We start from the raw sequence: 72,089 nt of genomic DNA, 5'->3' as shown, positions 1-72,089 counted from the left end.
CAATTTGTTCTTCACAGAGTTCTTAATTTGATATATATATATATATGGTGGATACTTTCAAATCCACCAGAAAGTTTTAAAGACTTGTGTTTTTATTACTTTATGTTTTTGATTTATTTAATTTGTGATTCCGTACCTTGCAAATCAAAATACTTTTATATATAGTTTGAGTTAGAATATTTTATAATTTCAGAAAAAGTTTACTAGAATTACATTCAACCCCCTTCTGTAATTCTTGTTGTATTGTTAGGGACTAACAGTCCTTGCAATTTATAAAGTAGCCAGAAATACGTTTGACTTGATTAAAGATACAAATCGGGATTTGTAAGTTATCAGATCCAGACACTAGAATTAGGATTTGCAAGTTGTCGAATCCTGACACTATAATCAAGATTTGCTAAAGGTAAATACTGATGGAATTCAACGGATAAGAATTATCCACTGTAAGTCAAAATATTTTTGGGTGCTTTATCCCTCGACGGATTGAGGCACATCATGTATCCGTTGAGTTGATTCAATCATAGCCGTTAATTCTAAACCCTAACCGTTGACTTTACTTACAGTGTGTATGTATATGTTGATGGATAAGTTTTGGAATTTCTATAGTGTACTTTATTTTTAAACGGCTATTTTTGGCAAATATAATTGGATACTTTATTTTATTTTTACTTATTTTTTTATCTTTTCAGAGATAGTATAAAAGCTCAATTCATTTCTATACTTCACTTTTATCTCTTTCTGAATTACTTAGCAACTTTTAATCTCTTCATCTTTAAAACCCATTTCTCTCTCTATAATTGCATACTTAGCAACAATGGCACCTGTAGTCAAAATTATTTCTCAGTCTGGGTTCATCTATGAGAAAACTAACTTCGTCGCACTTGTGGACAAGAGTGTTGTTAACTCTAAAGACTTTCACAAGATGATGGACTTCATTAGCAACTGTAAATTGAAATATTCTATGAGTCTCCGGTGATCTTTTGCGAAGTTGTGGAGGAAGTGTGGTCATCTGCTATTTTTAATTTCTCAGATATGACAATTACCTTTACTCTCGAAGGTACCAACTATAGTGTTAACAAAGATATTATTCAATTTTGCTTCAAAATACCTAAAAATAATACCATTGTTGCACACAATGACACCGATATGGTCAACTTGCTCAATTCTTTGGGCTATTCTCTTGAAATAACTAGTTTAGGTTATATCAGGAGAAAGGGTCTTAAGAAAGAGTGGAGTTTTATGTGTAATGCTTTTATCAAAGTGTTTTCAGGAAAAATTATTAATTTTGATGCTATCACTTCTTCTATGCTTAACATGCTTTACATGCTCCTGACCGATAAGTACTTTAACTTAGTAAATTATGTCATGATAGAGTTAGGGTATAAATCAGAGGATATTAAGAAAAGGCCCAGAAATATATATTATGCTAGATTCTTGATGATGCTAGCTAACTTTATTTCTAAGGACCTTGTAATTGAGAACCCAAACAAAAAGCTTGCTTATTTGCTTCAAGAAAAGAGAGTTCTTGCAGATTTGATGAGGAACAACCTCAACAATGAAGTGTCTCTCAACTATCTTCTAATCTTTGAGGCACAACAGGTAACTGAGGTAACTATTTCTTCTCAAATCTCTTCTCCACTCATTACTTCTTCAACTTCAAATGTGGTAATGGCATATGTGACAGTGACCAAACAGATGCCTACCCAAGACACAAAGCTTAAATTAAAATCCAATCTAAGAAGCCAGCCTTTATTGTCTCTCAAGAGACATCAGTTGTAACAACTACCACTTCACTTGAGGGTAGTGCTCAGGGAAATAAGGTGGGTGAGGGAAGGGGTGAACATCAATGATAACCCAAGGATAAGAAGGGTGAGGTATGTGTAACCCGAATCAGCTACACCATAGTCTCCCAACAGATTGTAGTGCTTAATAAGGAAATTAACTCACTACTGGTTACATCCTCCAAAAAGGGTGTAACTATTAAAACAAGATCTCAACCAAGAGCACGGGCCAAAAGGGGAAGGGACACAGACCAGACTCAAATTATATCAGAAAGAAGAAATCAAAACCAATGGGAAGGTAACAGGGTGCACACACAATGCCAATTGAAGTCAAAGACTCAGTTAGTGCACCATCTCAAAGTCCTGTTGATGTGGCTCCAATAAATGTGGAGTCACGACCAAAATCTCTCATTATCAATACACCACACACACACAATTCTCCCACAAACTAACTGGATGTGGATATGATAAACACATCAATTCTCGATTCTCCATCTTTAAAATTCTTGGAGGAGCCAAAATCTAAAGCAAGTGAGCATCATCTTATTGATGATTTGTTGGCTCACTTTGCCCGTTCTTTCGGAAACCAATGATGAGTTTGTGCACAAAAATCTAAAATCAATCTCCCCAGACTCAACCATAGTTTCAACTCCTAAACCTTTTATTTCTACCTCTTTGACGAATATTCCTCATCCGTTGATAAGTGATTATCCCTCGACGGATAAGCTTAACAACATTCATCCGTTGATACTCACGACTGCTACCTCGATGGATATCACTTATCCGTTGACAGTCACTGCACCACCTGAAATATCTAAAATTGTTATAAGTGCAGATGACTTAGTAGTTGTACAATCACTCCTAGGGATGAGGGAAGGGAGTGACTTGAATGAGAGGTTGAGTTGCTCTTAGGAAAAAGGAAAGGAAATGAGTGAACCTCCACATGTTATTTCTTCCAGCATGGTAAAAGTGAGTGAGAGGAATCCCACCTTAGATGGTGAAGGTGAAGGTGTGAGGGTGGGGATCCAAGGGGAGCCCTTGATGCAAAAAGAGAGAGAGAGAAAATGAGAGAAAAGCGGGTACAGGAGAAATAAGATTAGAAACTATTGCAAGTGAGTCAATGAATGTCAATGAGGCAGGAAGGAACAAACGATATCAGCAAGATTATAGGGCTGTTATAGATTCTATTTCCCTAGATGCTGAGATATTTGTTCATATTGTTACATCCTACCAAACATTGGTTGTTCAGGGCAATGAGGAAGCAGAGAGGATTCTCAATCTGGTACCTACTACAGCTTCAATGCTAAGAGAAAAATGATGCAATCAAATCTCTTCCACCTACAACTGGTGATGATTTTAATTATGATTCTGGTGACTCTTTTGGTGATGAGTCAAATGGGTAAGATATTAATAAAGCTGGCATGAACTTAGGGGGAGCTGCAGGCCCTATTTCCTCTACGAGTACTCCATCCTAGATGTTAACCAAGGATTGCAGTTATCACCATTTCAACTCCATAATGTTCAAGCTCATTTCTCAGACTTAATCAGCCATTCAAGCCATCACTAATGCTAATACCAGATGTCTTTTAGAAGCCCATCTATCTCTACAGCTACACAGAATTCAGACTCTTAAACAGAATCAAGATGTGGATGAGCTCAAATAAGCCATTGATATAGTCAAGAAAGATATCAATGACAAAATAGAGGTCAAGCTTTCAAGATGCTTTCAAACCAAGAAGCTCAAACTCAATTACTTCAACAGTTGGTGGTTGCTCAAACTTCTAATCATGTTTCACTTGATGATAACAAAAAAGGGGAGAAGGATGTGAATATTCAATTCAGCAAGGTGATAGTACCAACTATTACTATCTCTAAGCCACCAGCTTTGGACAACATTGATCTGATCAATTTCGCGGCAGCTGAGCTCAAGTTAATAGAGCAAATGAAGAAAATTCATGACATAATTGAGAAGGTTTTTTGTTCAACTGCTACTCATGATCAATCAGTGAAGCATTTTACACAGTTGAAACCAATCACCATGGATGATATGCAACTAGGAAAAGGAGATAAGGGTGAACCCTCAATAAAGAATGAGTTCAACAACTTTGCAGTGTTAAATCCTAAACAAGCAAGTGTCACAATATCAACAAAGCACCCAATGTTGGTTGACTATTCTCCTCCTAAACTAGATGAAGACTGTAATAACCCCAATTTTTGGAATTTTTTAAACACTAATGAATAGTAACTTTTGCTGATGATGTTGATTAAGGAAAATTATCAGACCACGCTATATAGGAGTACTGTTATGGAAATTCTAAGATCATATTAGTATTTCATAAAGTACATGAGTGTATGTAAAGGTCGTCAAAATTCGGATTCGAAAACTTTGATTTTTCCCGAAAATCCACCAGATACCGAAAGAATTGAGTATAATGTAACATGATTAAAATATTTAGATTCAAGGATTATAATAGAGGATCATAAAAGGAATATAAAAAATTGATAAAGGTTAGGGGAACCCAAGTAATAAAATCACTGATACATTTCCTCGAACGACCAACGAGAATGAACGATAAGCGAATCGTATAACCATTAAGAGATTAAGAAATGCAAGAGAAATTAGTGGAAAGATCAAGGCTATAAATCAAACACATAGGCAAGGAGTAAGCCAAGGATGCTTCCACCACCAAACATGGACCAGTGGCAAAGAAATGAGGCCATCATTATGACACAAGCTTAATTATCATCCACTCACTTAATCAAGCCATTAACCATACAAATATCAACCACACTTTATTTCTCACCACACAATCAACCAAGATAAGTCAAAATACTCTCTTCACCCTTTTTAGCAAGCTCTCCCCCATCTTTTTTCAAGAAACCTGAGAAGAGAAAGAAATGAAAATGGAGGAAGATAAAATGCTTGTATCTTGAGTTTCCCTTGGCCATTTTGCAAGTTCTACCTATCAAATTAAAGCCCTCGAGAAGCTCTACACAATTAGGGTAACCAGTTTCCTCACCTTCTTGAATTCCATACCCGTTTTTAACGTTTACAGTTCAGGGGAATAGTGTTTCAAGAATTAACTTTGTGTTCTTGATTTTGTTTTGAGGTTTTAATCATTATAAGGCTAGTTAAGGATCATCTACGGTTTGTTAAGCATTACCCACTCTCCAAGGAAGGTATAACCTCTTCATCTCTTTGTGTTTAAGCCATACCATGAGTTTTAAATTTGTTCTTTAAGAGTTCTTGGATGTTTGTATGATTTTAGAGTACTTATGAACTTTAAATGGAAGTTATGAGTTATTATGTAAATGGATGATTGTGAGGAACTTGTTTTGGTGTATGATGAAGTTGAGGGGCTGTTTGGAATGTTATAATGTAGTATGTTGATTGTTGGGTTGGTTTGGTATGGTTGTGGTCTTGTAAAGAAATTTGGTAATCGTGTAAACATAGCCGTCGTAATGCCCGTTTTCATTCAACTGCTTATTTTAGTGTTCGGGACAGAACGATAACTGACGAATCTGTAACCTTGCCATTTTTAGCTATATCGTGTCGTAAGCTTCATTTTGGTATGTGGTTCGCTTGAATCTGATGTACGGTTTAGGAGAAATGACCGTTTTAAGTAACGGCGTTTTACGAACAAACCATTACCCCTCGCCTTACTTTGAAACCTTGGTTAAGGTCCTTAAATGACTAATTGGAGTATGAAACAATTATATAAGGTTAATGGGTTAGTTGGTACAGTATTCGCGAAAGCGTCGCCTTAAAATTCGTAACGGTTAATTTATTAAAAATGGTGGCGCCGAGAGTACTTCAACAACTTATGTGAATCGTTAAGCGCAAAAGCGAACGTTAGGGTCCAATTGGTTAAAGTCTAGTTTCTTAAGCGACCGTGTATTAATTCCGGCTTATGTTGTTGTTCATAGGTTACCAGACCTAATCTAAGCTTAAGTCTACCCCGGAACGCTCAAACAAGTTTTCTACCCGTTATACTGTTGTTGTGATGTAATATATTGATGCATTATCTTGAGATAAGTGCATGGTTATTATTAGCAAAGTCTTGCGATATATTGGAGTATGTTGATATGATATTTATATGCATGCCTATTTTGTAATCTTGATATTCTATTATCAATTCAAATGCTTATAAACTGCATAATACCTATGCTAGAGATAAATAGTTGTTGCGTATACCCTTAGTATAGGGGACCCGAAGTTGAATATTTTTCTAAACCGGGAGTCGATGTTTCTGAGTATAATATATATATATATATATAGTTTTCTATAACTATTAAACGGATAAGGTATATTCGATAGTTTTGAATAATAATCGAACTTATTTTCGATTATTCAAATAAAGATCGTACTTTCTTATAAGTTTCACTACACCATATCTGGCCTGTAGCAACATTTTGTTTGGTGTTACAAGCAAAAGTGTTACCTAAGCTCACAAAAATTCGATCTGAGGTAATATTTTTGTATATGTTACAGTAGGGAATACTAGATGTTACCATAAACATTATATAATTGCTTTTGTAACATAAAAAAAATGTTAGCATTGATACTATAATTAGTGTTCCATATAACTAAATATTTTGGCGGAATTTTAGTCATTGGCCAAATTTTAACCAAAATTTGGGCGGCCCAGAAGATAAAATTTGACCCGCTTTTTTTTTCCAAAGTAAAATAAAATACACTCACTTAAAATTACTAAACATCACCCAAACACTAACCAACACTTATCTTCAACGTCTCAACACTCCGCCAGCAATTAGGGTTCAAAATTAGGGTTCTCAGATGGTCAAAGCTTGGAGGTTGGAGATTAGGGTTTATTAATTAGGATCTTTAGTCAGGTCAGAACCTGGAGCTTAGATCTTAGAGATTAGGGTTTATGTTTATAGAGATTGGGTCTAAACCCTGAATCTTCAACCATGTCAATCACATCGGAAAATCTCAACACTCCGCCGGCAATTCGCCTCCGTCAAATTCTAGCTTCCTTCTCTTCTTCAGCCACAGTAAGTCTCTTCTTCACCTTCAATCAAACATACACAAACACTCCAACTCATAACTCTGTATAATTTATTTTCAATTCAAGGAGTCAATCGAACCTCGAAACTCGAGCCAGTCGATAATCTCCACATCCGAATTAGTCGAATTTCTCAACAATTTATCTGATTTAGTTGAGGAAGATCCTGAAAAGTCACAAATTGAGAACACTGCTTTCCAAGAACTTTTTGAAATATATACATACATCTCGTCTACTTCAATCGATCAGGTTTTACTCAATTCACTGGAGTCTATATATTGCGATTTTGATTTTCAATAATAAGTGATTATTTAGGCGCGGATTAGTTTGCTGGACTTGAATCTACTGCGATATTCACAAATTTATGATTGAGTTCTGTATTAGATTATTGAACTGTTTGCTATTATGTAGGATGTTATGGATGCACTTTCGTTTGAGTTGCCGAAAGCTGTTGCTAGGTTTTCGAGTGGCTCAAAGAGGTGTCTAGATGTTTGTGAGAGTATTATTGATAGGTTTAAATCACTGTGTTGATATAAACCACTGTGAAACTAATGAGAATGCGAATGTCAAATCTTAAGTTTATTTACAGACTGTCACTACTTTATTGATCTAAATAAATATTGTTATCTTATCTGTGTAATGAAGCAATATTTATAACTATGTGTATGTGTTCTCATTGTCCTTGGTCTTTTTTTCCGCATGTTAAATATCTACACTGATAATAAACAAAGTTGCTTATGCGTAGCTGCTATTGAGTAAATATGAATATGACAAGCTTTTGATTGGTTTAAGTGTTGAATTCACAGAATCAGTTATGTGAGAGCTTCTATTGAGTAAATGAGCTTAATTTTATGGAATATGAATTCTAGAGGAGTGAATGTGTTTCTTGGTTTCAGTTTTTACAACCATTGAGAGAAGACACTTTGAGCAAGTAAAAGTTGTGGTTCCGGGAGTACTCAAAATATTGAAATCCATATCTACAGAAACAGATTATGAGGATGCGGATGTCAAGTACTTGTTCTGTAAAATGATTGGAACAGCTAGTTCCATATACATTATTAGTGTAAAGTTGGTTGGTGACTATTGTACAATCTTGTTCAGTAAGGCTGTTCTAGTGTCTATTCAAATCCCTATGCTGATCTTTTAATTTCTGGAACTGGAACAGGAGGGGAAAGACAACGAAAAGATCCGTGCTCTATTTGGCCTAACCATTTTGCAAATCATGGTTAATACTCATGAATATTAAAATAATTTTTTTGCCCCAATCAAATCACCTCTGTTTGGTTGCTGTTTTTTTATGTTGTGATTAATGATTTATTTTTGGTTTAACTTCTTTCTTTGTTCACAGGCTTCTACTTCTGTTTGCTTGGGGCATGCGATTTCAAGAAGTTTTTCATTGGTGTTACAGTTGTTTCAGTATCTTCAGTACAGTCAATTACCATACCTTAATTTGATAGCAGGTGCTGGTGTTGACAAGCTAACCAGCATTGTCCTTCAAGGTAGTTACCTCTTTGCCCTACATTTTTACTGAGTTTTACACTTTTATTTTGTATTGTGATTTTTTAGATTAACTGTTATATTTGCTCTACTAAGGTATTGATGATGAAGAGGATTTTATGATCATCTTTTCTAATGTCAACCTTGGAGCAGCACTTGTAGGTATATCATTATTCAATCTAGTGTCCAAGTTCCTTGCAGGTCATATGATTCTGTAAATGCGAGATAAATAAGTTTCGATGGTATGAAGCCAACAATATTTCATTTCAGCAGACTATAGTACAAGAAGTTTAGGTTGAATTTTAAAGGCAAATCAAAAGGCGGAAAAAAAAATAGAGATAAAGGCTTAAATGTTAACTAGTGCAATTGTGTTTCCCTAGATAAGGACGATACATCACATGTTCTACCCATGACATTCTACAGTCAATATAATGATATGATAAAACTGATAAATAGATGAAAAAACTCAAAAAACCCATTAACAGTTGTGACCTTGGAGCCAGCTTAGATTAGGAAGCCACCAAGGTGATTGATATTAGCAGAAAAGTAAAGCTTTTACATAGATCTCATCTATTTATGGTATCATAAAGTTCGATCAATGGTAAACTACAGTTTAGGTATTAGGTAGATGTACTAGCAGTTTGCCAGTAAATTGAATCAATATTAATCCTTGATTTGCCTAGATTGTGGGTAAAACCAAAGAACTGTCTGGTTTTGTTTATGAGTGTTATTGAAATGACTAGTAGCATATCACTATACTCACATACAGGAAGCAAGAATCAACGATTCAACAGGAAGTAGAAAAGAAGGGCAACCACAGGGCAAGGGCCATACAGTGTAAAAAAGGCATATTTTTATGCTTCCTCTCCTTCTCAGGTTCATATATTATTTTCTGATGATGGTCAATTACAGAACACACACACACAGACACACACTTACACATATAAGCCTATACTGATGCTCAAACCCTCAACCACTATACTAAACTTATGAAATAGTAATGTTAAGAAGTAAGGGTTCTGCAATGAGATTAATAACATAAAATTGTGCCAATATTCATGTACAAATATTTTCCCACAGATATCGTATACATATCATTTTTTTGAAGCACATTCTTTAAACTATAATAAACTTTTCAGGCTGTTCAAATGGTCATTATGTAAGAAAAAATATTTTTCAAAAACTTGTTTAAAAATTTTGAAAATCACACATCTGGTTGTCCTTACTATATGAGTTGGTTGTTGTCCTTCCTATAACAAGATACCAAGTTAAAGAAACGATCACAAAAAGGTCCATTCACTTCCATTTATCTTCTCTCCTTCATTGGGTCTATTACCTTCCTTAATAGACGAAAACTTCAGCTATCGTTGCATATTATCTTATTCGTAGCTTCATTTCAAAACTTCCATACTGATAGTACTCCCATCATCATCTTTACAGTCATTAAGTGGAAAAAGTCTATCCAACAACCAACAAGTCTATTTCATAGAAAAAAGTTTGCTTATATCACGTCACATCACTGCTTTATATATAACATTTATCATAGCACCATCATCTAATTTTACGAAAATTCCAGATCGATACTTTTCTCTCTAACTCTTTCAGAACTCCTCTAGTCCATCCCACAAGCTAATCACGGGTGGTCTATTCACTAGTGGCCTCATTTAATCTGGTAGCAGCTATCCTTCGAAACAAGTGAATCTTCTTTCTAAACTCCTTCTCACCTTTATAAATATCTCATGTACTTACCATTTACTGTAGCAATCGAATCCATCCTCGTAAATATTGTTGTTCCATAAGACAGGTTTTAAACTGAGGGTATAGAACATGGTGTAGGGTAGACTAAAGAGATACACTCATGACCGAATGTCCAGTAAACAAGAATAAACATATGGAGGTTCTTAAATAGGTAGTCACATATCAATAAGTGGTAAAATAACATAGAATAGCTAAAAGAGGTGAAACTGTTATAACAAAAGGTAATACCATTAATATTGATGGAAGAACAAGGGGAAAATCAAATATGAGAAAAGTTGACGATCCTCAAAGGGAAGGCTCCAAACGATCAGATGATACAGGGAAATCAGAATCTGCCATTGTCGTTGTCTGGAAATCACGTCGCAAGCTAAGAATCCCGAATCGCAACACGAACCGTGTCGGAGACCTACTATACAGTCGCACTCATCCTCACGACATCTTATCTTTCAATTTCCTATTCCTAATCCTAACCCTCTACCCAATCCCGACAAACTAGGCTTGTTTCAGTGACTTATAGGAAAGTAGCTCTGATACCAAACATGTGGCGCCCTCCAAACCTGGGTCAGAAGTTTGGGGTCCATAACACATACACAATATATAAACCTGTATATGAAATATTATTGGCAATGACCCTGCTTTACATAATCACGGATCGCAACAGGTTAAAGTATGAAAATAAGCCACAACCTTAACTTATATTACAACGTACCAAATCCTAACCAATGTAACTTACAACTAACAAGGAAATTAGTCTTACAATCTTACTATTTCACTACCATATGAAGCTCCTGCTAGCTCGATCCAACTCAAACTGGAACCCTAGCTCGCACTTTGGACTGAGGAACCTCACTATCAACCATATCCTTTTTAACTGTAAAATACATAAAAAGATTTGCAAGAGTGAGCTAACTAGCTCAGCAAGTCATAATAACAATAACTGAGGTTAAACAATGATCAAGCGAGATGATTCAGAGGAATCAAGTTTCTTGTTAAACAATCATTAGAATTGGATATTCATTTTAAATTTTAAAACCAAGGTTAGGTTGTTGATCAGTCACGCACTAACCCCGAGCAAGGCACACAGCTTTGCTCTACGGACTGGATCCAAGGCACACATTGGCCTAATTCGACCACGAGTCTGGTCTGACCACGAATCTGGTCCACATAAAGAAAACTATCCAATCCTAAAGCAGTTCAATATAATAAACAATATAATTCAATAAAACAGGATCATAATCAACAGTAATAAAACATTTGCGTAAGAGCTTGGTGAAAATTCATGGGTACCATGAGGGTATATTAAAGTATATAAAAGAAACGGCCTTCAGCCTGGAAGAGAATCAGGTATTAGATGAACAAGGATTTTTCAAGGTTTAGTTCTTTGATGTTATACAAAATGGTTGGGGTATAAAAGTTTCTCTATGTTCAAACAATTTGTTTCCAGTGTTTGGGGTTTGGTAGTTATATACTTGGAGAGTAGTATCATATTTGTGTGGTTTAGTATCTGGAAATCAACAAGGGATGGTTTACACAGAATAAGGCTTACGGCTCCAAGATCAAATGATGTGGCTCAGGTTCAAGGCTGAATGATTCAAAGTACTTACAATATAAAACAGAGCTATTTTGAATACTTAACAATATATCCTGAGAGAATTTAGAAACATTTGCATTGTATCTCGAAGAAGGTTTAGAAGTACTTGCCTTACAGGGCTTTACAACTATTACTGATCAACTCTGAGCCGACTCTACCGCTCAGGCTTTAACGTCCAACCACTAGATCACATTGGATTCGACTTCGACACTTAGGTTTTTTGTTGAAACTCTACTGAGCTCGTCGACTGACCACTAGGTTATCTTTAGTCCAACGTCCACTTTCAGTTTCCCGACTAGAACCTACAGGGTTGAAATACTATATGTTAGGCACCCAGTTATGCTTGACATATCCTCAATACCAATCCTACCCAACCGATAACAATCCCGAATCATACTTATACATATTACTATTGTACACGCAACATACAGGATTCATATACTCAAATCTCGATTCAATATTCATTTTCGGAGAACACATATACTTATCATTTTAGGAAACAAATTGTCCGTTATATTTTACAGAATATTTACTTATAACTATATAACTATTTACATTCGACTGGTAGTTCTGATATGTTATAGGGTACGTTCCCAAAAATCGGGCAGCGCTTCCTTTGCTTATCGAACTACCCATTGAATACAATCGACGTCAAACCAACCACAATCAAATTCACAACAACCACAATCAAAAAATCCAACCACGAATCCCAACCACCAGTTCAACCCAACAATCAATCAACCATTACAATCACAATTCCAATCTCGAATAATAATATATAACTACTATTTCACTTCGAACTCATAAATAAAATTTGTATATTTTAATTATATTAGGACTCAGAATTAATTCATCATCGTCCACCGTCCGCTCGTCGAAATTCATCGCGGACGGCGGTAAAATTCGTCGGTGCCCGAATAATTCCGGGTTTCCGCACGAAATTTCACCGATAAAATAATTAAATAATTCTTTCCGCGTAAAGATTACATCACGAATACTAATCAAATTTATTCCTGCAGAAAGTAATTAAACCCGAATTAAATTAACAAAAGCCACAGCACAGACACAACAACAATATGTGCACACGCCGGCAAACACACGGCGGCGGCCGGAGATAAAAGAAACAAGGGCATGAAGCATAACAACACACACTCCTGCTACACACACCAAACATAAATATATATATGCATGTATATATACATATCGAAGGGCAAGAACAAAAAGGAATCCGGAAATTAACTGGTAAACAAAACAGATACACAGCATCGTCCAAGCCACCCGGCCGGAAAAGAGGTCGGCGGCGGCTGGCAACAGAGGGGAAAAAAACAGGTGGCACCAAAACTTACCCAAAGCGGAAGAAGAAGGAAATCGAAGGGAGCAATCAAAAAGAAATGAAGATGAGAGGAGATGATCGAGAGAGACAGAGTACGAGAGAGATTGATAAGAGAGAAGAAGAGAGACTGAAAAAAAAGAAAATGGAATAAAAATATATCACCTATCAGATCACTACAAGCGCACAGGAATGCTGCCACGCAGCTTGATTTCTAGGCCACGCGTCCTTTACCCCGACTGGAAGCCCGATTTTATATCGTTTTTAATATTTTAACGGTACAACTTACGGATACATGTTAATCGGAATAATCCCAAAATAGTCTTAAAATATCACAAATATCCTGAAGTTTATAAAAACATAAATTTCTTAATTTTAAATTAATTTCTTGAAACACAATTTATACCCACTTTTTATCAATTAAACAAATCGACGCGCGGGTGAAATTAATCCCAAAAATTCCCAAAATAGTTTTAAAATTCTCGGAATATTCCAAACTTTAATAAATATGAGTTTCATAATTTTTGAAGAATTCTAGAATTAAATAGAGATTTTACAAATAAATGAAACCAGAAAATCATACAGGGCTAAATAATTAATAAAATATTGATTTCTAAATTTTATAAAATCCCAAAAATAATTATTATAATCATAAAACCATAAAAATGATTTCAGAGCCATTCCAAATATTTATGCAAATAAATTTGCATTAAATCCACTTTTCAAAGTGGAAACAATTCAATACAATTCCATAATTAATTATGCGAACAAATTGGTACACCATAAATCACACATAGATAATAATAAAACAACATCGAGCTGACAAAAACTATACACATACTTTATTTATTTAACACTTCCACAATTACATATTTAAATAATTCAAAAATATACGAGTCGTAATATAAATACATAATTGTCAGCATACCTTCTTGGTTCTGCGGTATTTTTCTTTTTGTTATGATTATGCTGACTACCGATGAATGTTCTTTTCACAACAGATTCAGGCGGTGTTGCACACTATGTTGTCCAGCTAGCAAAGTTAGGAAACACCCATGTCACAACAATTTATGGTGCTCGCAATGCTGCTTTCGTAAGGAATCTATGGGCTGATAAAATTCTTGACTACAAAACTCTAAAAGGAAAAGCTTTGATCAGTCCATCAGGGAGAAAGTACGATGATGTGGTCCAAGTGTATGTTATTGAGTTTGTATTGGATACTATGTTGTCCAGCTAGCAAAGTTAGGAAACACCCATGTCACAGCCACGTGAAGGAACTTTGTATTGCGTTGAATTTAAACGTTATTTGAGTTTTTAATTAAATGTATTTAAGTTTTTAGTGTTCTAAGTGTGATCGATCGATTGATATATTTATGTTATTAAAAATTGGAAAAAGTGTTACAATAAATACCAGTGTTTTAAAAAAGAATGTTACAATAAAATATAAAAATGTTACCAAAAGATTAAATTGAGTGTTACAATAGTAAATATTGTGTTACAAAAGAGTCTATTCTAACATATTTTTGGTGTTACTAAAGGATAAGGAGTGTTGTAACAGAACTGTGGTTACACCTTCAACTTGTTACCATAGAAATAGAAAATGTAACTATAGGTACTCTATTGTAACACATTGAGAGGTGATACCAAAATTTCAAAAAATATAACCATAGACCCCTATTGTAGCAGGCTCAAATCCAACACCCCCTTTTTTCAAAAAGTGTAACCATAGCCAATAATTTGGCTTTAGGTAACATTTTTTGGTCATTTTAACATTTTTTAGCCAATAATTTGGCTTTAGGTAATATTTTTTGGTCATTTTAACATTTTTTTGGTGTTGCTACACGTCAAAAATGGTGTAGTGTATATCTTTTGTTATTTATTATTCATTTCAAGTATGTGTTTTAAAACTTCTACTTCAATTATTTTTATAAAGATTGTCCTTATGGGAATATTATTTAAATAATAATATTCAGATATTTTTTAACATATCGGGAATGATTTATTTTATTAAATCATCATTACTCTAAACATTCTTTAAAAAAAATTCGAGTCTTCAAAATGATTTTAAAAGCTAGAGCGGATCCCAAAACTCATTTTTAAATTGAAGATCTCCTTTCGAAGGGGATCTAAAAACTCGCTCAAAACCTAAGGGATCCGGCTTCGTGGTGTATTTTTGGCGCAACAAAGTTGCTAATTTGATAAAATAATTTGATTACTTGCCCAATGTTCGGGAAGTAAGCCCAATCAAAATGTATCGGCATAGGACATGGGCTCAGTGGGAGTCCATAAAAGTGTAAGTGGCTCAGTGGGAGTTCATCAATTCGTAAGTGGCTGGGTGGCAGTCCAGCATAAGGTCCTAATGCAGCCAGGGTGATGACCAGTGGGTGATTCATCCATCTACTAGTAGAAAAGGTGACTTAATTGGTATCTTTGCCTGATCGGCAAGATATCAGGTTTATGCCAAAGTTTCTTCTTTCTACAATTCTTGGTAATGACAACTCTGCTTATACTTCCATAGCAGAAGAGTGTATGAATGTATATATATATATATATATACAGGTGTATATATATAAATATATCGGGACTAATGAAGTATCTTGTAACTTCATTCTTTCAAATGATATTTTAAAGATTGAATATATTCAAGTCTTATCTTGTAGTCTCATCTATGTGATGAACTTTTAAAACTGATTATACCTTGAACGGTGGTAGTTCAAGCAGTATTCGGAAAAGATACAAGTATATTGGAGTATCTTGTAACTTCATCTTTTCAACTTATATCTAGTATATGATTATCTTATGCATGACAAAGATATTCAGAAAAAATGTTGAGACAAGGTTAGATATATGAGATCACCTTGCAACGATATGTTTATACAGTTATAAACTGGAACTCTGTGTATATTATGCATGGAAGAGGACTTCCAAGATTTTGAAAAGTATATATACATAATACTGAATATTTTGCGACTTGGTCGCGTTAAGATATCAAACTTGGTTCATTTCTTCTTGACCAAGACTTTCATGAGTACTATGAGAATGCTCATATATTGTTAATTATTATACATATTATTTCCGTTGGCTTGTTGCTCACCCTTGCTTTCTTCTTTCATCACACAACAACAGATAGACAAGATGAACAGGACCAAGCTCCCAATTCGCAAGCAGATAGGAAACGTTCTGCAGTTTCTTGTAGGCGTTGATGCCACTGTAGCTGAGGTAGGATCTACCAATAGCCTAGGGTTTCAACTGTTGATGTACCAGACTTATGTATATTTATAAATTGTAATAATGGCAAAGAATATGTAAATTTATTCAGAAACCCTTTTGAGGTGTAATGACTTACAATTGTGGAATAAAATGACTTGTGTTATTTTTGGTATTCATCTCTGAGACTATAAGTTGTGGTATGTGTGTATATTGTGGGGTCACAGTACGCAGTAGTTGGTTGTTTATTAAGATTAAGTGTTATTAAGGGAAATGGAACTCGTGACAACCCGGATCTCCGACCCTGGATTTGGGGGTGTTACAGAAATGGTATCAGAGCCAAGCGTTATAAACCTCAGAGATGATGCGTCGTTAAAATGATAAGTTCACTAAGATAATAAGAACTCTTGCCAAGTTCATAGTCGGACTACCTAACACAGTACTGACAGTTAAAACCCTTATGGGAACCCTTATAAATATCGTGATAGAAGCGTAGTTCGTTATCGTATATGGTAGCGGGACTCCGAACCCTGAGGTTGAGGAGCAACAGCGCGATGATGTTTTATTACTTATTGGAGATCATATGGTGGATCTGATAGAGCGTCCTAACGAGGGACCGGATAATGCTCATATTGAGGATGTAGCCATTAAGGAGGTTGTCCTAGGAGAGATTGTTGCTGAGGAAGATCCTGAAAAGAGTAAAAATTTGATCGCTGAGGAATTGATGACCGTAGTTAGGGTGACTACAAGAGATAGGAATTGTCGGTTACTACCGTAGGTTCGTTCAAAATTTTGCAAAGATCACAGCCCGTTTAACGCGGCTTACTCATAAGACTGAGAAGTTCGAATGGAAAGAGGAATGTGAGAACGGCTTCCAAGAACTGAGGAAAAGATTGGTGACGGCCCCTGCGTTGGCGTTGCCGGAGGGAAAAAAGGAGATTTTGTGATTTATAGTGATGCTTCGCACAAGGGATTAGGGTGCGTGCTTATGCAACACGGTAAGGTAATCATGTACGCCTCAAGACAATTAAGGGAATATAAAATTCGATATCCCCCCATGATCTTGAGCTCACGGTAATAGTTTTACCCTGAATATTGGAGGCACTACTTGTATGGAGAGAAGTGCGAGGTTTACGCAAACCCCAAGAGCTCAAGTATATTCTTACACAAAAAGAGCTCAACATGTGCCAGAGGAGGTGGTTAGAGCTAATCAAGGATTATGATTATGAGATTATTTATCTTCCAGGTAAAGTCAATGTGGTGGCTGACGCCCTTGGTAGAAAGGAGAGACTCAAGATGATAATGTCTTCGGGAGAGTAGATAAAAGATTTCGAGACAATGAAAATAGAAGTGAAGGTAACTGGAGCCAGTACTGAAAGGCTATTTGAGGTTGTAATGCAGCCTGAATTATGGGAAAAGGTCATATTGTGTCTAGAAAAAGTGATGAATGAAGGAAAGAGCCAATGAATAGGAAAGAGATTAATACCGAGAAGGATGATAAGGGAATAATGAGGTATTCCTACAGAATTTGGGTTCCAAATGTTCAAAAGATTAAGGACAGAATCTTATATGAAAGCCATGGTTCGAGGAATAAGATTTAGGGCAAACCCTGAATATGATAGTCAGGGAGGTCGCCATCAAGAAAGAGGGAACCCATAACATAATAAAGTGGAAAACAGGGATTTTAACGTATAAGATAACCCCAATTATGGGAGAAGGATGTAACATTTCATACTGAGAAAACAGAAGTCGAGCAAGATAGGGAGAACCAGGACGATACTCCTATTGGGGAATTCATGGACCCAGTCAAGGCAAGAGTCTGGCTAAAGGAAATGGAAGAATCATTTGAGATTTTAAATGATTGACAAAGCGCACAAGACTGTTTTGCCACTTACCTTCCTAAGAGAGAGGCCACCCGCTGGTGGAAGCTAAGGAAGATAGAGAAATAATGTAGAAGTTTTAAAACCAGACCAGAGGCGGACAAGTATGATGAATAATGAATCAAGGTTGTGAAAGCCATCAAGGTTCATTTGAAGGGCACGAATCCAGAATGACGGAATGTTTGAAATCAATGCTTATGTTATGTTGGTTCATAAAATGGTTGCAATAGAAACAAAAAATTAAAAGACTGAAAGGACAAGGAGTATAAAGAGATATAAAGGAAAATAGAGTTGAGAAGCAATAAGGGAGTTAGGTATGTGAAACCCTAAAGAACCCTAGCAATAAATAAAGAGAAGTGTGTCATCATCAGCGTGATGGTGACGGATCATGAGATAAAGTCAAGGTTTGAAGGCGTAAGCGATACGTATAATTAATCCCCTTTAAGTTGAGAGTATTCGATGAAACTTTGAGATAGACCGATGGATTAATAAGGAAAAACGGATGGACTGAGGAGACAGGATAACAAGAAATTAGGAAAATGGGATGAAGGAAGTAACCTTCAAGAATGTGAAGTGTATGTAAGACCGGTGGCTTGATACCCAGAAAGGGAGACACCATGTATAAGAGATATCCCAACATTAAGATGACGGTTGAGATAAATAATGGAGATATATGAATAGTTAGAACTAAAAGGTTCATATTGAACACGACCTATATCTTCCAGAACATCACTGTTATCATTACCAAATCAGGAAAGAAAAGCGGATAACCGTTGTTATCTTTTCAAGGCCATATGGATTGACCCTAGCTCTAATATGGATGCAATTGTGAAATTTGGAGTAGACTATCGAGGTGGGAATGATTGAATAAGATAATCTATCAAGGATATATGACTTGATTTATCCATGGAAGGATGCAAGTACCCTTTTAAAGGTGGAATTAAGGATAGAACCTCAATAACTTGAGATGAACCTTAAGGGAATCCATAAAGGTTGGCATTCACCCTTAATAGGGATAATTTGAGTTTTGACAAGTATGAAATGGGAAAGGATTAGGGTGTAACACCAACCTTTAAGGATCAGTGGAGGAATTTTTAGAAGTATATAGATAATGGTTCTAGTATTAGTAAATGGTATTTTGATATGCCATGTATCTAGGGAATATAGGAGGAACAATTCAAGGATAACCTTAGAGGTTTTACAAGGAAAAAGGTAATATTCAAAATTCTAAACAATATAAATTTTGATAAAGGAAATATGACGTAATTATAATAATACCAGGTGGGCACGTGTTGAACAATAAAAAAATATAGATCGACCCAATGAAGGTCGAGATTGGTGAAAACAAGAAGGACCCAAGATAAGAGACGTCGTAAGTATGATCGAGAGTCAGTCGTGACAATGTTAACCTCCAAAGACCGAGGCAATAACTTATGGAAAATGTTGATATTTTTTTTTCTTACCAAAGCTTAAAGAAGATCATTTCCACACAAGCAGTGATTGGAAATGAGGTAGAAAATTTAGTTGGAGATCATTCAAAAGACATTGATTATAAGGAACTATTACTATCAGGAAAGGCCAATGAGGTGGCCGACACTCTAAGTGTAAGAGAGCAATTATAGGCGCTCGTGCCAGAGAAATACAGTGATGATGGTTAAAGCCGTGAAGGTTGTATTATGGTGTGAAAAATTGACATTCCTTATGATGATTGTGCGATGCTCAACCATAATAGTAGTTTGGAAAAGATTTAATTCATGTAATCGCCGTGAGCGGGCTATCTATCTTAGAGGTCCTATCTAGAGAATCAGCCAGGATCATGTTACGAAAGGACTAAATGAACCTTTGAGCTTCATGTCTCCTAATAAAGACATATGGTTAATAATGGTAGTAACCTGCTATCGTTGCTTTCATTGAAACTCTTCTGCAATTTTATCTGCTTCATGTCATATGTACGTCAAGTTCAGGAGTGTTCTTCATGAATCATGAACGGTGATCATGTTGCCTCCTTAGAAGAATTCGATACGATAGCTATGGACTTTGTATGGTTAGATATTAAGATTTCATGGAAAATGAATGACTATAGTAGGTCCGTGGTGGACTATAGTAATGCATCAACGATTCTTTGAATAATGAGCTGATTACAACCGTGAGAGTTGTATTGTAATGGATGTTGAGATTGGGTACCACTAGTCGGGTTGTGGTGATGTATAAGTTATCATTGATAGACTAATTAAGTCGATTATCTACCTATTGAATATTTATTCCTTCTTATGAATAGAGAACCGTATAACTATATGAGGAAGGTTGTAGTGCAAGCATAGAATTCTAGTAACGATGATGTCTAGAATGAAATCCAAGATGCGATTTTCGCTGTCGAGGGAGTTTCAACGGTGATTATTTATAAGCTCGAGCAAGAGTATGGGTCCATAGAATGATGGACGGAATAGTGAAAGATTCAGCAAAACATGAATTGCGATGCTATAATACTTGATGTTGAGATATATACATATATAGATTTTTTTGTTCTCCTGTGATAAACCTCTATAGTTCAGAGGTAGATTCCAAGCCAGATATTTTGTGGAAGTATATTTTTTATATAATGCTCTTAAATTCGTTCTTTTCTCTCCTTTTTATTTTGGGTAAGCTGAGAAGAACAACCCTTACAGAAGGGGAGGTACTGTCGAATGACTATCTATCTATGTGATAGAAGCCTAGTAGGAGACCATCTATTGTTTAATTGCTTGTCAAGTACTAAAAGCTGGCCAACTTCTGTACTAACTGTGCGATGTAACATGTGTTCTTGATCATAGTGATCTCTCAATAAAATCTTTTACTTCTATATGATGGATCAAGCTTTCGAAGATGGAAGCAGCTAAAGGAAGTAGTATCAGTACGGTGGTGTTCTAAATCTAACGCGTTCATGATACTAATGTTGGCACGGTTATTAAAAGGTTATAGAATACTAACGAGCAAAAGTGTAACCAGTATAGTATTATGTATGGAAGATAGTAATGACTACGAACTGGAAAAGAGTGGGTATTGAGAAGCAAAACCTATAGCGCAAGAAGCTATGATGAGAGTCTGTGCGATAGACTTGAAAGAATTTGGAATGATCACTTAGCACGTATCGAGTTTTCTTACGACGATGGATGATATGACAGTGTCGAAATGTCGCCTTACGAGGCCCTATACAGAAAGAGATCCCGATCTCCCTTGTATCGGAATGGAGTTGGAGAGCGCAAGATGCTCGGATCAGCAGTGGTCCAAAGGACTAAGGATATAATAGATCTAATCAGAGGACGGCTGGGAGTAGCCCAAGATGGATATAAGAAGTATGCTGATTTGACAATGAAAGGACAAAGAGTATGAAGTAGGGGACCTATTGTTGTTAAAGGTATCCCCTTTAAAAGCCTTGGAAGGGAATGATAAGGTTCGGAAAAAAAAGAAGTTAAGTCCCCAATTTGTTGGACCCTTGGATGTATTAAGACGTATTGGGAAGTTTGCATATGAGCTAGCCCTACCCCCCAACCTGTAGCAAGTTCATAACGTGTTCCTCGTATCAATGTTAAGGAAGTGTAATCCGGATGCCAAACAAATAGGGGTGTATGAGCGCATAGACATGCAACCAAACTTAACCTATGTGGAGCAAGCAGTGAGGGTTACGAATCATAAAAGGAACATGGTGATCAAGCTAGTCAGAGTTTTATAATAGAATCATAATGTGGGAAAATTGACTTGATTTAGAAAGTGCAATGCTAGAAAAGTATCCCCAACTATTTTCTATCTGATTCCGGAACGGAATCCTTTTAAGGAGGGAAGACTGTAATAACCCCAGTTTTTGGAATTTTTGAAACACTAATGAATAGTAACTTTTGCTGATAATGCTGATTAAGAAAAATTATCAGACCATGCTATATAAGAGTACTGTTATAGAAATTCTAAGATCATATTAGTATTCCATAAAGTAAATGAGTGTATGTAAAGGTCGTCAGAATTCGGATTCGAAAACTTTGATTTTTCCCGAAAATCCACCAGATACTGAAAGAATTGAATATAAGGTAACATGATTAAAAGTATTTAGATTCAAGGATTATAATAGAGGATCATAAAAGGAAAATAAAATATTGATAAAGATTAGGGGAACCCAAGTAATAAAATCACGGATATATTTCCTCGAACGACTAACGAGAACGAACGATAAGCGAATCGTATAACCATTAAGCGATTAAGAAATGCAAGAGAGATTAGTACAAAGATCAAGGCTATAAATCAAACACATAGGCAAGGAGTAAGCGAAGGATGCTTCCACCACCAAACATGGACAAGTGGCAAAGAAATGAGGCCATCATTGTGACACCAAGCTTAATTATCATCCACTCACTTAATCAAGCCATTAACCATACAAATATCAACCACACTTCATTTCTCACCACACAATCAACCAATACAAGTCAAAATACTCTCTTCCCCCTTTTTAGCAAGCTCTCCCCCCATCTTTTTTCAAGAAACCCGAGAGGAGAAAGAAATGAAAATGGAGGAAGATAAAATGCTTGTATCTTGAGTTTCCCTTGGCCGTTTTGCGCGTTATACCTATCTAATTGAAGCCCTCGAGAAGCTCTACACAATTATGGTAACCACTATCTTCACCTTCTTATTTTCATACCCGTTTTTTAACATTTTACAGTTCAGGGGAATAGTGTTTCAAGAATTAACTTTGTGTTCTTGATTTTGTTTTAATGTTTTAGTCATTATAAGGCTAGTTAAGGATAATCTAAGGTTTGTTAAGCATTACCTACTCTCCAAGAAAGGTATAACCTCTTCCCCTCTTTGTGTTGAAGCCATACCATGAGTTTTAAACTTGTTCTTTAAGAGTTCTTGGATGTTTGTATAATTTTAGAGTAGTTATGAACTTTAAATGGAAGTTATGAGTTATTATGTAAATGGATGATTGTGAGGAACTTTTTTTGGTGTATGATGAAGTTGAGGGGCTGTTTGTAATGTTATAATGTAGTATGTTGATTGTTGGGTTGGTTTGGTATGGTTGTGGTCTTGTAAAAAAATTTGGTAATCGTGTGAACATAGCCGTCGTAATGTCCATTTTCATTCAACTGCTTGTTTTAGTGTTCGGTACAGAAAGCTAACTGACCAATCTATAACCTTTCCATTTTATCTAGATCGTGTCTTAAGCTTCGTTTTGGTATGTGGTTCGCTTGAATCCGATGTACGGTTTAGGAGAAACGACTGTTTTAAGTAACGGCGTTTCACGAACGAACCATTACCCCTCGCCTTAATTTGAAACCTTGTTTAAGGTCCTTAAATGACTAATTGGAGTATGAAACAATTATTTAAGGTTAATGGGTGAGTTGGTAGAGTATTCGCGAAAGCATCGCCTTAAAATTCGTAACAGTTAATTTATTAAAAATGGTGGAGCCGAGGGTACTCGAGCGACTTATGTAAATTGTTAAGCGCAAAAGCGAACGTTAGGGTCCAATTGGTTAAAGTCTAGTTTATTAAGAGACCGTGGTTTAATTCCGGCTTATGTTGTTGTTCATAGGTTACCAGACCCACTCTAAGCTTAAGTCTACCCCGGAACGCTCAGGCAAGTTTTCTACCCGTTATATTGTTGTTGTGATGTAATATATTGATGCATTATCTTGAGATAAGTGCATGGTTATTATTAGCAAAGTATTGTGATATATTGGAGCATGTTGATATGATATTTATATGCATGCCTATTTCGTAATCTTGATATTCTATTATCAATTCAAATGCTTATAAACTGCATAATACCTATACTAGAGATAAGTAGTAATTGCGTATACCCTTAGTATAGGGGACCCGAAGGTGAATATTTTTCCAAACCGGGAGTCGATGTTCCCGAGTATAATATATATATTTATATATATATACAGTTTTCTATAACTATTAAACGGATAAGGTATATTCGATAGTTTTGAATAATAATCAAACTTATTTTTTATTATTCAAATAAAGATCGTACTTTCGTATAAGTATATCTTTTGTTATTTATTATTCATTTCAAGTATGAGTTTTAAAAATTCTACTTCAATTATTTTTATAAAGATTATCCTTATAGGAATATTATTTAAATAATAATATTCAGATATTTTCTAACATATCGGGAATGATTTATTTTATTAAATCATCATTACTCTAAACATTCTTTAAAATGTTTTCGAGTCTTCAAAATTATTTTAAAAGTTAGAGCGGATCCCAAAACTCATTTTTAAATTTAAGATCTTCCTTTCGAAGGGGATTTAAATACTCGCTCAACACCTAAGGCATCCAGCTCCGTGGTGTATTTTTAGCGTAACGAATTTGCTAATTTGATAAAAGAATTTTAATACTTGCCCAATGTTCGGGAAGTAAGCCCAATCAAAATGCATCGGCATAGGCAACATGGGCTTAGTGGGAGTCCATAAAAGTGTAAGTGGCTCAGTGGGAGTCCATCAATGCGTAAGTGGCTGAGTGGCAGTCCAGCATAAGGTCCTAATGCGTCCAGGGTGATGATCAGTGGGTAATTCATCCATCTACTAGTAGAAAAGGTGACTTAATTGGTATCTTTGCCTGATCAGCAAGATATCAGGTTTATGCCAAAGTTTCTTCTTTCCAAAATTCTTGGGAATAACAACTCTGCTTATACTTCCATAGCAGAAGAGTGTATGAATATAAATATATATATATATAGGTGTATATATATATCGGGACTAATGAAGTATCTCGTAACTTCATTCTTTCAAATGATATTTCAAAGATTGAATATTCAAGTCTTATCTTGTAGTCTCATCTATGTGATGAACTTTTAACACTTATTATACCTTGAACGGTGGTAGTTTAAGTAGTATTCGGAAAAGATATAGATATATTGGAGTATCTTGTAACTTCATCTTTTCAACTTATATCTAGTAAAGGATTATCTTATGCATGACAAAGATTTTTAGAAAAACGTTGAGACAAGGTTAGATATATGAGATCACCTTGCAACGATATTTTTATACAGTTATAAACTAGAAATCTGTGTATATTATGCATGGAAAAGGACTTCCAAGATTTTTGAAAAGTAAATATACATATATACTGAATATTTTGCGACTTGGTCGCGTTAAGATATCAAACTTGGTTCATTTCTTCTTGTCCAAGACTTTCATAAGTACTATGAGAATGCTCATATATTGTTAATTATTATACATATTATTTTCGTTGGCTTGTTGCTCACCCTTGCTTTCTTCTTTCATCACACAACAACAGATTAACAAGATGAACAGGACCAAGCTCCCAATTCGCAAGTGGATAGGAAACGTTTCGCGGTTTCCTGTAGGCGTTGATGCCGATGTAGCTGAGGTAGGATCTACCAATAGCCTAGGGTTTCAACTATTGATGTACCAGATTTATGTATATTTATGAATTGTAATAATGGCAAAGAATATGTAAATTTATTCAGAAACCCATTTGAGGTGTAATGACTTATAATTGGGGAATAAAATGACTTGTGTTATTTTTTGTATTCATCTCTGAGACTATAACTTGTGGTATGTGTGTATATTGTGGGGTCACAGTACGCAGTAGTTGGTTATTTATTAAGATTAAGTGTTATTAAGGGAAATGGAACTCGTGACAACCCGAATCTCCGACCCTGGATTTGGGGGTGTTACAAAGACAAACTGATGGGTGCATCAATTGAAAGCTTCAAAATCACCAAAGATGCCATGTTAAGACCAAATATTGTAAGAATCTATAAATATGGAAAAATGATCTTTGTGATGAATGGACACCCTCAGTTTGGGGAAGCTAAAGAAGAAGAAAACAGAAGACTTGGAGCTCGGAGAAGTAGGAAGAAGCAGGCCATTAAAGGAATGAAAAGAAAACTTGATATGCAGGCTGTTTCAACTAAAACTGAGAAGACTTTAGCTGATGAACCAAAAAAGAAGGAAGCAAGGCCAGAGTAGGCAAAAGGGAATAGAAATAAGGCTAATGCAAAAAGGCTAGAACGTGCTATTGAAAAGGAAACTGGCCAAATTTAATCTACAACCACAAGTCATCCAACTATATCCACTGAGGAACCTGTTGACTTCAAGGTTCATCCAAGCATCAACTTTCATGGTGAGCCTATCTTACCCAAGGATGAACCCATAGATTGGGACAGTTTGCCTTTACCTGAATTCAATCTACCACTTCCCACCAAAAAGAGAAATCCAAGGAAGAGAAGTGTATGAGTCAAGCCAAATCCACCTCAACTCAAAGTGGTTTCTAAGCATAAGCCCAAAGTCAATAAGGATGATCAACTATTCATCTGTGACATCAAAGAATTCTCAGATATCAATTTCTTCTTGGATAAGCTAGATGCAGTAAGAGGGAATTAATGCTTACAACAAGCTTCTAGAAAGATTGGTGTTCAAATACAAGGGAGGTAAGGATATCGCTTAGCCTTTACACAAAATTATAAATGAAAACTTCGATGTTCTTGTGATGGTGTTCTTTGCAATGAAAAAGGACTTTGGCTTCACCAAAGCCGCCAAATCTGAAGTACTTAGCAAGATCAACGAAATCAGACAAAGCTGGAGAAATCCAAATGCACTGCTTAGAGTGTTAACTATTCCATACAATGGTAATACAGTGCATTTGAGACCTTATTAAATGATGGATTTTAGAGATAAAAAGGGTGTCAGAAGATTTTTCAGACTTGATGACCAGCTACAAATATCAAGCAATGATACACTCAAAGAAATGCAGTAGATACTGGATCTCAATGATGGAAATGAAGCTGGATTCTTTAGACAACTCCAATACCAAATTGGGGAGAATGACAAAAGGCTGAGAAAGAGGACTAAGGATTCAAGGAAAAAGAAATAATCAGCTCAGACTAGAGGAGCATCTTGAAATGACATGTAACTACACTCAACTTCCTTTGTTCAAACTTTACTTGAAGCATTTTGCAATTTATCTTCTGCTTGCAGTCTTAATTTTTATCAGGGTATTTTGTTATCATCAAGTTAACCTGAATTTATGCCTATAATTCTTTTAGACATAAATTGGGGGAGATTGAAAGGAATATGTTGTATGCTTGATGATAACTTGATAAAACATTCTAAGTAGATAAGTTAAATAATTTTTGTAACCATCAAGTGATGGAGTAACTTATGTTTAAATAAGTCTGTAGCACAGTCCTGTATACTATAATATATTAGAGGTTTAGAAATTTCTAGACATTTCAAGTCATGTTGACTACTAGCAAGATATGCAAAATAGGTTGGCTAATTGTAGATAGATGATGCCTTGTAATTTTACGTAAGTGAAAGGGTATTAACTGTTAAGGAAACACTATCAACGGATAAACTGCAAAGCACTCAACGGATGACTCAAGGCACTATCAACGGATGATCCATGAGAGGCTCAACGGATAATCCAAGCTGAGTATCAACGGATAACAGATTCAAATAGCAGTTGAAAGCGACTAGACAGTCACATGGCTTGATTGTATATAAAAGAAATGTGGCAGCCTGTAATCAGATTTTTGAAGATCAAGAAGCATTTCCATTTTCATGCAAAATAGGGATGTTCAAAGATGATATATCTATCTGGATTGCATGGGGAAGAGAAATGAAGAAACATGTGATTAGGCCTAGATAATAGATTTACATTTCATCTTATTACACATGTAACTTGGTGATATATAAACAAGTGTAGCAAAGAGTTAATTATCGATTGACACAATCAACACAAGTAAGAACAAGATAGCATTTGTAAGTTGTATCTTCTAGCACTCTCAATTTCAGTTTGTAAGAACTCTTGTAAGCAACTGTGTACTTTTGCAACATAGAGATCTTCTACATTTATATTTATATATATATATGGTGGAAATATTAATTCACTAGAAAGTTCTTAAAAAACTTTGTTTATTTTTTGTTTATTTTTTTTATCGTAGGTAAGTACTTGAATACTTCTTATCTGCACCTAACTTATTCAAACATTGTTATATATATTCGTAAAGAGATTTTAAATTTTCCAAAAAAACCAAAATTTTATTCAACCCCCTTCTGTAATTTTGTTATTAGATTGTTAGGGAATAACATAAGGGCTATAGGCTCTATCGACTACCTTATCTGGATTTGCACACACAACGTTACATTCCCGTTTAGAGTGACCTATTCGACCACATACAAAAAAACGTACTAAGCCTCTCATTCTTGAAGTTTATCCAACTACATTTGTCCCCTTCTTTATTCTTCGCTTTAATGGATTATCAATGTCTAAAAACACCCTAACTCGTGTATATGCTTTCCGAGAACCATCAAAATTTGTCGGGTCTGATTTGATGAACTTGCCAATAGATGTCCCAACACTTTTAATGATGTTATTAGACAGAAAACCTCTGGGTATGTCGTACACTGGGACCCAAATATCTACCTCCTTCAGTGGTACTGAGTATGGGTCCTCGAATGTTTTCATCTATAACCTTCTATATATACAGTTTATGATTTGAAAATAAATGAATACCTAAAAGCTCCTAAATCATGAATCTCCATATTTTCTTGTGATCTCCATAGCGATGCAATAACATTTCTCATAGCGTTGAAGTTAATGCTCTTCTCAATCAAGAATCTACCCACCATCACATAACTTTGTTTTACCTCTATATCCTCCAAATGTTTAATTACTATTCCCTCATCCTCTTCGTCCTCAGCAATCAAGTTTGCATATATTTTTTCAAAAGATGCCTATGTTCGTGCCATTATGATAGTAAAATGTAAAAGAAAAATCAAAGATAATATATAAAACAAAAGCGGATTAAATTATATAATTGTCAAGCCAGACAAACAAAACTTGTCATGGGAGCAGGACGTACCATGTATATTTGTTTACTACTTACATTATAACCGACCACCAAAATATCTAGTTGTCTCTCCCTCGGCAAAAGTCTATCAGATTCACTTTATTAGATCCACGTCATCCGGCCATTTAAAAGAATGCCATATTTGTTAATTTAGAGCATGGTTGTAATGTAGGAATCAGAGTTAATCGTTAGATATACTATAGAAGAAGTTACTTACGTTTATTATATATAAATAATATAATATATAAATTTACCTCAATGCCTTGACAGTTTTATATTTTGTTTTGACATTTAATTATGCTTGTTTTTATGAAACACTTAAATATATTCTGTAACATAAAACGAGAGGTGTCCGATGTTTTGAATTGGATAATTTCTGGGCCCATACCTACTCTAGCTTTAGTGACCCGCTATAATTGTAAACAGTCTGAACTTCTGTTGGGCTACAGGATCACCACTAATTCTTTCAAAGAGTATAAGGAGTTTGAAATCACGCACAGTCAAAATAAGTATTCCATTAGGGCCCAAATTTGACCCAGATTTCGTATTAAACGTGACGCCTAATTACTCGAAGCGAAAGTAATTGTAGAGGGATGAAGTTAAGAGTGAAAACGATTTCATTGTATTAAATTGTAAAGCTGAACATCAGGAGTTTATATGTCATAAGCTAACTTACTTTCTGTTACGCCCAGACTCCTTCGGGTGCTTGAACAGGCTTCAGATGCCTTGAAAGTGTCTTCGGGTGATACCTGAAAGTGAAGAGAATGCGAGGGTTTGTACCCCCGATTCACCTCCGATGTGAGAATAAAAATCTGGTTGTAAGGGTGTGGTAAACAATACAAGAAAAGCAGAGTGTCTGCGAGAATGTGTGTGTTTTGTCTTACTTCACAAAGGTTTTTATACTCAATTCTGCCATGAATGCTCATCCGTTTCTCATCATTAAGGAGGGAGTGAAAATGGGGCGTTATGTCCCTTGCCCTTTCCAACGGTCTGGAAGAAGAGTGGGCCTTGGTCTGGGACTTCCGTGGGCCTTCGTCTTGCGGGCCTGAAGGACCTTCGGCCCAGTAGCTTAATTGCACATTGGACCTTCGTTCGATGGGTCTTGTTGGGCCTATAACCAACATGTCCCTGTCCTTCGGCTGGGCCTTCGGGCCGGCCGACGGACACCGGTCTCGACCATATTGGGGTGAAGAAACCCTAGGGCGATTGCTTTAGTTCCGCCTCGATCTTCAGTCGTACACGTGGCAAGCTTGTGGGAACTTGTAGTGAATCAACGCGACAGCTGTTGGCACGTCGTTCCATGGCTCAATCTCAGTCGTTGAATCTCAACTGTTTTAATCTGGGACGTCTATTTAAAAAAACCCCAAACATCGCCTTTTCAAATTCATTTTAAGCGCCTATATAAAGCCCGTTTGTGCATTTCTTTTTCTTTTTATCATTTCCTGTTTCTCTAATCACACCAACGAACTGCGATGAGTTTTTCAATCACGGGCAACAACAACTCCGTCTTTCCAGACTATCCCATCTCAATCCAAGAACACCTTCAAATCAGTAAGTCATTTTTCTTGCTTTTCAGTTGCTTTTTACATTTGCATGCAAGTTTTTGTGTGTTTACGGTGTTTGCGTGTGGGCTCAATGGCTTTTGTCAGGGCTTTGAGTTTATGGGGCATTTCTGGGTTTTACGCGTGCATTGTTGTGTTTTTTGGTGTCTTTTAATTTTTTGGGTACTTCTGGGTAGGAAATAGAAGTTTTTCTGGGTTCCCCCATGGGTTTAAAGATGGCATGCGAGGCATTTTTTGGCCAAGAACGCTCTTCGGGGGGTTCTTGGCCTAAGAACGTCCTTCGGGAGCCGACTTAGGGGCAGATGGGCGGTTTGGAGTTTAAAGATGGCAGGCGAAGGGTTTTCTGGAGGCAAAAACGTCCTTCGGAGGACTTGCCCTTTAGAACAGCCTTCGGGAGCCGACTCCAGATCTTTTTTCTGTTCGCTCGGTTCTGGGACATGTACTCGGCCTTCTTAATATTTTTCATTTTTCCTTTGTCTTGTCCCGATTACATGGACTAATGTCGCTCTGTTTCCGAATACAGGGACATGGACCGAGCGAATCGCCCCCCGGATACTTGGGACCCAAGTTCGGACACTTTGTTGGGAACATCTTCTATTCGCCCTGAGAGAACGGGTCGGGATCTTTTTGGACCGGTGGCGAATTACCCGACGGCGAATAACCGGTCGCAATTGTCGAAGGAGAGGATAATTCAGATATATTCTGATTTCTTTGTCCCTCAGAATTTCTTCTGGCTCTATGCCCCTAAGGAGAACGAACGGATTTACGACACGCCTGGAGTGCCGGAAGGGTACGGTGACTGTGCCGTCGGGATCTCGGAGGCGGCGTTCAAGTGCGGCTTTAGAGTGCCGATTCTGAAGATGGTGAAGTATCTCTTCAGACAGATGGGGATCGCCCTGGGGCAGATGAATCCCAATGGGTTCATCCATATCAACTGCTTCCAGAATAGGTGCCTTCATGCCGGAGTTCGCCCAACTCCGAGGCTATTCTGGTGGCATTATGACTTCCGAAAGAACCCGAAGAGCCCGTGATTTTATACCATTGCTCGTCAGGCTGGCCGGGCAGATTGGACGGCCACCAACTCCAGTAACAAGCAGACCCATACTCACTGGTGTTTCGTGAGTGGTCGGAAATTGGCCCCATTGTCCGTCTGGCGGTACGTGAACCCTTCGCTGCTCCTCGCTCCGAGCCTAACAGAGAGGGAGAAGGAGGACTACGCGGCCCTGGTAGACGTCAACGTGAGCAAGCTGGGTCCCGAGGAGTTTCGGGATAGAGACTGGCTCCTCAGCTTGTGGGGTGGGGGTAACAAAACTTCTTCCTTCGTTCTTTCTTTAATTAGTTTTGTTCCACCGCCTGCATAATTTGTCCTTTTTATGCATTCTGTTATATATGCTCGTGCTGACTTGCATCCTGCTTACATTTCAGTATCTTCAAGAGAGGCCTTGATAGAGAGGAAGAAGGCCAGGGCGGCCGAAAAGAGGGCCGCAGAAGAGGCGGCGAAGAAGAAAGCTGTTGATGGAGAGGCCACGCCGAATCCTTCCGAGAAGTCGGAGGAGAGTCCCGAGGTGGAGAGGGTCACGCCGCTTCGTCAGGCTCCAGCGGCCTCTGATGAGGACGAGCCGGTGGTGGTGAGGGAAGGGAACCCTTCCAAGAGGACTCGCAGCCGAGAGGGGATCGTTCATTCCTATCTCCCCGGATGGGGTGTGCTGATGTCCGACCACACCGTCTACCCGGTGAGGCAGTCTACGAAGGAGGTTGCTTTGGACCTGTGCCACGGCCTCCAGCTCCCGGCTGATCTGCCGGCCTTTGCTTTGGCTTCCCCGACCGAGGCTTGCAGTGAGCTTCTGTCCTTTTTGTCCCTGGTATATTTTTAATTTTTCTTCATTTTTTCTTTCGCTCGCCCTTTTTTCCTTCGGCACCTTTTTCAAATGCTTTTGTCTTATCTTTTTTGCAGGCTGCTCCTTAGGCCGCAGCCGTGGAGGACAAAGTTCGGGATATGGAGACTCGGATGGCCGAGGTGAAGGAGCTGGAGAGGAGGGTCACGGCGGCCGAGGAGGAGCTCGGGAGGGTGAAGACCCAGAAAGAGGAGCTAGACGGGCAAGCCACCCAGCTGAAGGAGGACAAGTCCCGGCTGGAAAATGACTTGGAGAAGGCGAACTGGAGGATCTCCCACCGGAACGTCCAGCTGAAGAGGTCCCGCAAGGAGCTTCGGAAGAAGCAGAAGCAGCTAGACCAGACAAAGGAGCGCTGCTTCCAGTTCGGCGCTGACTATGTCCTGGAGAAGGCCCATGGCCTGAACTGGGACTATAAGCAGTTGGTGGACGACAGCTTGGAGGATCCTATCGGTCGGCCAGCAGTTGAAGCCCCTCCTGTCTCCTCCGGCGAAGACGAAGAGCTCTCGGATGAAGACCCTCAGGCCTAAGCTTTTAGCACTGAGGTGCTTGATATGACTAAATATGATCTTGTTGCGAAGTTTGCCGTTGGTGTTTCCATGGTCATACCCAACTCTTGCAGCGGCTTTCTTCGTTCATCTTCTTGTAATTTTATTTTTTGTAATCGATACTCCTGCCTTCGAGCTTTTGTAATTTAACTAGCCTTCGGGCTTTTATATTTTAATGCATCTTTCATCTTTCGTCAGCATTGTTTCTTTTATTTCAACCGTGCATTTTATTCGTCAACGATTTTAATAAAACGAATCGCATCTTCGGCTTTATTTGCTTTAACAATTTTAATAAAACGAATCACATCTTCGGCTTTATTTGCCTTAACAATTTTAATAAAATGAATCGCATTTTCGGCTTTTGCCTTAGCAATTTCTATAAAGCGAATTGTATCGTCAGCTTCATTTGCCTTAACAATTTTAATAAAATGAATCGCATCTTCGGCTTTTGCCTTAGCAATTTTAACAATGCCTTACTACCCCTTACGGCCCCAAGGTTTAAAGGCCGAAGGTGACTTCGGGACGTTAATGCTTTAAAAGGCTGCTCTTGGGCGAAGGAACATTGATGTTGATCGTTCTTTGATTGCCCCTGGATCATCATGTCATTTTCGGCTGGTCTTCTTCGGGATTACCCCTGGACCAGGCCACCTTCATTCTGTATTTGTTTGTAAATACAAGCGTGATTGAGGCCGAAGGATCATGCCCTTTTCTAAGATTGCCCCTGGACAGGGTATCTTTCGGGCTTCTTTAATATCACACGAATAAGTGAAGGGCGAAGGATACGGGCTTATTTTATGATTGCCCCTTAAGACTCTTCGTTCGCCATTCTACGTGCAAACTAAATTATAATAGTGTGGTGAAGGATGTTTGATTTTCGTGGGATTGCCCCTATGATACATGCTTCATTAACAAATTGGACAAAGGCGGCGACCGTAGAGTTTATCGTCTTAGGGATCGCCCTTAGATAATATTCATGCGGCCGCGGCTTTGGTAAATAAAGGAATGTGATAGAAAGTGTGTCTTTATTTATAATCGAACTGCTTACATTTCTCATATATAAAATTCAAGTATAAACTTTAATTTTTAAAGAAATTTCTTACTGATAAAACTTCCGAAGGCGACTGGCGTGCCAGGTGTTCTTAATTGCTTCGCCTGCAAGAGTTTCAAGCTTATATGTTCCTGGGCGAACGACCTCAGCCACCTTGTAAGGTCCTTCCCAGTTAGGCTGAAGCTTTCCTTGTTTGGCCGGCATAGATGCGGCCAGCTCCCTTAGGACTAGGTCTCCGACTCCGAAAGACCTCTTCTTGACGTTAAAGTCATAATGTTGTGCCGCTTGTAGCAAGTATTTCATGTTCCTTTGGTGGGCGGCTTCTATTTCCTCCTCCAATAAGTCTACGTTCGCCCTTAGCCCGAAGCTATTAGTTTCTACATTGTAGGTCTCAGTTCGATATGATTCCAAGCCTACTTCGACTGGAATCAGGGCTTCGGTTCCATAGGCCATTCTGAAGGGAGTTTCTCCCGTTGATGTCCTAGGGGTCGTTCATTAGGCCCATAAGATCCAAGGGAGTTCTTCCGCCCATCTTCCTTTAGCTTCTCCCAGCCTCTTCTTTACTCCTTGAAAGATTACTTTATTCGCCGCTTCTACTGCTCCATTCCCTTGCGGGTGGGCGACTGAGCTAAACCTCTGTTCAATTCTGAAGTGGTGCAGGAACTTACGAAATTTGTTTCCAATAAACTGGGTCCCATTATCAGAGATGCAGATCTTCAGAATCCCAAACCGGAGAATAATCTGTTCCAAGAAGAACTTCTTTGCTGCCTCTTCGGTAATGGCAGAGAGAGGTCGGGCTCCGACCCACTTGGTCATGTAATCGATGGCAATTATGCAGTATTTTTCTTTCCTCGTGCTTTTTGGGAGAATGCCCACAATATCCACGGCCCACACGGCGAACGGAATGGGACTTAGCACCGAAGTCATCTCTTCTAGGGGCTGTTTTGGGATATTGGCGAACAGTTGGCACTGTACACACCTTTTTGCATAGTTGATGGCGTCGGCCTTCAGGGTGGACCAAAAGAATCCCTGTCGGAGAATTTTAAAGGCGAGGGACCGACCGGCCAAGTGTTCGCCGCAAATTCCTTCGTACACCGCCTCTAGAGCCTGTCGCTGTTCTTTGGTGTTTAAACATCGCAGAAGGGGTTGACTGACTGATCGGCGATATATCCGCCCATTAATGATTGTGTAGCTCGACGCTCTGTATTTTATTTTTAGCGCCTCTCTTCGGTTTGGAGGTAGAATGCCTTTCTCCAGAAAGTTCCTGGGGGGGTCATCCAATCTTTCCCCTGGCAAATCTCCAGACATTCTTTCTTCTCGATCGAAGGTGTCTTGGCTTCGGTGAGGTAAATAGAACCAATTAGGTTCTGTGTCTCGGCCGAAGCTAAGCCTGGAAAGGGCGTCTGCCCGAGCATTGTTCTTTTTTCCAATTTGACTCAGCTCAAAGGTTTCAAATGACAAAGAAGCATCTTTTACCTTGGCAACATAGGCTTTCGTTCGGGGATCTCTTTGCTCATATTCCCCCATGAGGTGTTTCACAACCAGCATGGAGTCGCTGAAGGCCCTTAGATGCTTCGCCTCAAGGCTTCGGGCCAGCTCCATCCCTGCGAGGAGTGCCTCATACTCGGCTTCATTGTTCGTCAAGGGGAAGTCAAATCTTATAGCCTGGCATATCTCAAATTCTTCAGGGATGGAGAGAATTAAGCCGGCCCCACACTTTTTTCCGGCTACCGACCCATCTACAAAAAGTTTCCACTTCCCTGGGATGCGAATTAGTTGTTCGTCGGGTGAAAGATCCTTCGGCCCCGAGAAGGTGCACTCGACCATAAAGTCGGCCAGAGCTTGAGCCTTGATCGCCGTCCTGGAGACGTATTCGAGATCAAATTCCCCAAGTTTGATGGACCAGACCACGACTCTTCCCGAGGCTTCGGGCCTTGTTGAAATCTTTTTCAGAGGTTGACTGGTAACAACTTGAATCGTCCGGCCTTGGAAATAATGTCACAATTTTCGGGAGGCCATAACCAGCCCATATGCGAATTTTTCGGCATTGGGGTACCTTGTCTCTGCATCCTTGAGGACGTGGGACACGTAGAACACGGGATGTTGATTTCCTACGTAGTTTTTCACAAGTACTGCCCCCAGAGTTCTGTCGGACACGGCTAGATACAGCTGGAGGTTTTCCTTCAGATCGGGCCTTATCAAGAGTGGTGACTTTGTAAGATATTCTTTTACTTCCTCGAATGCCCTTTGACACTCGGGCCCCCAATCAAAATTCTTTGACCCTTTGAGCACGGCGAAGAAGGGGAGTGCCTTCTCGGCTGACCGGGAAATGAAGCGCCGAAGGGCGGCGAGCCGGCCTGTCAATTTCTGGATGTCTTTGATGCATTTTGGAGGTTCCATATTAATGACTGCCTCGATCTTCTCTGGGTTCGCCTCTATTCCCCGGGCACTGACCATGTAACCAAGAAACTTGCCACTGGAGACTCTGAAGGTACATTTGTTCGGATTGATCCTCATGTTGTTCCTCCGGAGCGTTTCGAAGCATTCTTTTAAGTCTTCGGCATGATCTTGGAACAGTGATTTTACAATCATGTCATCCACATATGCCTCCATGTTCCTTTCGATCTGCTCTTTAAAGACCTTATTTACCATTCGTTGGAATGTGGCTCCAGCGTTCTTCAGTCCGAAGGGCATTTTAATGTAAGCATAATTTCCCTTCGGAGTTATGAACGCTGTCTTGGGCACATCCTCGTCATTCATAGCAATTTGATGATAACCAGAAAAAGCATCCAAAAAACTAAGTACCTCATATCCTGTCGTGGCGTCTACCAGTTGGTCGATGCTGGGCAAGGGGTAGTGATCATTCGGACATGCTTTATTGAGATCCGTATAATCCACGCACATCCTCCACTTCTCATTTGACTTCTTGACGACCACCACGTTGGCTAGCCAGTCGGGATATTCAATTTCTTCGATAAATTTAGCTTCCAACAATTTTTTACTTCGGCCTCTATGACCTTCTATCGTTCAACGATAAATGTCCTCTTCTTCTGCTTCACCGGTTTGGCCTCGGGCTGCACATTCAAGCAGTGCTTTGTCGTCTTGGGATCCAAGACGGGCATGTCTTCCGGCCCCCAGGCGAACACATCATGGTATTGCCGAATGGCAGCTATTACCTTTGTCTTCAGATCTGCCCCCATATTTTTTCCAATCCGAACCATCTTTTCCGAATGGCCCACGTACAATTCCACTTCTTCGATTTCCGCTGCGGGTTCAGCAATCGGGCTCGAGAGGTCGGCCCCAAATTTCTCCAACTCAATGTTCAATATTTCTCGGCTTCCGCTGGGCTCGGACTCAGCCCGCTTCCTCTTTCCAGTTTCATCCGGCCCTTCATATTCCTGATCCTTCTCAAGATCTTCCAGCATTATGATTCGGGCGGTTTTCTGATCGCCTATCATTTCTCCTACCCCTTTCTCAGTTGGGAACTTGAGCTTAAGATGGGGTATAGAGTCCACCGCTTTAAAGGTCGACAAGAATGGCCTGCCAAATATTGCATTGTACGGGTTTCGATCCGAACTACGTAGAACTTCACTGGCTTCTCGACAGTATATGGCAATTTGCCTAGGAGGACTGGTAGAGTAATTGTTCCTTCAAACTGAATGGGATATCCTCCAATGGCGTAAAGGGGAGCCTCATTGCAGGGCTCTAACTGTTCTCCGGCCAAGTTCATATTGCAGTAGGTTTTGTGGAACAGTATGTTGGCCGAGCTGCCTGTATCCACCATTACCTTCCATATCTTATTTTGCCCGATGATAGGATTGATGATGAGAGGGTCCTCGTGTGGGCGAATGACATCCTCATAGTCTTCCGTGCTGAAGGTCATGGGCATATGGGGCTTCGCCTGTCCGAACTGATATAGATTGTACATTTGTCGGGCATATTTCTTCTTTGCTGTCTTACTATCCTTATCCAGGATGCTGCCCCCAGATATAGTTTTTACTTCGCCCCTTATCCTGTCCTTTCGCTCTGGCTCCTCGGCCTCTATTTCCTCCTCCCGGTTCTCCTTCGGCCCCAGCCTATCTCTTAGATCTCGGACGAACTGATTAAGCTCGCTGTCTTTGATTATACGCTCGATGAGCTTTTTGAGGTGATAGCACTCATCGGTGTTATGCCCCTTGTCCCTGTGATAGTCGTAGTATTTATCAGGGTTCTTCTTGTGGTTTGGGACCTTCATTTTGGCCGGACGGACGAATCCGGGTTTGCCCTTAATCTCACGGAGAATCTTGGAGATCGGTGCATTCAAAGGGGTGGATACGGCCGAATCTCTATCTCGTCGTCGTTCGGCCCCGCGATCCGTTTCTCTTCTTCCTTCTTTCCTACTATCCCTTCGGTCAACGCCTGATCTTGAGCCTTCATATCTGTCGGCTCGCTTTGATCGGTCATCCATTCTTGAATCCTTATACCCTCCAATACTTTCCATCTTTCGGCGAATATTCTCGCCTCTTATATATATATCATTCAGGGATTTCGGGGGAAAATCGTAAAGAGATGAGCGAAGCTTTTTACCTTTATAGGGGTCCAGCCCCGCCGTTAAGAAGCCCATCACCTTGATTTTGTCCAGATTAGTGACCATCCCAGCTTCTTCCTCAAACCGAGCGAGATAATCCTCCAGCTCTTCGTTCGCCCTTTGTCTGCAGTGGACCAGGGCTTCGGTATCCTTCGCCTTTCTACACAGGTGTGAATAGTACTTCAAAAACTTCCTCTTCAACTGCTCATAGGATCCAATGGACCTGGGCTTGAGGGACTTGTACCACATCGAAGCCGACCCCTTGAGATAGGTCTGGAACATTTTGCACAACATAATATCACTGTGACCCATCCCAACCATCAGGAGTTCGTATTTTTCGCAGTGGTCCTCGGGGTCTCCTTTTCCATTGAACTCGCTCCTTAGGGAATTGCCTTTCTTCGCCCGGGGGGGGGTCGATACTGCTCAATTTCTTGTGTCACGACCGGTTCTCGATCGGGCATTCTATCACCAAACATGGCCTTCTCTAGGCGATTGAGCCTGATGCTGGATCCATCGGGTTCCTCATCCGAATCAGAAGAAAAGGGTTGCTTGGTCCTTTTCCTTCAGGGATGCGAATCAGAGTCTGACTCATCTTCTTCGTCATGCACCCGACGTTCTCTTCTATCCTTATTCATTCTGCCGTGCTTATCGGCCCGCATTGCTTCGCGCAAGGCTTGTTCTTGCAGTTCAATCTCCTTCCTTTGGAGCTGCAGGACCTTTAACCGGAGCGCATCAGCCTCTCTTTTCTTCGCTCGCGCTTCCGCTTCTTTGTCAACTTGATCAGTTTTGGCCTTTCCCTTCTCCGCGGCCTTTTCTTCCCGGATCTTTAGGAGTAAGGCCTCTTCTTCAGGAGTCAATGTGATGACCCCGTCCTCGTCCATTAGGGTGGATGGTTGTCCTTTGTCGGAAAAACCAGGCGGCGGTGAATATTCGTGAATTGTTTCTGTCATGTTCTCGTTCTCAGCTTGTAACTCTCGTATTTCCCATAGACGGCGCCAAATGTTACGCCCAGACTCTTTCGGGTGCTTGAACAGGCTTCGTATGCCTTGAAGGTGGCTTCGGCTGATACCTGAAAGTGAAGAGAATGCGAGGGTTTGTACCCCCGATTCGCCTCCGGTGTGAGAATAAGAATCTGGTTGTAAGGGTGTGGTAAATAATACAAGAAAAGTAGAGTGTCTGCGAGAATGCGTGTGTTTTGTCTTACTTCACAAGGGTTTTTATACCCAATTCTGCCATGAATGCTCATCCGTTTCTCATCATTAAGGAGGGAGTGAAAAGGGGGCGTTATGTCCCTTGCCCTTTCCAACGGTCTGGAAGAAGAGTGGGCCTTGGTCTGGGACTTCCGTGGGCCTTCATCTCGCGGGCCTAAAGGACCTTCGGCCCAGTAGCTTAATTGCACATTGGGTCTTCGTTCGATGAGCCTTGTTGGGCGTATAACCAACTCTTTTTAAATGTATTTTAGTTGAGTATTGATAAAATAATAATCAGTAAAGTGATAATTTTATTAAAATTATATATAAAAATGAAGTTTCTTGTTAGTATTCTTTGTACCGGAACAAATTAGTCATTTATGAAGAAAACTAACTGACAATCAGATTTCAAATGTAAAAATAAATCGAACTCGGGTTTATCCGGTAAAGTAAGTGAATTTTCAGTCTTGGCTAATCTAGACCAGAAATTACATATGACGAAAACCATTATTTTGGAGTTGAAAAATGCCAGGGAGGAATTTACCATAAGCTTACTTCGTTAATCAGAAGACAAGTGATAAAGAAAATTGAGGTGATTGCACAACACATATGGAACTTGAGTTGCCCTGTTAGACACGCACGAGCTGACACATCTCTCATCCCGAAATGTCAATCACCGCTCAAACCGCAAGTAAGCGATGCAATGCTGCTGGTCCTTTTTCTCCTCTACACAAATATTTTTAATACAAACATATTTTATGCATACACTTAAATTTCTTTGAAATAATATGATTGGTATTAAAAAAAATATTACTTTAACAAGTTAATTATTTTAATTATAAATATAATTAAACCTTTTAAAAATATTATCATGTTGAGTACAGAAAAATATTATTTTATAGATTAATCCTCCATCGAAGTTCATCAGTCTTACAAGTTACAAGCCCATGCACTTTGCTTGACCCGTTTCATATTAATAATGCCTATCTCTCTCATTCCATCCCACATCACTCACTGTTCACCTCTAGTGTCAGTCCTTGTTTTGTACAATTTCATTTCAATAAAAATATGGTTTTTGGATTTTCTACTCGGTGCATCCCAAATCTTACCAAGTTTTTTAAAAAAATATAAAATTTAACCTCATCCACTCATTTCTTTTTTTACACCAACTATATATATTAAATATTAATTGGACTCGTCACTTTATCCATTATTCTTATTTTTTCTTAATAAATTATATATTTTTTTAACCTTTGTGACTAAATGATTTGTATACAAATGATGGAGGGAGTAAGAGGCAATAGTACCCCTTTGTCCAAAGATATTGTGCCTGTTTAGCTAAGGAGAGAACGCTCATTTTTAAGTAAAAAGAGCATTTCAGGCTGACTGTTTGGCTATCAAATTATACGAGTTAAAAATATAACATAAAAACTAGAAAGTTAGAAAACCCAACATTTTCATCTCATTTATAGTTGAGCTGAATTTATGTCTGTGTATATATAATACATATTATAAATGATTAAGGAAATAAGCATCTTTCTTCTTCCAAATAGATGCTATTTCATATTATATTTTCAAGTTTAAATTATAAATTATATTTTTGAAGATGTCCCGGACAGACCTATCGCTTTCCTCTTTCTCATGTAACCAAGAAAGCTACATTGATGTTACTAGCTGCAATACAGCTGGCTATCATTTTATATAAATTCAAACAAGTTTATATAAACTCCTACACCCACGCATAGGGTTGGAATTGGAATTGGAATTCAGCATGCATCAAATCAAAGCAGTGCAAAAGTCCAAAAGACACAGAATGGAAGGGGCCTAGAGGGAAAGGGATGCATTTCCTTTGTGCATTTTAGAGGTATATATTGGTGGAATTAAAATGAGGGAAAATAACAACAAACGGAAAAAAACAATGGCACTACCCTTAGGTACTTTAGGTATTCATGTCATGCGGCCCCTATTGTCTCAACTCTCTTACCTAACCAAAACATTACTTCACCCTACGCCCCTGCCCCCTTTCTTTTCTTCTTGGCAATCAAATTATAGTGTAAATTTTTTGAGTAGTGCAATTTGTACGAAATTTTATACAAAATGACTTACCAAATGAGGTGGATGAGTTTAACTATTAATATTTACTAAAATACAAGGCTCATTCAACACATGTTATTTTGTACAAAATTTTATAACTAATTTTATAACTCTAATATTTCAAATATTTTATATCAAAATATGTCATTTGAATCACAAATATAATGTAAAGTCGTAATAAACTTACATATTTTTAAAGGGAAATATCATGTTCGGTCCTGTGAATTAAATTTTACTCAATAAGATATGTGTAATAATATTTTATTAGAACATTATACGTTACAATTATAAGTAAAGAAAAAAGATAAATATATTAGATCCTCCAACATGTGGCCTAAAACTTCAAATTTAAATAAATTTATGACCATATTCGTCAAGCAAATTTAAATAATTCGTTCAAATTTGTAACTATGAACAGTTTCAGTTTCAAAATATAACAAGTAAATATATAGTGAATCAGTCTCCAAAATTTTTGTTTACGCCAATATTTAAAGTAAGGCTCTCAACCTAAGAGCAACTCCAAAACTATGTTAAATGAGGTTTTTTAGTCAAATTTTGAGAAAATAAAGTTTAAACTTAGCTCCAATAAATTCCTTGCAACTCTCTATTATTTTAGGCTATCTTCAACAGGTGTGATTCAAAAATTAAAATTTAGATCACCAACTGATCCAAATACTGATCAAAATTTGTGACCAACCCCTACAATATAATCCAAATATTTGATCCAAATTACTTTTTACATATAATAATATATAAATATCATATTAAGCAATTTTATCTTAAATTTATCATTTAATCATTATTAACAATTTATATAATATTTCATAAATCAATTAAATCAAAAAAAATCAATACACATAAAAATATTAAAATTGTGCACTAAATTCACGTAAAACATATTTATTGCAATAATTAACGTACAAAATATTATTGATATATACTAATTTTCTGAATTATTATATTTTTCTCACAACTGCTCAATTAATACATTTCTAAGTACAATATGTACCTCTTTATTTTTATTTTTCTAAAGCGGTTCAGAAATTTTTGGAATCGAGTATTTTCAACGATCGGAATATTCTCAACTTCTAGATCCTGCACTTCTGACTCTTCAATGTACTTTTATTTAAATTTTAATAAAATTATACTTTCTCATTGTTTTAAGTTTTAGTTTAAAAATAAATTTTGTTAACCATTAATTATTTCTCTTATTAGTTATATAATTAAAAAATTAAAATTTATTAAAAATCTCATAAACGATAAATAACAAAACCATTATTTTATATTAAATCAAATGATCCAAATTTGAATTAGTGAACAATGGATCAGTATCGTTCACCGATCCAAATCTCGATCACTCTTGAAAAAGAAGAATATGGGGTAATCTACCATAAATTTGGATTTTTAGATTTTGAATTTGCCCTAAGGATCCTCAAAAGCGACCTCATTGTGGAGGAGGCAGTAACCTCCTCAATCATTATTATATTATTTCACTCATTCTCATGTATTCAATTTGAAATATTTTAGTTATTTTTATATATAGTTAATTTTAAATAAATGAATAGGGAGTAGGTTTATAGAGAATTGTTGGAGATAAAGTTGAATTTTAGCTCCTAAATATTTAAGAGATAGTAATTTAATAATATCATTTATAGGAAAAATGTAAGGAGTTTCTTGGTTCTCCGAGACATCAAAGAGAGTCCAGAGAGTGACTTAGTATAGACATTAGGGGTGTACGCGGTTCGGTTCGGATCAGTTTTGGGGTAAAAGTCGAACCAAACCGCGAAGAGCGGTTTTAGAAAATTGTCATCCGCAACCGCAAATGCGGTTGCGGTTAACTGCGTCAATTGCGGTTGCGAATTTGCGGTTATTGCGGATCGGTTGGCGGTTCAACCACTTATTCTAAAATAATTATTAATTTGTAAAAAAATAAATTCGGAATATTAATAAATTCAAGTTTAAGTTACGTGATAAATTTAAATTCAAAAATAAAATACAAACTAATGTTACATATGGAGCAAGAATATTAAAAACATACAAAAATATGAAGGCGAGAGAAAAGAAAAAAGAAAAGTATAAAAAAAATTACACGTTGATTACATTTTCCATTTATTGGGTTATATATCTTATAATAATTGTGAATTTTATGAACGAACTCCTAACATTAACCTAAGATTAATAAATGTGTATACTTATTAATTTATATGATATCAACTATATTTTTGAAAATATATTTTATTATAAATATATGTTGCGATTTGCGGTTGCGATTTTCAAGAATTTAAAACCGCATCCAAACCACGGATGAGCGGTTTTTAAAATTTAAATCCACAACCAACCCGTATTTTGCGATTATCCGTAAAATGCGGTCAATTACGAGCTATTGAGCGGTTCATCTTTACACCCGTAATAGACATAATATATTTGAAAGAAACTTTGCAGTAAACATGACACGTGACAGTGCTTTCTCATTTTTTTAAAAGGAAATATATAGTGGATCATTCTCCGGTTCTGCCAGTCTTGTCCCATAACACGTCTGATCCCCACTTTAAAATTCTTTACAGCATTTCCCCTACTCTTTCGTGAAAACTCCAGAACCCCCATACGGTATGGGCCATACCCTACAGACAACTCGAGTCTTCAGATGACTAAAACTTACTCTTACACAACCTTCTAATTCCTTCCAAGTCCCAACCCATTTTTCCACTCCCTATTCGACTCTCTCTCTCTCTCTCTCTCTCTCTCTCTCTCTCTGTCTCTCTCTCCCTCTCTCTCTCTCCCTCTCTCCCTCCCTCCCTCTCTCTCCCCCCTCTCTCTCAATATATATATTTGTGGTTTATGCATGTAACATGAGTAGATCATATCATAGAAGAAGGAGAAATCAAAATGCAAACTCGATACAATTACTTCATGTTTGGTCTCTCCTGATGTACATTTTTACAGCTGCTGATGGTTCAAGAATAAATAGCCATGTCTTCAACTACAATTCATCATCAAGCTCTATGAATCCTAGTTCATCATCATCAACAATTGGTCACTTCTTGGGGTTTTTGCCCAGAAGCGTACCATTACCAGCCTCTTCTCCTTCAAGAAAACACAATGACATTGGCCTCCAAACCTGGACCTCTCCCTGAACACTAATCACTACTATATACATCAACTACTTAATTTTGTGTGTGTGCTACTACGTACGTACTTCAGCAAAAGGTGACACATATTATGTATGCTTTAATTTCTTCTTCGTCTCCCTTTCGACCTTTTTTGTTAGGTCAAAAAGAAGTGAAAAAAATTAGTTAGTGTGTAAATATGTGATATTTAGTATTTTTTTGGATTTGTTTCTCTGGATCTTTAAATTTACCAACCAAGGGAAGAGAGGAAGATAGTGGTCTATTAATTAATTTGATCTTCTTGATCAAGTGCATCTTGTTTCCTATGTTTCATGCTTAAAGAATTTGTACTAATTAAAGAATATTGTTTCCTCTCTACTTACTACTAAGAGCAAAACAAATATATAGTTATTTGTTATCAGTAAAGTACTAGTTCGAAATCATGTATACTGAAAACTTTCCCCGCGACTTAATTTATACTGGCATAAATTCCTGTATAATGTATGAATTCCTGTTAATATTTAAAGTTTTTATTTATCCCATCATATTATATTTTTAAAATATTTATATACATATATAACGATTATAAATTTATAACAAAAATAATAGAATAACTTAGTGGTCGTAATTTAGTAGAATAAATAGATTATTTCTAGTAGTTTAACAATTTAGTATTTTAGCATATATATAATACTATTTATTTATTTTTTAATAACATGATAAGTTGTATCGTAGTTTAATAAGAAAAGTATACTATATTTAGTAATTTAACAATGTAATAGTTTATTGAATATATAAAACTATTTGTTTACTTTTCTAATAATTAAAATTAGAAAATAACCGTTGAACCAAATAATATCTCATTCCGTTTATTATAATATAGCATAGATTTTGATTTATTTTCGAGATAAACACATTGATTAATTATTTAGATGGACATACATAATGAGAAGAATTAGTCAAAATAATTGTTCGGAAGAACGACGGATAATCATCATCCATCTCTTTTTTGTCCTATTTTGATTGGCTCTGTACAAGTTAACAAAACAATTAACATTAAAATGATTCCTCTCTAATTTTTAGAGGGTAGACTTATATAAATTAAACTTTATACTGAATTTTCAACTAAAAATTAAGATTTCGAAAATATTTTATACTAAAATTTTTACCTCCCTCAGTGTGCAAGCAATGTGTAGTAAAAAAAAAGTGTGCAAACAATGTCTTACTTATCATTTCATTCCATATAATTAATATTTAAACTAACTCAATTATACTTTTATTTTTTAAACCATACGCAAAACATGACCCTTTCATGTAGTCAATACGTGCTTAAATAAATATAAATAATGAGCAATTATATATGTAGTACTACTTATATGCCCACTCATTGTACATCATATAAAAATTATTAATGCTTCTTCCAAGCTAAAATTAAAAATTATAATAGCATACATGTTGCATATGAACTGATGACACATACATACGAGGGATGTATCATCAATCATGCATATACCTACAAAATTAGAACACATACTGGTACATGGATTCACCTAATTATGGACTATGATACTCCATTATAAATCATATACTCGATGAGTCGCCGAATAATTATTAAACTAGAATGACACTTCTTTATTTTGAAGCCCCTTCGTTTTCTTTAATTTATCCCTTACTTTCGATTTTAAAAAAAGGTAATTAAAATAGTTTCACTTACATTCATAATTGTACTCCCGAATTTTTAAAAGCAGTGAAATCAAGTGATAATGAATTCAAATTTAACAAAATTTCATTCCAAAATTTCACTCCAAAAATGGGATGAAACTATTTTACCTTTTTATCACTTACTTTCTTCACTAAAAAAAACTCGGAAGTAGAATTTAGAGCACATTCATAGTTGGTAATTGTACAGAGATAATTGTTAGCACATGTGATTAGCTGTTTGTTGTATTTTTAGTATGTAAATATATTAGGCTGTTGTCATTGTCATTCAGAATATTAGTTAGGATATCAAGATCTTAGGATATTAGCACTGTAATTTAGTCAGTTTAACCACGGAATATGTCAATCAGCTAATGTGTAATTTGTATATAAATTGTGTGAGAATGAATGAGAAAGGCAGGGGATTTAGTTCTATCTTCGATCATGGTATCAGCAGAGATCCTAGGTTAATTATCTCATCTCTTTCTCTCTAATCTTATCCCTCATACTCAAGCAGCCTAGCAAAATTACCACTTAACAATGTCTTCCGATTTATCAAAGAACTCTCTTCACCCCGCTCTAACTGTCAGTAACATCAAAAGTTTAATTATTGTGACTTTTGAGGCGGAAAAGGTGCAATATACCACATGGGCATCCCTTTTCAAAATCCACTGCAAAGCTTATCAAGTTCTGGATCATATTTTCCCCCTATCAAATGACAAGTTAGTATCTTCAACATTGAAAACTAAAACTTCTTCCTCTCTTAAAAAAACTGAGCCCGACCGATGAGAATGCCTTGATGCTATTGTGCTTCAATGGATATATGCCACCATCTCTTACGATGTGCTTCATACTATTATTGAATTGTATTTAACGGCTGTGTTAACATGAAATCGTTTGAAAGATATATTCTCTAATAATAAAAATTCAAGAGATGTCTACCTTGAACAAGAATTTGCACGCACACAAGTGGAGGATTTCCCTGATGCATCTTCTTACTATCAACATCTCAAGTATCTCTCTGATCAATTATCCAACGTTGGTTCTCCGGTTACAAATCAGAGATTGGTTCTTCTACTAGTTTTTGGATTAACATAAAATTATTCCGGGGTTGCTACTTTGATTCAACAGAGTGATCCTCTCCCACCCTTTTACAAAGCTTGGTCAATGCTAGTATTGGAGGAAACAAGTCGAGCCAAACGAGAAGGTAATAACACCAACAATATTGCCCTTCTCGCTGCTGCACCATCAACTGAATCAGTTGCCATGTATCCTAAAACTGGACAGCCAATTACTCGCTGCAACAACATCAGCGGCATAATTAACCAAACCCCGAATCGTCACAACGATCGTGGTCGTAGCAATAACATTAGAGGAAGGGGAAGAGGAAGGGGACGTGGAGGTCAAACACAACAACAATATCCGTCATATTGGGCTATTCCACAACAACAACAACTGGGGTAGTGGGCGCCATGAATGCAGCCATGGGCCACCCCTTCTTGTCTGTATCCAACCATAGGAAAACAACGACCTCCTATTACATCAAGGCATCCAGGGATTCTAGGTTAGAGGCCAAAACAAGATCATGTTGTTGCTGCATCACCCTCTACTAGTTATGCACCAACTGATATTCAATAAGCGATGCATACTCTCTCAATTACTCCTCCAGAAGATCAATGGTACATGGACACTGGCGCTACATCGCACATGACATCCACCCAAGATAATCTCTCGTCTTACTTCAATATGAGCAGTAAACAAGATATCATTGTTGGAAATGGTCATAAAATTCCAATTGTTGGTTCTGGTCACACATCTTTATCAGACCCATATCCACCTTTAAAGCTAAAAGATGTTTTACATGCACCTAAACTCATCAAAAACCTTGTTTCTGTTCGTAAGTTTAATGTTGATAATTCATTTTCTGTTGAGTTTAATCCATTTGGATTTTCTGTGAAGGATTTTCAGACGGGGATGCACTTAATGAGATGTAATAGCTTGGGTGATCTTTATCCTATTTCCACTAGAAACTCATCTTTCGACACTTCTTCAGCATCAACATTTGTAACTTTATCTCCATATCTATGACATAGTCGTTTAGGACATCTAGGAGCCCCAGTTTTAAGCTCACTTCACAAAAATAATTTTATTTCATGTAATAAAAAATTCAGATTCATTTTGTCATTAATGTCCTCTGGGGAAACAAATTAAGTTGCCTTTTTATAGCTCCTCTTCTTTTACTACTCTGCCATTTGATATAGTGCATAGTGATTTATGGTCATCACCGGTTTTAAGCTCTGCAGGGCATCGTTATTATACATTATTCCTAGATGATTATATGAATTTTTTGTGGACTTTTCCTATTGCAAATAAGTCACAAGTTCACTCAATTTTCCTCTCTTTAAGAGTTTACATTAAGACTCGATTTAAAAGGGAAATAAAATTTTTTCAACGTGACAATGGAAAGAATATGATAATGAACTTTTTCATAACTTTTGTTCCTTACACGGCATGACTTTTCGATTCTCTTGCCCATATACATCACCACAAAATGGAAAAGCAGAACGTAAAATTCGCACTATTAATTACATGGTCAGAACTCTTCTCTCCACTCCTCCATGCCTCCTACATTTTGGCATCATGCCCTACAAATGGTGATGTATCTCCTTAACATTCTTCCTCAAAAGAACCTCTCTTACCAGTCGTTCACAAAAATTCTATATCAACAAGATCCTAGTTGTTGAGCTTGTTGAGCATGCCTAACTCCACATTAGTATGATATTGTCCGCTTTGGGCCGAGCCCGCACGAGTTTGTTTTTGGGAACCTTCCAAAAGGCCTCATACTAATGTGGAGTTAGGTCTGCTCAGCAAGCCCAACAAGTGGTATCAGAACTTCAGGTTATAAACGGTCCATAACAATCTCAGATGGGCTCCAGAAGTGACCTAGGAAGAGGCAGATGGGCTTGTCCCAGAATGGGCTCAAGGAAAAGGCAGACGGGCCTTCCAGTATGGGCCTAGGGGGAGCAGATAGCCAGATGGACTTTCAGTATGGGTCGAGGGAGAGCCTGGTCACACTGAAGGAGGCAGAATCGACAGGTGTCAGGCCCGATGTGTGAAGGGGGAGATTGTTAGGAGTTGTCCCACATCATTTGTGGGAGGGGTAGTTTGCTAGAATATAAGTAACTAGATAACTCCAATTAGGATGAGGCCTTTTGGGAGGTGCCCAAAACCAAAACCGTGAGGGTTCGGCCCAGAGCGGACAATATCATACTAATGTGGAGTTATGCCTGGGCTTGCTGAGCAGGCCTAACTCCACATTAGTATGATATTGTCCGCTTTGGGCCGAGCCCGCACAAGTTTGTTTTTGGGTCACTCCCAAAAGGCCTCATACTAATTGGAGTTATCTGACTGCTTATATTCTAGCAAACTGCCCCTCCCACAAACGATGTGGGACAACTCCTAACAATCTCCCCCTTCACACATCGGGCCCGACACCTGTCGATTCTGCCTCCTTCAGTGTGACCAGGCTCCCCCTCGACCCATACTGAATGTCCATCTAGCTATCTACTTCCCCTAGGCCCATACTGGAAGGCCCGTCTGCCTTTCCTTGAGCCCATTCTGGGGCAAACCCATCTGCCTCTTCCTAGGTCACTTCTGGAGCCCATTTGAGATTGTTATAGACCGTTATAACCATAGCTCTGATACCACTTGTTGGGCTTGTTGAGCATGCCTAACTCCACATTAGTATGATATTGTCAGCTCTGGGCCGAGTCCTCACGGTTTTGGTTTTGGGCACCTCCCAAAAGATCTCATCCTAATTGGAGTTATATGGCTGCTTATATTCTAGCAAACTACCCCTCCCACAAACGATGTGAGACAACTCCTAACACTAGTTACTCTCATTTACGGGTTTCTGGTTGCTTATATTTTCCGCTATTTGCTTCCACCTCTATTAATATACTATAGGCCTGATCTACACCATGTGTTTTTCTGGGGTTTCCTCCTGATCACATGGGATAAAAATGTTACGATATCTCTAGTCGTAAAATCATAATTTCGAGGCATGTTATGTTTGATGAATCAATCTTTGTTTTTGCTAATTTACACACTCCCCTCTACTTATAATTTCTTGGATGCAGGCATAAATCTCCATCTTCTAGACCAACTACATACTCCATCCTCTTTAATCCAACCGGAAATTCAATAAACATAAGAAGAAATACGTACACCATCTCCCATCTTGCTCTCTCCAATGGTTCAGCAACATGGTTCATCCATAACACAACAACCTATTAACACTTCACCTTACAACCACTACACCAAATATGGCCTATTGCAAGACCAAAAAAGCGTTGTGGTAGACCCAATATGTGTTACAATAGAATCTATGGTAACATATTTGCCAAAAACCAGCGTTTTGTTTGTGGCCGTTGCCATAGACCCTTTTTGTAACGAATTTTAGTCTGTTGTAACACTTTCTTGGTTATTACAATAGAGCTTTTTTGTAACACTTTGTCCTGTTGTTGTAACATTTTTAAATTGTTACAATAGATCTTGTAACACTTTTGTGTAACATTTTAATATGTAAATATGTTACAAAATGGAGTTTTAGTAACACTTATTTCTGTTTTAGTAACATTTAAGGGTGTTACAATAGAACTTTGCAACACTTTAGTGTAACATTTTTATATTTAAAATGTTACAAAATCGAGTTATTGTAACATTTTTTGCAACATTTTATACTATTTGTAACAAATTTTGGGTTTTTAGTAACATGTGCTTGTAACATTTTTATCTCCTAGTGTAATACTTTAAATGTATATGACAACATTTTTGTGCAACACTTTTATATGGTAAAACTGCAATATGCTGTTTATGATTACAATAACCTGATAAATACTTGTCAAAATCCTGAAAACACATTCCAGTTTGTAATTTAGCAAATCCAACAATAACCAGTGGCAACAAACCACATACTGCATCATAGTCTAAACATCAAACCAAGTACTGATAATAGTCTAAATATCAAACCAAGTACTGATAATAGTCTAAACATTAGCAACAATATTCTTGGACCAAAATATGAAAAGACCAAGTACCAAAAGTATGCACATAGATATAAAACTACTGAGCATCATTCATCAGAAATTGCAGTTTCAGTATCATCCTGTTCGCCGTCCACCTGATTGTCATCCTCCAAATTCTCATCACCATGATCACTATCCTCGCTTTCATCCGTAGCAGCAGCACAAAGCTCTTGAACATCAATGTCGCTGAAATCTGGATTGATTTCTCCAAGTCTTGCCACCACTTTGGTCATTTTATCAAACACCTTTCTTTCTATCATCTCTTGCATTTTAGTTATGAGTTCCTCCCTTATTGTGTTTTTCAAGTCAGTGACATCAGTAGGCACAGTACTGCCTAGATCTTTTAGCTGCTGAGCCTTCTTTGTTTTTCAGCATTTCCCCGATCTGCCAAGAAGCCAATTCGGTCCATGACTTGGTTTTTTACCAGCTTGGTCCCCACTGCCATCTTCAGCAACCAATGTAGTCTACCAAATTAACAGGTATAAAACATTAGTATCATGTTCCGTAGCTTAAAAATGAAAATTAAAATGACTTGCTCCCTGTAACTGAAGATGAGTAATTTAAATTACCATGTATTCGCGTCCTTCTTTTCGTTTACGGGTTTTCACATAAATTTCATCCCTGGGAGCTAGTTGCTTAGGTGACATTTTTTTCTTTGCTTTCTACAAAGATAAACCAAGAACTCAAGAAAAATTCACAATAAAAGTGAACCTATGAAATCATAAATAGATAATAAAAAAACATCGATTTTATAAATTATGGACATACAATTTTCTCCCCAATTTGTGCAAAGCTTTTACGACCAGCAGTGTGCGTTTCGACAATTAACTTGTGATTTTTAGCATTTTTCTGAGCTCGATCCTGATCATTCAATAATGTGCAAACAATTAATTAATTTCCAACATGATGTAGAGTACTGGCTAGCTGTTCAATATTTAAAATGCATACCTTCACGTCTTTATCCCCCCAGTATTTAAGTAAAATCTTAAATTCTTCGACTGAAACAACATTTGGCCTATTTTTGAGTCTGTCCTCGTCATTATCATACTTAAGATAATGGTTCTTCTTAAATCGGCTTTTGTGCAGCCTCCATAAAGCACAAATTGTTCGCAATGTGTACGTCCTTCCTTCCTCAGGAGTATCATATTTTGACTAGCAAAATTAGTTAAAATTAGTGCAACTCGATCTAAACCTAAAGACAGTACAAAATACCATAGTAAATTATCGTGTTTATGTTTCCGGTTTACCTTAACAAAAATCCAGAGCTCTTCCTTCTGCTGTTCAGGAAATTTATGCCAAGAGAGGCAATCAGGTGGGACAGACTGCCTAGCCAGCGTACCTAAAAAGTTGGTAAATTCAGAGAGGACCTTGTCATCATCAGCGATGGCCTGAAGTTCGCAATTCAGTTTAATGACCTTTCTTTCATCAGGCCTTCTTCTGTAAACGTCATTCATGAGTGTAGGTCCTCGATGTCATTCATGAGTATTGATCCTTTGGATATTTCTGAAGAACAAATTGCAAATTCTTTTCAGTAGGATCTTCAATATAGAAGACCTGTTGTACTTGTGTAGCGAGGACAAAGGGATCTTCCTTTTGACAACCTACTAAAGTTCACTCTTGCTAACCCATAGTAATCCCCAGCTTTTTGGTACCAACAACACCTAAAAAGCACTACTGACACCGCATCACAGTAGTCCACTTCAATAATCTCCTCAATTGCACCGTAGTATCCCACATCCCCAACTATTGGGTTCTTATCTTTTACACTCGCAAAACTGGTGGTTAAGGCAGTGAGGAACACACCAGAGTTTTACGTCGTACACCTACTATCTCTGAGCTTGGTGTGAAATCTATATCCATTCACATTGTAACCTGTAAATCTCTTTGTCGAACGAAGAGGGCCCCTTGCCAACGAGGACAATTCCAGTGAAATTCCATCTCTTTTTTGAACCACATCTTTCAACCACTTTTGAAAGTCAGTTGTATGCATTCTTTCGCGCTTATACCTCTTTAATTTGTCATCTTTTTGAACAAGGGTATGGTATTCACTACAATTGGATTAGCAGCAAGTTAGCACAATATTATAATGTCTTAAAGTTTTTTTTAATTAATCTTGATTTTTGGTTGTTAATTAGAACTTACTCTTTTAACTTTTCGATTTCCACGTTTTCACAGTTGAATAATATGTACCGATGAGCATTTGTCCATGTCTTGTTGTCCAGATGTATAGACTTTCCTTCTCTGCTTCTCCGAGACCCGATAGGATATCCACCATCTGTATGACTGTCCTTGGTATCGGTCCCACTCTTAGTCTGCTCATCAAAAAATTTAGAGCAAAATGTAAGGCATTCTTCTACCAAGTAGCCCTCTGGTACGCACCCTTCAGGTTTACTCCGATTCCGAACGTATGACTTCAATTTGCACAAATACCATTCAATTCCAAACATCCACCTTAAGTGCACCGGTCCACCAAATTCTATTTCCTTGCACAAATGAATTGGTAAGTGAACCATTATATCGAAAAATGCAGGTGGAAAAATCATTTCAAGCTTATAAAGTATCTCGATTATTTCCTTCTGCAATTTTTCAACATCTTCTAATTCAATGACTTTTCCACATATGCCTCTAAAGAATGCTCCCAGCCTCATTAATGGAATTGCTACCTCAGGTTTCAGAGTTTTTATAACAGCAAATTGTAATAGAAATTGCAGAATAAAATGTGCGTCATGACTTTTGTAGCCCGATATCTTTCGCTCCTTCATTTGAACGCACCGGCTGATATTTGATGCAGATCCGTATGGTAGCTTAACATTCATTAGAACTGAACAGAAGATCTCTCTTTTTTTTTGGTCATATCAAAACTAGATGCCCTAATTTCAACATGTTTATTATCACATTTGACAGGGTGAAGGTCTTTTCTAATCCCCATTTCTTCCTAATCTTGACGAGCATTAAGATGGTCCTTTGTCTTGCCTCTGATATTTAACAAAGTCCCCAAAATCTTGTCACAAATGTTCTTCTCAATGTGCATAACATCTAAGTTATGCCTAACCATATTATTGCTCCAATATGGTAGCTCGAAAAAATGGACTTCTTCTTCCAAGGGCAATCTGATGTTCCTCTATTTCTTTTCAGCGGCTTCCCAAAATCATTTTCGTAACCACGCAATAGTTCTTCAACCTCTGCTCCGCTTAATTATCAGGACATGATAGCATTTCCACATCTCCGTTAAATCTGCGCCTATCGGACCTCCACTTGTGATCTGGAGGGAGAAACTTTCGATGGTTTAAATACACAACCTTCTTACTATGTTTCAAATATGTCGATGAGGTCTCATAGTGACATGAAGGACAAGCCAGCTTTCCTTTCGTGCTCCAACCGGATAAAATCCCATATCCAGGGAAATCACTTATCGTCCATAATAGGCTTGGGTGTAGCTTAAACGTGTTGTCTAACCTGGCATCATAAGTTTCTATTCTAACATCCCATAACTCCTTCAACTCTGCAATTAACGGTTGCATATACACGTCAATTTCATTACCGGGATAAAATGGACCATGGATTAAGGTTGAAAGAATTAGATTTTCGGGTTTCATGATTAACCAGGGGGGAGGTTATAATTTACGAGCACTACTGGCCAGGTGCTATGAAATATGTTCATTGATCCATATGGATTGAAACCGTCTGCCGCTAAACCCAATCGTACATTTCGCATTTTGGCAGCAAATTCAGGATATTTACCGTCCATCGACTTCCAACCCTTTCCATCAGCCGGATGCCTTAACTGTCCATCTTTCTTTCGTGATAAAGCATGCCATGTCATTGAGCTCGAGAAATCAGAGCTCAAGAACATTCTCTGCAGCCTTGGCTTTAAAGGGAAATATCTTATCACTTTAGCCGGGATTTTAGGATTCGATGCTAGTTCTATGTTTGCATCAGACCTGGCCTTCGTCTTCTTTTCAACAACTCTCCATCTTGATGTTCCACACTTAGCACAATTCTCCAGCCTCTCATTTTCTGCCCAAAAGAGCATGCAGTTATTTGGACATGCATGGATCTTTTGGTAATCAAGTCCTAGGTCTTTAATCATACCCTTTGCCGCACTAAAAGAAGACGGAAGATTTACATGAGGGAAAACCTCCTTTATCAATTCAAGTAAGTCACTAAATCCTGATTCGCTAAATCCATGAATGCACTTTAGTTGATAAAGCCTAACTAAGAAACTTAATCGACTAAATTTTTTGCACTCGGGATATAACGGTTGTCCACCCTCCTTAACAAGGCGATAAAATTTCCTTGCGTCATCGTTTAGTCCTGTTCTACCAACGTGGTCAGTAACGTCATTAGTACCATATGCATTGTGTATCATAGCATCAAATTCATCTCCAAGACCTAGACCTGTATTAATATACATCTCATCAGCAACCCTATCTATCTCATGGGTTGAGACCTCGTAAATCCATTCAACGGAATGGGGACAAGGACCATTACAGACTAGATGTTCGTGTATAGCCTTAGCACCACTCCAAAAATGATTACCACATTTCTTACAAGGGCACTTAAGCTCGTTTCCTAAGGCATATCGGGAAAATGCTTGGTTAACAAAAGCTTCAACTCCCTTCCTATATCTATCACTGTACTTGAGAAGTATTACCCATTTCTCTCCTTCAACATCCATTTTCTACATAAATTTTTCGAAACAAAACCACAAAATTCACTTAAGTTTTCAACACAATCAGACAACAACAAGAACCAAGAACAAAAAAACAGACCAAGAACAGGGCAGTTTGACTTATAATTACAACAAGAACACAAAAAAATAGATCAAGAACAGGGCACTTTTGACTTAAAATAACAGGGTATTTTGACTTTAAAACATCAAAAAATTAAAACAAAATTCTCAGAAATAGTCAGACCAAGAACCTACTAATTTTACAAAAACACAAAACAAAAACAAAATACAAAAGAACACAGAAAACACAAAAAATACATAAATTTTTTACATGCATTCACAAATAGTCAGAGAGAGGAGTGTTTGAAGAGTGAGAGAGATGAGTTTTACCTTATATCAAGCTTTAATCGAGTTTAATCGCGCTTCAATCGAGCTTCAAGTGAGAGAGACGAGCTTCAAGCCTTCGAGATGTGAGAAAGCCTTCGAGATGAGCTTCGAGTTGCGACGGAGAGATGTGGGAGAGGTGTGAGAGAGGTGTGTTAGGGAGAGATGTGAGAGAGGTGTGCGAGAGAGAGATGCAAGGGAGGTCTGAGAGAGAGAGATGCGAGGGAGGTCTGAAGAGAGATGAGGTGAATTTTTGTGTAATAGATTTGGGGGTGAATTTTTGTCCAAATAAAAGTGTATTCAATTTTTGGTGCCAAAATAAAAGTGTAAAATAATTTTTGGTATCCCGCCACCCCCAATTTCAGTGTTCCCACCTGTATTTTCAGTCAATTTGACCAAAAGCGTTACTATTATTGCAACATTATTTGAACTATGTTGCACGTTTTACAATTTTTTCAAATTGGACCTTAACCATGCAACACTTACGTATTTTATGTAATACTTTTATAAATTATTGCAATAGAGTTGAAAAATTTATTCTACTGCAACATTTTCTGCAACACAATTATATTTTGTGCTTGCAATAGGCCATATTTGGTGTAGTGAACTAGGCTCAAAGTCCATCTTTGGACACACAGATCAGCGTGTCTGCTCCTCCAAGCGAAATTAGAATGCCTGCTCCTCCATGCAAAGTGCCACCAGCTCATTCCCCTCAAATGACAACACGTAGTCGCCATGGAATCTTTAAACCTAAGAAACTCTTCAAACTTAGCACATCGTCTATCCCCACCATCTCTCCCTTACCTACAAATCCTATTCAAGCTCTTAAAGATCCCAATTGGAAAATGTCTATGCAGGAAGAATTCAATGCCCTTATTGAAAGTAAGACGTGGGACTTGGTGCCCCGTCCTTCTAATGCTAATATTATTCGAAGTATGTGGATTTTCAGGCAAAAAAAGAAATATGATGATACTTTTGAATGGCACAAGGCACGTCTTGTAGGTGATGGTCGTTCTCAACATGTTGGAATTGATTGCGAACAAACATTTAGCCTGGTAGTAAAACCGGCTACTATTCGTATTGTGCTTAGAATTGCATTATCTCAAAATTGGAGTATTCATCAATTAGATGTCAAAAATGCTTTTCTTCACGATAACCTTGATGAAATAGTTTATATGCATAATCCTATGGGATTTAGAGACTCCACTTATCCAGATTATGATTTTATATTAAAGAAATCTATCTATGATCTACGACACACTCCTAGAAATATTGCATCAGACATTGGTTTATAACCGATGTTAAAAAAAATCTGAACTGATGTCTTCACGTGTGATGTTAAATGTCATAGACGTTTAATATCGGTTATTAGCCGATGTCTATTAAACTGCTACACAACGGTTTACAGATTATAGATGATGTCTTTGCCATAAATTTTAACTAAAATTACAGTGTTTCTAACTGATTATGAATATATTAAGAGCTGTATATCCATTAAAACATGTAACCTACAAGCCATAAAGAGCCGTTTATATAAATTAATCCTATAATAACGATGTCTAAAGTAGTCATGAACATCAGAGGATTTTATAAACCGATGTGAAAAACAGGTTAAGCCATCAGTTATATATCATAAGTAATGTAAAATGTTTATAAATAACATCAGATCTTTGGAATACCGATGTCTAATATAACAAATTCAAAATTTGAAGACATCATTTTTTAGAAACTTTCAATGTTATTTGCCTTATTTTATATCGGGTATCTTTTCAAAACCAATGTCAAGTGTCTATTTAGACATCGGTTTTTGTTGTTCTTGTCAATATATTATTCAATTCTAACATCATTTACAGTCATACTACATACTACTGTGAAGTCAAACTGATGTCTTTTTTATTTTTAATATCGATTTATAGTTACCATTGTGATGTTAGTGGAATTTATTTTTACTGTTCACATGAACCAAAACATCTAATGTACACCAAAACCAAAATAACTAAAGCTACAATAATCAAATTCCATAACATTTAACATAGAAACACATTCCACCACCTCAATGCACTTGTAGTTTGTGTTTTTCAACTGAATATAACAATATAAAGGCAGTATATCGCAAACACAATGACGATTAAAGAACGCGATCTAAACCAAAGGTAGTTCTTATAAAGATATTATGTTGCAGATGTCAAATTTTAAGAAATTATTGGGGTGACAGACTCGAAGGGTGCTTCATCAGCAGATTCTGGCGGGGCTAGATCACCAAAAGGTTTTGGAAGTGTCGAGCTAATGGGAGGTAGAGAACTCCCAATATCTGTAATATTATTATAGATAAATATCAGTTATTTTTACTTTGCAGTTTGTAATCAGATGGATTTTGTAATCGAAGTAGGGTTCATCATACTTAAAGATCTTTATAACATTTTTAACTATTAATCATTGGTACAGAAACCAACCAGGGGGAAGCATAACAAATCAGTAGTCTCCAAACATTATTGAAGCGGTATCCTGAAACTGAACATGGTGTAACCGAGAATGTAACTTGATTGTCTAGAAATACAGAATTGTAAGGAAATAGATAAATACTGGAACATTTTCTATAGAGAAAGACAATCAGTGCTACGTTACCAATAATGCCGTTCAAGAACCAAGCTTCACCGCCCTGTTTTTATTTTAAAATTTTAGTTCAAGAATTAGAGAAAATTAAGACTAGCCATTTTAGTTCAAGCAATGTTCCAAACTAATCACGCTTACAATAGTGAAAATCTACAGATGATACAACTAACATCGAAATATGATACAGATGATATGTTTTGTTAATTCTTCAAAACGCTTTTATAATATATGCTTTTTTGTTTTATTTTTATACTAATCAATGTAAATGTATTGAAAGGAAGATCTAATCACCATGAAAAGTCCATGTAATAGCAGAACTGGAGGACCTATTTTTTCCTCTGAATTTGCCTTACTAGATGACACCCTTTGAAGCCCCAACAAATATCAACTAAAAAAGCATGTTATAAAGCCCCAATCAAAATAATATTACAAACTATTCAATTCCAAGGAAAAGCATGTTACTTACCAACTGGAAAACACGTGCAAAGCCAGTTCTCTTCATACCCAGTTGTATAAACTAGTTCCATGTGGAAGCAAAAGGAAAACCACAATTCGTAAGGTGGACATGATAAGCTGAAAAGTAGAACCGAGAGGCAGAGTTAGAGACCGAGATAAACATAGATAAAGAGAAGGATGGATACAAAAAGGAGGTGAGAGAGATAGAGAGGGGGCTGTGAGAGAGAGGGAGAGAGCGGGGGAGAGATGGCGAGAGAGAGAGAGAGGGAGAGAGAGAGATAGGGAGAGAGAGTGTGAGAGTGAAAGAGAGAGAGAGATAGAGAGAGAGAGAGAGAGAGAGAGAGAGAGAGAGAGAGAGAGACTTCACCTCATTAGAATCAGATCCACAAAAATCATCAGACTTTTTAGAACAATAACCAGATCCCCTTTTTCCATTGTAGCCACTTTCTCATAAAATTTATAGTAACATGTACACATAAATCAACTAATTGAACACTAAAATTATGCAAAACTCAAACAAATTGAAGAAGACAGATCTGGTGTTTGACCTTCATATAACTGAAGAGAATCGAACAATTAAGGATATATATAATTGGGTTTATGTAACTGTAATCGGTAGATTATAATTTAAGAGAGGGGGAGAGAGGAGTGAGAAAGTGAGGTCGAGAGAGAGAGAGTGAGGTGAGAGATGACGGAAAAAGTTCGAGAGAGGTAGGCAGGTGATAGAGAGTCTAGGTGTGAGAAAGGGGGAAGGGGAAGATATTATTGGAAATGGGGAAATAAGATACGTGTTAAGTGGGAAAATAAATTTTTTGTTGAAATGAAATGGGGGAAATATGTTTGTACTGAAGAGGGGAAATGACTTGTAATTTTTCATTTTTTTAAATTGATCATAGACAAGAGCCAGTATAAATAACTGATGTTAAAGTCAAAAATATCTATTCGGTATTTTTTAAAATTGAACATAGACAACCATTGGTATACAAAACCAATGTAAATATTATTGGTTAACATCGCTTTCAGAGAAACCGATGTTAAAAACTCTTTTAACATCGGGTACATTACGTGCCGATGTCTAAGTACCGATGTCGTATGTACTATTTCTAGTAGGGACAATCCCCCCGTGTTTGGTACAAGCGTTTTGCTGATTATGTAGAAACCAGGGGATTCAGCCAAAGCGCATGTGATCCTTCGTTGTTTATTTATCGACGAGGTAATGAAATTGAATACATACCTGTACTTGCTTTATCTTCTGATTCTTTGCGAAAATCCATCATATCTCAACTATGTTCAGCATTTCCAATGAAAGATTTGGGTCCCCTTAGTTATATTCAGGGTATAGCTGTTACACGACATTCAGATGGATTATTCGTCTCATAAAAGAAATATCCTGAAGAAATTATAGAACGAGCAGGCATGTCTTCTTGTAAACCATCACATACTCCAGTTGACACCAAGGACAAGCTCAGTGCTTCAGCAGGCTGTCCATATCCCAATCCTACACTTTATCACAATCTTGCTGGTGCATTACAATATCTTACAGTTACTAGGACGGATATCTCTTATGCTGTACAATAAATTTGCCTCTTTATGCATGATCCTAAAGAACATCACATGGCGGCGCTTAAGCGTATAATACACTACATACAAGGAAATATTGACTTTGGACTTCATTTATACCCTTCTTCAGTCACTAGTTTAGTCTCCTACACTGATGCAGATTGGGGTGGTTTCCCTGACACTCGGTGTTCCACCTCTGGATATTGTGTGTTTCTTGGTGACAACTTAATCTCATGGTCTTCAAAACGTCAGCCCACTCTCTCTAAGTCAAGTGCCGAAGTTGAATATCATGGAGTGGCTAATATTGTCTCTAAATCTTGCTGGATTCAGAATCTTCTCTTGGAATTGTATTTTCCTGTTAGTACGACTACCTTGGTGTACTGGGATAACGTTAGTGTAGTGTATCTTTCTGGTAATCCAGTACAACATCAACGCACAAAACACATTGAAATGGATATTTATTTTGTGCGTGAGAAAGTTGCACGCGGACAAGTTCATGTACTTTATGTTCCTTCTAGACATCAAACTGCAGATATCTTTACAGAAGGTCTTCCGCTGGTACTCTTTGATGAATTCAGGGACAATCTTAGCATACGAAAACCTCTGCTTTGACTGCGGGGGTGTGTTAGCATGTGTGATTAACTGTCCGTTGTATTTTTAGTATGTAAAAATTTTAGGCTATTGTCATTCAAAATATTAGTTAGGATATCAAGATCTCAGGATATCATTGAGCAGGATATTAGCACTGTAATTTAGTCAATTTAGCCACTGAATATGTCAATCAGCTAATGTTTAATTTGTATATAAATTATGTGATAATGAATGAGAAAAGCAGGGGATTCCGTTCTATCTTCTATCAATAATTACATTCTTTTGTGCATTACAGGATAATATATACAGTGATCGAACTCAATCAAGGAGAACAAAATAGGATAAATATTTTAAAAGAATACTGACAATCGTCTACCCAACAATATAATTGAATTTTTTTTTTATGTAAAATGGTATGAGCTCTATATCAACAAGATGTCAAAACGTTAAACAAGAAATAGTGATCAAAATATCTCATTTTTGAAATTTAGTTATTCAAAATATTTAAAAGCGCTGTATAGTGTTCAAAAAACCAGCTGAATAGACATGTGTGACTGTATTTAATTTTTTTTAAAAATATATATGCAATTCTTCTCTTCCATAAATTTGTATTTTTTATTCTTTTTAAAAAGTAAATACATATGTGTTCCGTAAGTATTTTACTGGTAATATTCCATCTTTAAATATTTTAGACAACCTAATCTCAAAAATAGGTATTTTGATATTATTTTAGCAAACGTAGACAGGTTAACCCCCATTAGAAAACAAATACATTATACAAATGACTTTCAAATCACAAACCCGTAAATATAATATTAGGCATCATGATCGTTTACCAACATTTTACCATCGTAATAGGTCATTTATACTCTCAATTAATAAAGTGAAATTATATTTTATTATATCACAAAAATTTCAAAATATCGAAATATCAAATTTTGATATTTACTAGATTAATATATAAATATTTTTAATTTTTATATTATTTAATCATAACTAATAAAATGAATTGATTTATATTTTCGGAGGACTTTGTTTTCCACTATTTGTTATTATTCATTTAAGCATCGATTTATTTTTAAATTATAAAACATCTTTTATTAGTAATTAAGTAATAGTAAATGACTTTATTGATATTTATGATTTTATTTGTTAGTATTCACCCTGCGTCTATTTACTTTAAAGTTAAAATATATAGTTTAACACCAACTAATTTTTGAGTTATATTTAGATTTTATTTAGTAATAATCAATTAAGTAAAATACATGTATTTATTTTTAATTTGAAAAAGAATTTTTAACAATAATTAAGTAATATTAAATAAATTATATTGAAAAAGATAATTATAAATTTATATTAAATAATATTAAATTATCTAAAATGATAAAGATATTTGAATGATAGTTATGCAATTCGTTTCACGAAAAAATCCTACTAGTAATGAAGTTAACATGTTACATTTCTATAACAAGTAAAATAGCCGTAGAACTAAAACTATACGATGAAATTTCTTAACTACAAATGGGTTCGATTTCTTTTAACTAAATAATTTAATAGCATTTATTTTTAGACATTATTATCAGATTCAATTCTTTACAAGTGTTAATTTAAAATTTTATACTAATATTTTAATTTTGATTCATGTTTCACAAGGGTTATAAGGTTCAATCTTGTACAAATACTAATTTGAATTTTTAATCTCGGACATATACTTCACACAGGTTATCAAATAGTAATGATAAATAATTAATTATAGAAATTTTGTCAAAAATAGCCATATTTTCAATTTTTTTGGCAAAAATAGGAAAAAAAAATTGTACGAGAGGTTACAATTTGAAATCAGCCCTAATAAACAAATTTTTGTTTTACGTCTCCGAGCTATATTTTCCCATCTAACTCTGGTCACTGAATACTCCATATTCCTCTATAAGAAAAAGAGCGAGCTGATAAAGAGAACGGTTTGGCTGTTGCTATCGAGCATAAGATGAATTTTTGGTCGAGATGAAGATACTCATGTGTTAGTTACCAGTCCACATGTACCAAACGAAGAACTTTTTCAAATCAGATTGAACGAGAGGTAGCAGATCAAGGGCAGTCTATTTTCTTTATATTTCAAAAATAGTGAAGAGTTTCGAAAAAAGAGAGTAAAGAGTGAAAATAGTGGCTATTGCGACCTTCGCTCCTCGCTTTTGTTCAATTATAAATAATCACTTCACGTTGATGGTTCAAGTATATATTGAGATTTTAGAAATAGGAGCTTGTGATATAGCTACACCAAATTTTCGACCAGTTAATGCAAGAACTGTAAATAAAGGACCTAGATCTCCTTGAAATAGAAAAGATCATTCATATATAGCATAGTCAACGATAGCTGAAAATGAGGTCTACTTTTTTAAAGAGGCTACTTGAGTAACTTTAGATACATGATCATAAGATACGTGCTAATTAGCTCCCTTGGCTATATTTGCTACTTTTGCTTCTTATTTTTTATTACATTGCGTTCAATTCGAGTGGGCGATGGAAAGTTTGATAACCAATAACATTAACTCTTATTTTATTTTATTTACCTTCTTTCAGGCAAAAGTTGACTAACTTCTTGATCAATTATTTTTGCTTACCATTCAGGTCCCCCATATAGCATAGAATTTTCAAGAAATTGGAAGCCGCTTTCGATGACAAGGCTGAAGAATTTAGATTCCCCGACCGTTACTGTCCATCTTTATATCAGCCAACTCTCCAGTTTTCAACGGTGAGTGTCTCTGATCCCAACTATTTCTTCTCAATAGCAATAGAAGTATAAAGTAAATTGCTCAGCCTTTTTCTGAGTTTCGGTGTCCCGTATGAATGGCTTTATTTCAAAGCCTTGAGTTCATTTTCAGCCCTTCAGTCAGGAATTAGCGTTCGACCTACTTTGTTACGCCAATACTAATGGACATATCTATTTGACAAAAGAGCTCTTATAGTATGAATATGATCCTCATTACGTATCTTGATTAATTTTAGCATTTTTTTATGGATTCCTATACGAAGATTTTGTAGATGTGTTTTCAAGTATTTCTTGATCATTTCCTCCAAAAGAAGGATTTCACTATGTTCTAGTCCTTTCATTTATACTTCAAGCGGGGCTGCTATAATACATACTTCATCGACCACTTTAAAACAGATTGATCTTAAGAAGATCATTGTTCACTCCCCAGTAGCTCAGATGAATTTGGTGAATGTTCGTATGTTTAGTAGGGGAAAATGAAAGGAATTATCTGGTCCCTTCTAAACTTGGGCGGGGGAGTGCTTGTGTTAATAGATATCAAGGTATAGTAATAGGACTAAGGTTCAATAATACATATTCGCTCTCATTCACATGATGATCCCCGAACGGGGAAATATATCACTCAGTCCAATTAATGTTTGAATGAGTAAAGGTGGCACTCGGTCCAATCAATGTTTGAATGAAGAAAGGTGGCACTCGATCTTATATGAGCACAAATGAAATTCATGGGGAGTTATACATGTTAGGAATCAAGCTTAAATTCTGATGATAAACAAAACTACACTTGTATAATTATGTTAAGACAAAATATAACTTGCAACTGCTAACCGTCCGAAGGGATATCAATTGGAGGAGTAGCTCATTAAATGGTGTGGTCATTGTAACATCTTCCCTAAGAACTCAATAAACAGATAGCAATATAATTATTCATTCAGAAGTCATATTGAATCAATGGATAATCTAGAATAGGATGGCCAAATGTAAAATATTCGATGCCATATAATTGCTCCAACTGCTAAAAGAAGAGAAACATCAAATGCTATATATGTCAGCCTATCAACTGCTAATCAAGTGACTATCAATGTCTAAGGGAAGCTGTAGCAGAATGACTTCTAATGGCTAAGGAGTTCCTATGGCTAACAACTATCAATGCCGAATGCAGATTATAGCTACTGATAGTAACGTGACAGTGCTCAAAACCAACACATGGATTGATAGGTATCTCAAAAAAGAAGATGAGAAGCAAATATAAACTTTGCATGTGATCTTTGATTCTGAAGAAGAAGAAGAAACATTCCATTTCCATGCATGGCAATTTGGAGAGATATTCAAGGCTTTATATCAACATAATATTTGTCCTCATTTGTCAAGCATCACGGGAAAGAGAATGAAGAAACAACCTTGATAGACCTCGAAGACTGTAATATGTATTGTATAGCAAGCTTTGTAACTTGGTAATATAAAAACCAAGTAGCATCAGTGTTTAACTTAAGAAATGTGTTCTTCATTTTCACAAGGACATTAGAAAGATATCCTCTTTTGAGTGAAACACTGAAAACTGTAGCTGTGAGATTACATTTGTAACTGTAATAGATTATTTCTTCAAAAATAAACCTCAGGTGGAAAGTCAAAAAACAACCTACCTGAAATTATAAAAATATGTGTTCATATTTCATTTCTCATGCACAAATTATTTGAAAATTTTAATTTATATTTAACCCACCTTCTATAAATTAACATAAGTTGATTGTTAGTGAGTAACAATTGATACCAGAGCAAGCCTTCAACATACCGAAGATTTAAAGATCTTGAAAGACCACTCAATCACTTATGGTGAAGAAGGAGGTAGAAGCGCATTTTCCAGTCTTAGATATGGATGTTCCGGAACTGCTTGTCATGATGAAAGATGATGACTTAGAGACATCTTCAGAAAGCAGTCAGAGAAAAGAAAATCTAAGAAGACAATTAATTAAACTTTGAACAAGAATTAATTATCGAATGGAAAATATCAATGGATGTAGCAAGCAATGTAACAGAGCATGAAAGTGTTGAAATTGTCTGTGATGAAGCTTAGATTAGGGAGAAAAAAGATTGTGAACGGGAGTTTATTACTGATTTCCTTTCACCAATAAATGATCTTTATTCTTCAAGAAAAGAAAAATTAATAAAAAAAGATGATCAGTTAAGTGAAAGTATCGGTACTTGCTTACTGGACATGTCAAGGAAATCCGGTGAACCAGTAAGCAAGAATTCTGCAAATAGAGAAAACATCAAAACCAAATGAATTGCATAGGTTACTGGTCCAGCAGAAAACTGAAGGACAAACTGAAACCCTGGATGGGAATCAGAAGGAGGAATTCCAGGAATGATAAAGTAGAGATTGGCAAGCATATACTTCACACTCCTAACAAAAAAGTATCAAGAAAAGCTTGTGATAACTGTGATAATGCTAATCACTAACATGCTAATTGTAAATCTATGTCAGTCATTAATATACATGAATCCTATATTCCTATCAAAGTCATGTCAAATATGCCAAGATAGTGCAGTCAGAACACTTGTAATATGTCAATCTTGCATAATTCTTATCACTCTGCCTTCGGTATGCCAAGGAATAAGCAAGGTGTCAACATCATGTTTACATCCTCATCAAGTAAGATGCATGCCAAGTTGTTTAAATATAACCTAAGCTCTAAATTTATCAATCATAGATCAACACCCAAAGTTAAAGTGGATCTCAATCCTGACAAAACAAGGGTATCAGTTGATCGTAGAGCAAAAAAAATACATGACAAGAAAGATCTTGAGAAAATTTGGTTACCCAAATTAGGATGAATTGGTTTTGGATGGGAGCAGATAAAAGAAAAGAGTGTCCAATACATAGACCATGGTTGTTCATGCCATATGACTGTGGATCCATCTCTGTTCACCAAGTCTGAAGAAGAAGCAAGACCAAAAGTTATCTGTGTAGATGACAACCATGGTCACGCCTTGGGATATGGCTCAATCTGAGTTGGAAATAATGTATCACAAGTTAAAGGACTCAAGCATAATTTCCTAAGTGTCAGCCAACTATGTGATAATGACTCTCAAGTTATTTTTGACAAAAAAGCCTTTGTTGTCATCAACCAGAATAACAACAAGGTCCTTTTATCTGGAAAGAGAAAAGGAAATGTGTATGTAGCCGATCTTACCTCAACTAATGTTGAATCAATGGTTTGTCTACTCAGCAAGACAAACAAGGATGGAGAACATCTAGAACATAAGGAGCTGTCTCAATTAGATATCTCAATCAAAAGAAATTCTACTAAAGAATTATCAGAATTGAGAGTATCTAAGAAGGGTCTCAATGAAGCTTGTCAATCTGATATGAAGAAGACCCTACATAAGAAGAAGACAGAGTCATTATTTGACAATCACCTGCAATTCCTACTTGTGAATCCAATAGAATCAGTTCAAGTCTTGTATCTAGAGAACTTCCACTCTATGATCACTTATGTCATCTCAATACTTAGTTGGATATTTTTAAAGCTCTTGAAATTAAGGGCTATTGAGATTAACATCAGTGACACTAAGAACCTCTACTCAATGAAAGGAATAACTCTTGAGTTTTATATTTTAAGGACTTCATAGCAGAATGGAGCAACTGGAAGGAATAGAGAACTACTCAGAGATGAAGGAAGAGCAATACTTGAAGAATAAAAAATAATAAAAAATATCTGGAATGAAGCCATTTGCTTTATAGGCTCAACTCAGAAAATGTCTTTGATCAATCAAGTCTTAAAAAATAAAATATTTTGCAAACTTCTTCATGACTTTTGATGCATCTACTTCAGCTTGAATCAAGGAGCGATTCTTATCAATCTTGAAGTTTATGCCGTTAGGCCCGTAATCAACTGTAGAGGGGGGGGGGGTGAATACCGTTAATGCAATCAATTCGACAAAACTTCAAGAGAATCAACATTTTTTATATTAACAAATAAAAATTGATTATAAATGTAGTTTCTCAAAATGATGAACAAATATCCTTGAGAACTTCTAGGTTATGCGAAAGATATAACAATGTTCGCAATGCTTATAGCATGAACCTAATATGTGCTTTATATAGAGCACAACTACACAATGTATAAGGAATCTTATTATATCAATAACAAGGAAACCTATTACTATGCTTCTGAGATAAAGTCTGTTGTGCATATGTTGTGTACTTGCTGATTTCATAAACAAAACATCTAAGTAGATTTTACTTAGTGGAATAATGTAGCACTCGACGAATAAGAATTATAGTCCCGATGGATAACTCATTATAGTCCCGACGGATGTTAACTTATTATCCATCGAGTGAGTAGCTTATGTAATAATAAGTCTGTAGCACAGTTCTGTATACATCTTTGTATAGATTCTATAGTAGCCTATAAGTCATGTTGACTTTAACTAGATATGCAGAATAAGTTGATTAATTGTATATAAGTGATGTCTTGTAATTCTGCATAAGTGAAATGAAGTCAAGTGCCAAAATAGCTACCGACGGATGATTAACAAAGCCATCGACGGATGATCAAATGACTATCAATGGATGTTTAATACAGCAGTCGACGGGTGATCAATGAAGCCATCAACGGATGTTCAGAAAGTCGACGGATGATCATATATCCAACAGATGTTCATGGAATCTAACGGATGATCATATAAAGAATTCAAACAGCAGTTGAACAGTGAAAGCTGAGCACAGCCGTCGAGATGTATACAAATCTACTGTTGAAGCCCATTAACTGGGTAATAGAGGACGAAAAGCAGCAAAGCCTAAGACTGATAGTTTTTATATTTATTCAGTCTTTTTGACTTTGTAATCTTGGTAATATATAAACCAAGAACGTAGCAAATAGAAAAACAAGAGAGTTGAGATACAAAAATAGAGAAATCTTTGTAAGCAGAATTATTAGCATTTCCCTGTATTCTCAGTAGTTCGATTTGTAAGCAGCTGTGAGCATTCTTACACAAAGAGTCCTCTCGATATATAATATATATCTCTGGTGGAATTGTTTAAATCCACCAGAAAGTTTTTAAAAACCCTTGTTTTTAATTACTTATGTTTTTATTCAATTAAGTTTCTATTCCGCATTGTGCTAATCAAAACACTTATATCTATATTCGAGTTGAACATTTTTATTTCGAGAAAAAGGTTCAAGAATTCCATTCAACCCCCCTTCTGTAATTCTTGCTATATTGTTAAGGGACTAACAATTTGTATCAGAGCAAGCTCTTAATCTACAAAGAGTTTAAAGATCAAAACAATTCAGCAAGATGAACAAGAAAGACGTTGGAGTCAAGATTCCTTTTCTAGATAAAGATAATTACCATCACCGGAAGGTAAAGATGCATCTTTATATGCTTTCTCAAGATGAGGCCTATGTGGATTGCATAGAAAAAGGTCCTCATGTTCCAATGAGAGCTGCAACAGGAAACGAGCCATCAGTTCCCAAGCCAAGGCACGAATGGTCTAATCCTGACATTGAACAAGTCAGGAAGGATAAAAAGGCCATGAACATTCTGTTCAATGGAGTTGATGCAGACATGTTTGACAACATTATTAACTGCAAAACTTCCAAGGAAGTCTGGGATACTATACAGATAATCTGTGATGGCACCGAGCAAGTTAGAGAAAATAAAATGCAGCTCTTAATTCAGCAATATGAGCATTTTCACAATGAGGAAAGTGAGTCACTCACTGACATTTTTAGTAGATTCCAAAAACTACTAAATGCTCTTAAGTTGCATGGAAGAGTCTATTAGACTAAAGACTCTAATATGAAATTCCTTAGATCTCTTCCAAAGGAATGGAAACCAATGACAGACTCATTAAGAAACTCACAAGATTATAAAGAGTTCACTTTGGAGAGACTGTATGGCATCCTGAAGACCTATGAGCTTGAGATAGAGCAAGATGAAAGGATGGAGAGAGGAAAGAAGAAAGGATGATCCATTGCACTAGTTGCTGATTTGGAAAAGGAGAAGGAAGTGAAGATGGAAGCTGTTGAGTCAACTTCTAAGGTCTGTGAAAGCAAGGGTAGGGGGATTGCAGTAGAAAGTGAAGATTCATTGAGTCAAGATGACATGGAGGACATTGATGAGCACCTAACATTTCTTTCCAGGAGATTTGCCAAGGTCAAGTTTAAGAAGAACTTTGAAGCAGCTAAGCCAAATAGAAATATGGTGGATAAGTGAAAATTCAAATGTTTCAAATGTGGCTTGGCAGGGCATTTTGCAAATGAGTGTAGAAAGTCAGATTCCAGTAAGAAAAGGTTTGAGTCTATGGATTATAAGCAAAAATACTTTGATCTACTCAAACAAAAGGAAAGGGCTTTTATTACACAAGAGAATGACTGGGCAGCAGATGGTTTGGATGAAGATGAAGATGTCAGCTATGTCAATCTAGCCCTAATGGCCAAGTTTGATGAAACAGAGACAAGTTCCTCAAGCAATCAGGTAATCACTACAAACCTTGCACATTTATCTAAATCTGAGTGTAATGATGCCATAAATGACATGTCTACAGAATTATATCATTTGCGTGTTATACTTAAGTCTCTTACTAAAGAAAATGCTAAAATCAAAGAAAAAAACTTGTTTTTAAGTGAGAGGAATAATGTGCTTGAGTCTCAGTTTGTTGATTTTGAGAAACTAAGGATTGAGTGTAAGATTGCCAAGGAGGAATTAACCGAGTCCTTGAAAAAGGAAGAGATTTTAAAGAAACAGCTCGAGCGTGAACAAGAGGTGATTAAAGCATGGAAAACATCCAGGGATGTCCATGCTCAAATCACCAAAGTTCAAGGAATTGAGTCTTTTTGTGATGAAGCCTGGAAAAAGAATAAAGAGAAACTAGAACCTAATTTGGTAGATGGTTTGCTGACAGATGTAGACTCGACGGATGATGAGGACTATCCGTCGGATAACAAAAAGTGTTATCCGTCGAAGGATGAAAATCCTCATCCGTCGGCTGTGAGCAAGCCCATTAGCAAAGCCAAACTAATCAAGCTAAATGAGAAGTATGGGTCTGTTTCTAAGAACTTTGTTTCAGGAGAGTCAAGTCAAGTTAAGAAAGGAAAAAGGGGTAATGTTGGTCAGATGACTGTCAAACAGCTAAGTGACAGACTTGAGAAAATTGAGATAAAAATAGAGACTAAAAGGAAAAACAAAAGGAATGGTAAAGTAGGGATTAATAAACATAATAACTACACACCTGATAAATATGCTCCTAGAAAAATCTGTGTCAAGTGTGGTAGTGTAAATCATTTGTCTGTTAATTGCAAATCTGCCATGCCTACTCCCA

General features: G+C 36.8%; 4 protein-coding genes and 1 long non-coding RNA gene across 5 annotated transcripts; all 5 read right to left on the bottom strand.

Annotated features, from left to right (window-relative positions):
• Positions 1-34,021: 34,021 nt before the first annotated feature.
• Positions 34,022-34,426, bottom strand: LOC141714648 (uncharacterized). Its single transcript, XM_074518155.1, has one exon. It carries the CDS (start codon positions 34,424-34,426, stop codon positions 34,022-34,024), a length of 405 nt encoding a protein of 134 aa, XP_074374256.1.
• Positions 34,427-34,468: 42 nt separating this feature from the next.
• On the bottom strand, positions 34,469-35,800 carry LOC141714647 (uncharacterized). The gene has a single exon (XM_074518154.1). It carries the CDS (start codon positions 35,798-35,800, stop codon positions 34,469-34,471), a length of 1,332 nt encoding a protein of 443 aa, XP_074374255.1.
• A 1,636-nt stretch (positions 35,801-37,436) lies between these two features.
• LOC141714645 (uncharacterized) lies at positions 37,437-38,852 on the bottom strand. Its single transcript, XM_074518153.1, has one exon. The coding sequence runs from the start codon at positions 38,850-38,852 to the stop codon at positions 37,437-37,439; it is 1,416 nt and encodes a 471-aa protein (XP_074374254.1).
• Positions 38,853-55,314: 16,462 nt separating this feature from the next.
• On the bottom strand, positions 55,315-56,394 carry LOC141714644 (uncharacterized). The gene has a single exon (XM_074518152.1). It carries the CDS (start codon positions 56,392-56,394, stop codon positions 55,315-55,317), a length of 1,080 nt encoding a protein of 359 aa, XP_074374253.1.
• Positions 56,395-59,237: 2,843 nt separating this feature from the next.
• On the bottom strand, positions 59,238-60,394 carry LOC141710965 (uncharacterized). Its single transcript, XR_012571159.1, has 4 exons — positions 60,209-60,394; positions 59,852-59,958; positions 59,677-59,773; positions 59,238-59,431 (listed from the first exon to the last, which is right to left on the bottom strand). It is a non-coding gene; the product is annotated as an uncharacterized LOC141710965 (long non-coding RNA).
• Between the last annotated feature and the right edge of the window lie 11,695 nt (positions 60,395-72,089).

Source organism: Apium graveolens, chromosome 3, assembly GCF_009905375.1.
Source record: "Apium graveolens cultivar Ventura chromosome 3, ASM990537v1, whole genome shotgun sequence".
Classification (NCBI taxonomy): domain Eukaryota; kingdom Viridiplantae; phylum Streptophyta; class Magnoliopsida; order Apiales; family Apiaceae; genus Apium; species Apium graveolens.
This window is presented reverse-complemented; position numbering and strand designations above follow the sequence as displayed.

Excerpts from the sequence above, each read along its gene's own strand:
- LOC141714648 (XM_074518155.1), bottom strand. The coding sequence starts at position 34,426 with ATGGCCTATGGAACCGAAGCCCTGATTCCAGTCGAAGTAGGCTTGGAA.
- LOC141714647 (XM_074518154.1), bottom strand. The coding sequence starts at position 35,800 with ATGGTCGAGTGCACCTTCTCGGGGCCGAAGGATCTTTCACCCGACGAA.
- LOC141714645 (XM_074518153.1), bottom strand. The coding sequence starts at position 38,852 with ATGGGTCACAGTGATATTATGTTGTGCAAAATGTTCCAGACCTATCTC.
- LOC141714644 (XM_074518152.1), bottom strand. The coding sequence starts at position 56,394 with ATGGATGTTGAAGGAGAGAAATGGGTAATACTTCTCAAGTACAGTGAT.